Below are 72,089 nucleotides of genomic sequence, written 5' to 3'. Positions count from 1 at the left end.
TGGAGTCCCACCGCCCATTTTGCTATACGGGGCGTCATGCTTTCCATGTCTTTCTTTGTGAACAATGAGACCAAAGGTTTATGATCAGTCTGTACTTCGAAAGAGGTACCCCATATGAAGAATTTGTAATGGCAGATTGCCCAATAGACCGCTAACGCCTCTTTCTCTATGGTAGAGTAATTTTTTTCTGATGTAGTGAGGGTTCTAGATGCAAATGCCACTACATTGATTTTGCTCCTGCGGGGAATGAGATTTTGATACCCTTTTTGATCACTTAGATACTGATCTCATTCATCAATTTGGATCGGTTATTTTCTGTCATTGAGTAAAAGACAAACCCCGCATAGGTTAGATAAACCCCATAAACTGACGCAACTCTGAAGAACCACTTACGACTGATGAAGTTTTAAAAGTTTTATATAAAATCAGAATTAAGTGCATATACAATCCTCTCAGGATAAGTTTCAATAAGTATACAAAAGAATACAATTAAAATCAATTCCAAATCTGCAGATTAAAGCATAGATGCAATGTGGTCCTGTTGCGTCATCTACAAAAGAATAGACAAGTTAATTCTGTCCCTACTCTGTACTAAGTGACATCCCTACTTCGCAAGTTCCTTACCTAAAAAAGGTGTCAGCAGTTTGACTTCCAAAGAAGTTCAAACTCTCTTAACCCCTAATGGTAATTTCTATCGAGAAGCAGTACCCTCTCTGCCTACCCATCCGCTCTCTAAGGGTCCTCGGCCTACTGCTCTCTTGCGCTCTGATCTCTCTCAGCGCTCGCTCCTCAGACCATCTGCTCTGAGCTCCTGCTAACTTCTCCTCCCCAGGGTGCTGTCCCTAAATACACAATCACAGTATGGGTGGAACGCCTCTTCGACGCCCACCACGTACTTTCCCCATGATGTCATTCTTTGCTCTTTCCATGGCTTCATCTCTTCGCGTCGTCCGTTAAGTTGACCCTTCTCCTTAGACGCCATCTTCGTCTTCTTGCTGGTGACTTCATTCGACATTTCATTTGACACTTTCGGAGCAAAGTCTATCACCTCAACAGACCTTTAGTTCTTTACGGCTGTATTCGTAACCTCGCTTGGTCCTGTGAACGGTCATTTCTAAACAAGACTCAAATTCCAAGCGTCTCCTCTCACGTTTAGGCCATAAACTTCGTCCAGCATTGTCACCTTAAATCTAGCAAGACCTTTGACTCTTGTCTCGCACATTCAGATCAAGGCTATTCACGACTCCTGTGAGCCCACTAAATTACATACAGCGGACTACACTCCTGCGAACTCTTGATCAGTTAGGTTAAAATCACATATGACCAAACCTTTTCTAACATTCCTACAAAAGCTTTCTACACAGTATAACCTTTAACACACATTTATATATAATCGTATTTAGCAAATCGTTTGCTTATAAGTGAATACATTCTACATATAACGCAACATTTATATTCTCTTGCTTACATCGTGCTATACATTCTCTGCACATTTCGTCACTTTACGTTTCGTCTTCTTTCTCCCTTTCATGATTACACATTTACATGAATTCTACTTTGCACGTTCTTCTATTCGTAAGCATTTCTACACATTTCTATATTAGCCCACTATGTATACGGGCCTTTCTAATTCTAATACACTTTATAGAATAGATACATTTCCTATTTCTTTGATTACATCTGCTAACTTTATACTACAAGTGTTAACTTCACGTTATAGATTCCACGTTTATGCGATATGCTTGTGAATATGGTTCGGATATACGTTTTATTCAAATTGCGCTCTCTCAGTTCCCCCCTTTGATGACTTCTAGGAGTCATCACTAAATGCAATTTGAATAACCTCCTTACACAGAACTAGTTACAATATTCCCTCTTTTTATCGTTTCGAGAGCTCTTAAACTTTTGTACTGTTGATCTTGTAAAGCAGCTAATCTCCTTTCTTGCTCTCTCATGGATCTTTGTAACCGGTTCGACCTATACCATTTGTACAATTTCACTAACCCTAATAATGTAATTATGCAAATCAATACTATCAATACAGGTTTTAGTATATACCACACAATGCTTTTACCAAGGTTGGCAAACCAACTTCCAACCTTTCCTACTCCATGACCTACTTTTTCCCAAACATTTATTTTTGATAAATCTTCGATTTCTTTATGTATCTGTTTAATGTTCTGTATGACTTTCTCAAGTGGTTTTGAATTGTCTGGAATGTATGTACAACATTCCTGGACCTTCAAAGCCTTGCAGACTCCGCCCTCTTTTGCTAGCAGTACATCTAAAGCAAGTCGGTTCTGAAGAACCATTGCCCTAATCGACTGCATCTCTCCTTCTACTAGCATTAATGACCTTGCAGTACTTGCAGATAATCTATCTACAACTGTAGCTAGTCTCCTGATCTTAACATCGTTAAGTATCAAACCTAACATAGGAAACATCGCTCCAAATATGTCTCCAACTACTTCTGCATCTCCTACTTCCCTTTTCGCTCTTGTCGAAGCCTTTCCTTCTATGATCGCTAAATCCTTTGCATGATATATTTTGGGGAAGACAATTGCCAAGTAACACGAACCATACCAATTGTCAGGCAGTTTTACATAGGCATTTCTTCCACATACAAAATATACATTAGGAATCGCTTGCATCCCTTTCATGAAATCTTTCGTATAGTACTCTAACCTAAAAGCATGTTCGCAATTTACTTCACCTACAAATACACTCTCATAATACGTCTTGCTTCGAGTTAAACATAACTTTCCTTTCTGCGTTCTATCCAAAGCTATTGGACCATTGCTACCTTTCTTCTTGTGTGCTTTTTCTTCTTCGGTCCAATCTGTTTTCCACTGTCCTGACATTTTTAGAATCTTCTGCCTTCTGTATCGGTCATCTACCTGTCCTATGAACCTTTTCTCTACCTCTGACACTTTGCAAGTCAGATTATTTCTGCGTGCATATGAAGTATCTAGTGTATCCCAAGGAAGAAAGAACTTGGCTAATCGATCTTCCTTTTTATAATAGTCCCACTTATTCATTTGTTTATAATTCGGGACTTCAGGCAGTACCGAATCATAATTTGAAAAGTAGTACTCAAATCCTTCTCTACCATAAAATATACTGAGCAGTAAACTACATGTTATCCCATAAGTCAGTGGGAGATGATGATATCTGATGCCTTCGTCTACGGAAGCCGGCAATTGCATACAAACATAGCATTCTTTGGCCTCCATGGCATCGATATACTCATACAATAACTTGGCATATGCATTTGACCTAAAATTTCCCTGTGACTCGTCTACGTGTAACCTACGAGCTTCATTTGCCAGTAACGTCTTTTCACGGATGACATTGCTCTCCTCCTTCTTCCCAACAAGAGCAGGTTTCAAAGTCGTTACAGGCTTTACATCAGTTGTCTCTTTTTCACTTGCATGTCCTACCATGTACGATGTGGTAACTACTGTAATAATAAGAAAAATTACTACTGCTATTAGTGTACCTATTATGCATTTTGCTTTTCGGTTTGGGTTGCCGTTCTCCGCGTTATCAAACAGCGTAGCTCTTTCTTTTGCGAAGAAGAGTTTCTTTTCAAGTCCTTAGTTTGCTTTATTTGCTTTCTCAGTCTGTAAAGTGCTCTTTATCAACAAAGTCTCTTTTCACAACAATGTCTTTTTATCTTCAGCAACAGACAACCCTAACCCTTCTCCGTCCTCTAAATGTAATCCCTAATTTTATTCTTCTTTCCACTCGGCGCTAGGTTATCTTCTTTATAGCTTACACACAAAAGTCTTTATGCATCTACAATTATTCTCGTACCTGCAGCTTTAATAACATGTTCCAATAATTCAAACCGAATGACTTTTTCTTCTTGTTCTGGTATTTGATGACCAAAAGTCGGAAACTGTAATCGATTTAGCACTAGATCTTTGATCCGACTCAGGTATGGGGGTATGGGAAGTGTGAAAGTCAGTAACCCCTCAGTCTCGAGTCCAGGCGTCAACATCCATATCTCCACTGCCACAAATGGATCGAGATCGATTACCTTCACTTCTCTCACTCTCCCAGATTTCTGTCCCCAAGACATCTGCTAGATAAGTCCACTCTGGGGTGGCGTACCTTCTGCAGGGCACACGTACCCTTCTTGATCTTCTTGGACTCTCAGAACCTGAATCTGTAGTTTCTTCTTCTTGATCCGACTCTTCAGAAATCGGGACAAGGGTTCTCTCTTGATTTACTTTTAAGCTTGGCCTTCTCCCTCTCTCCGGCCAACTGGCTTCGTCACTCCTTGTCCTCCTGCTCCTTGTTCTTGGACTTGTCTCTTGGTCACTCACAGCTTGTTCGTTATCTGATTCGAACTCCCATGTACTCTCTTCTCCTGAGGCGACTTCGGTCCCACTAGTGTCCTGACCATCGTCAGCCTGCTCCGACACCGGCTCAGCTTCTTCGATCACCTCTTCAGCTTGGCTTTCCCCCTCTGTGGCTTCTCCGCTTTCCGCTGGATTCTCATCCGAGAGAGGAGCTGTTTCTTCCAGAGGTGTTGGCACTCTTCAGGTGTGTGAGGCGTGTATCCAGTTGGGCAAGCCTCCACACTTTACTGCAGTGTTCGTAACTAGTATGACTTGGAACGGTCCTCTCCAGCGCACGTCTAGACAGTTCTTCCTGACGTGCTTCTTCACCAGGACCCAGTCCCCCGGACACAGGTCATGGCACAAGTCTTGTGCTGATGGAACCTCTGCAGCCTGGACCTGAAGGGACACAGAATTAATGGCATCAGATAGTCCCTTGCAGTAGTCCAAGATCAAATCGTCTGTGATGTTCAACAATGATGCAGTCGGAACCGATGGCAATCTCATAGCTCTTCCCATTAGCACCTCGTGTGGAGACAGACCTGTTTTCCTATCTGGTGTGCTACGTATGCTCATAAGAACCAATGGAAGTGCATCAGGCCAATTCAGGGATGTCGATGAACAAACTTTGGCAAGTCTGGACTTGATTGTACTGTTGATTTGTTCTACAATCCCTGAAGCTTCTGGTCGATAACTGCAATGGAGCTTCTGATCAATACTCAAAGCTGAACATAGCATCTTCACTACTTCGCTATTGAAATGAGTTCCTCTGTCCGATTCCAAAGAGGATGGCACCCCAAACCTCGGTATCAATTCTCTAAGTAACAATTTCGCTACTGTGAGTGTATCGCACCTACGTGTAGGGTAAGCTTCAACCCATCTAGAAAATATACAGACAATCACTAAAACGTATCTGAGTCTATTGCATTGAGGCATTTCGATAAAATCAAGCTGCATTCTATTGAAAGGCCCCCCAGACCTCCCAATGTGACTCAGTGTGACTGGTGTTCTCTTTCCTACATTTAGTTGCTGACAGATCGCACAACGCTGACATACTGCTTCTGCCGCTACTCTAAATTTCGGATTAAACCATGTTTGTCTGAATACTCTCACCATGGCATCTCTACCTATGTGTGCTGATCCATGCAATTTCCTTGCCATTGGACTAACAAGTTCGTTTGGTAAAACTGCTCTCCCATCTGCAGAAATCCAAAAGTTCATTTCACTTTTTGTACATCCAGCTGTCTCCCAGCCCTTTTTCTCATCATCTGGTGCATTTTCCTGAACACATTTCAACTCATCCCATGTATCTACAGTGTCTAACAACATTGTCAATTCAGTTCTTTCCTGTATTCCTCCCACTTCTACATTGGTGTGAGAATAACCTTGTTCTGCGCAGTAACGCGCTACCTCGTCAGCATAACGGTTGCCTTGCGACACAAAGTCTACGTACTTCGTGTGCGCGGCACATTTGACGACCGCTATGGCTGACGGACCTTGCAATGCCTCTAACAATAATCTCACGAATTCTCCATTCCTAATTGGAGAACCCGAGGAGGTCATGTAACCTCTTTGAGACCATAACTGCCCATAGTCGTGAACTACCCCAAAACCATACTGGCTATCGGTGTATATGGTGACTCGAATTTTGTTACCTGCTAGACAGGCACGCGTCAAAGCAATAATTTCAGCTACCTGAGCAGAATGTACTCCTTCCAGGCAGGCGGCTTCCACAACTCTGGTAATTGTACAAACTGCATATGCTGCTCTCAGCTGACCAATATCGTCTCTTACGCATGAACCATCAACAAAGAATATTTCATCGGGGTCAGTCAATGGCTCATCTACGATATCTGGTCTCGGTTTGGTGCATAGTTCAGTCACATCTAGGCAGTCATAATCTGTACAAATTTCATCATCAATATCATTTGGAAGTGGCATCAAAGTTGCAGGATTCAAGACGGAGCATCTTTTTAGGGTCACATTCTCGGCAGCCAATATGACTTGCTCGTAGCGTGTGAGCCTGCTATTCGTCAGATGCTGAGTCTTAGTCCTGGTCATTAACAATTCTACAGAATGCGGTACGTACACCACTAACTGATGTCCCATTACCACACTTTCACATCGTTCAATGCTGATACCCGTTGCAGCTACGGATTTGAGACATCCGGGCAACGCTGCGGCTACTGGATCTAATGTAGCCGAAAAATAAGCAACTGGCCTACGCGCATCTCCGTGTATCTGGGCCAAAACTGCTAAAGCGCATCCTTCCCTTTCGCAGCAGTAAAGCAAGAATGGTTTTGTGTAATCAGGCATTCCTAAAGCCGGGGCACGACATAAGTCCTCCCTCAGCTGCAAAAACGCCATCAAACAATCTTTGTCCCATGGTACCGGATCACTCACTCCTTTGTGCGTCAGTTGTAGTAAAGGTTTTGCCTTCAGTGAAAAGTTGGCTATCCACTGTTGACAGTAACCGACCATGCCTAGAAACATCCTGACTTCTCTTTGTGTTTTAGGCGCGTTCATTTTCATGATCGCCTCTATTCTGTCTGGAGACACCTTCCGTTTTCCCTTTTCAATCCTGTGGCCCAAGTATTGCACTTCGGTCAGACAATACTGCAATTTACTTGGAGACACCTTGTGTCCGTTCTTGGCCAAGTGATTTAGTAAGGTAATGGTGTCTACTCTGCAAGCTTCCTCAGTCTCTGACGCAACTAGGAGGTCGTCTATGTACTGGACTAGAACCGAGTTCTTGGGCAGTACTAGACTTTCAAGATTCTTCTTCAGCAGCTGGTTAAAAATCAATGGGCTTTCTGTATACCCCTGAGGGATACGACACCATGTTAAAACGCGATTTTCCAGCTTAAAAGCGAACAAATACTGGCTCTCCTCATCTAAAGGAATCGAAAAGAAAGCCTGGCATAAGTCTATCACGGTGAACCATTCAGCTTGGAACGGTATCTGAAACAATATCACTGATGGATTCGGTACCACTGGACAACATGAAACAACGATATTATTAATCTTTCGTAGATCCTGCACAATTCTGTATTTCCCACTAGGCTTCTGCAAACCCATAATCGGGGAGTTACATGGACTTCCCACGATCTCCTTCAGTATTCCCTGTTTAATCATGGATTCGATCACAGGCTTTATTCCTGCAATCGTCTCTGGTGTCAACTTATATTGTGGTATCCTCGGATACTCGGCGTTGGGTCTTACCATGATCTTTACTGGCTCTACCCCTTTGATCAATCCTATTTCTTCTCCAGTGAAATCCCACACCTCAGCTGACACTTTCTCCCTCAGATCCTGTGGAAGCTCCTCCACTGTTAGGGTAGGGTATAGTTCCACGCATTCCTGCGAGTTTACAACTTTAAAATCGGCATCTTCATCGTTCGTCTGCACTTCTACTCCTTCAGGTGTGCAGTGTATTGTGCAATTCAATTTACACAACAGATCCCTTCCTAACAGACACACAGGGCTAGAATCACAGATTACAAACTGATGTTCATCACTGTAATTCCCTATCTTCACTGACACTGGTTCTGTTAGAGGATTCGTCATTCTCCTGTTTGCGACTCCTACCACCTGAATCGTCTCTCCCGACATTGGTAAACCTGGGACTACCGCTGATCTCAAAGTGGATCGAGTGGCCCCCGTGTCTACCAAAAAGGTCGTAGGACATCCAGCCACTTCAGCCTCTACGTATGGTCCTCTCTGATCTACTTCCAGGGCTGCTCCTAGAGTACAGTCTTCTTCCCTATTCACTCGTTGCCCTGTAAGAGGATCAACGTAGTAGCATTCTTCGCCTCCTACGAACAATGGCATCTGTCTATATGTTTTCCCTCCATTTGTAATGCGAGGCGGTTGAGGAAACGGGGCTCGAGGAGTCTGAGTCCCCCCTTTGACAAACTTTCCCTTCGGGACTGCTGCTCCCTTCACCACGTTGTTCCGTACCTCTTCCTCCTCCTGTTCTAATTCCCCTGTCTCAACATTATAAGGACACTCGCGTCTCCAATGTCCCACCTCGTTACACTGATGGCACCTTGTTGTCTTTTTCAGTGTCGCGATATCTATTCTCGGTCTCGGTCTTTCTTCCTCATCTCTGCTTTGATTATTCTGTTTCTTTCCTGTTGTTCCTGTTCCCTGTTGCCGCTGTCCACCCTTTCCAGCTGATTGCATCTGCACCAACATCAGCTTTTCTTTAAGTTTCTTTGCTTTTGAGTCTATTTCGTCGCTACAGTACCTTGCATACCTCAGAATCTCATCTAACGGTTTGTTCTGCCAACAAATCAAATGCTGTTGAATCATTAGGCTTATGTCTGGTCTCAATCCTAGAACAAACTTCGACACAAACTGTCCTATGTCTTTAGGATCCATCACGTCTAACCCACTGTACTGTTTGAATGCTTTCAGCAATCTCTCATAGAACTCGTGAACTGTCTCTTTAGGCTCCTGAGTTGTTTGATCTATCTTAACCCAGTCTATGTCTTGCACTGGCACTTTCTCCTTTAACCATGCTATTACTCTCTCGTACTTTTCCATGACTCTATCTGATGGACCATTCGTCCTGGCGTCTCTCGGAGGCTCACAAGCGGGCCATTCAATACTAAGCTTGCATGCCGTCCACAAATCTCCGGGTACTACGATATCGAACAAGGTGTTTAAATCGATCCACAGCACCTTAGAGATCTTCACGAACCTCTCTACCTGCTTGTACCACTCCACGGGGTTCTCTCTTAACTTGGGGAAAGAATTAGTAAATGCCGCTAAATCCCCCCTACTCCAGGGCACATGGACGTAGTTTCCGTTCGCGATTTCTCGCAAAGGGAAAGCTTCCATTCGCATTAGCTCTCCATCTTGGGACTTCGCAAGTGTACTCCTTCTGACGGACCCTCTTTTGGACCATCTTTCCTCCCATCTATCCAGATCCCTCCATATTCTGATACACATGATTAGTTCCCTTATGTGTACTCTTAGCCCAATCGTCCTACGCTCATCTAGATCCTGATCCGTGCAATTTAGCCTGTGGTTAGCCTGTAAAGCTTTAGTCCGTGACATGTCTATCATATACTTGTCTGCCAATTCAGATAATTTTTCATGAGCTGCCCTTGCTTTCCGAGTCACATCCTTAGATAAAAACAGTATTTCATCCGGTTCGTACAGCTCTAACCTTTCTATTGCCACTGTGCCGTCAATTATCTCATCCAAGTCTGATTTTAAACTCATTACATCAAGCCGTCTTGCTTTTATTTCAGCTCTCAGTACCTCACTCCTAGGTTGTTCACTCACACCCCTCTCACCTCCACTATGCGCCCTACGTCTAAGCACAGGTGAGTTATGAGGAGTTCTTCTTCCATCTCTTTGTTCCCACCTCTCTAGATCCCAAGCTTTTCCATCTTCCCTTGGGGTATGGTGGAACGTTAATCCATTCCCCATCACTACATTCCGTCTTTTCGGCTCGGGTTCTCTAGATACAATATAGGATCCTCCGTGCTGTTCTGTATCACTGCAAATCCCTTGCTGTCTGGTGTCGCTCAATAATGAAGGGTCCTCCACGGTCCTCCATGTTCCCGCGACCTCGTTCGTGATCACCGGATGCATGGCGAGACGTTTCGTGACTCCCTATATTCCCCTGACTTCGTCCGTGATCACCGGATGCATGGCGAGACCCTTCGCGACTCTCCATGTTCCCGTGATTCCAATGTCGCACATTTTCGTCCGGGGCATGGTGAGTGCACCTGAAACTATCTCGGTACTCCTGCGTCCTTCGTTCTCCCTCGCTAAGGATGACGCGAGGCACTCCCCCACACCCTGCACTCCTGTCGTCGCACACTTGCCTATTGCCACTGGTAGTATGGCAAGTATCTCCTCTGCTTCCTTGACTCCCTCTCTCCCATTCCGGGCTGCTTTCGCCAGCTCCACAATGAGAGAGGATCCTGTTATCCTGATCTCTCCATTCTGCGTCTGTTTCTAATCTTTTATTCTGAGTCTCTTCGGCAGCATCCCATTCTCTCAAATATTCCCTTAATTCCTTATAGGATTTCGGTTTCGGTCCCCTCAAATCCATTTGTCCTCTTTGACCCCCTTGTTCTATCCAGGGACCCGTTGCGGAATCTAATGGGGTACTCCGACTCATTGGTCCTAGCAACTGCCTCTGGGGATTTATCGTATTATTCCTATTCTCCATCTCTGCCCTTTCCCTGTCCCATCGTGCCTGTTCCTCCTGCTGGACCCCCTCTGGGTTGTAGATTGACACTATAGGGCCTATGGTAACAGGTACTTGTAGAGCATCTGGCATTTGATACGACCTTGCATGCTGCGTTTCTGGCACCTTCTGGACCACGAACCTTCCTACTACTCTCTGTTCGGGACTAGATTGAGGTACTTCCTCACCTTTCTTGACATCCCACTCTGTTACTGGGAGTGATTTATATTCCCCCCATCTAGCTCCGTCCCCTTGCTGTAGTACAGGACTTTCGGCTTCTGTGTTGTACGGAGGTGGTCTATCTGTTAATAGTCTCTCTATCAGATCCTCATCTGGCTCGCTATCCTCATCTTCTTCTAGAGGTTTCTTTTCTCCCGTAGCTTCTAACATTGTGAACAGTTTGTCTGCTTCTATCTTTTGCACCCTCCACTTTTTAGCTTCATCGTCCCATTTAGCATCCTGCACTGCTTTTACCGATCGTCTCACTCTTTCCTGGCGCCTCTTTAAGCTCTTTTCGTGTGCTGCTCTAAACCATGCACTAAGGGCTTCGAACTGTGTTGGCCTCGGTAGAGGTCTTGTTGCAAGCATTACTGCTTTCAGTTGGTTCAATACTTCCAATTTAAACGTTCCGTATCTCGGAAACGTCAGTTCCTTATTCCCTTCCGTTAGCTTATTCCACTCGGAGATCCATAATATCGAGTGTAAGCCTACATTCACTGCCATATGATAAGCTGGTGTGCCTTCTGGTGGAGCTTCTTCTCCGGCATACAAGTTTCTTCTATCTCTCTTAAAGATCGCCCTTAAACGTTTAAAACACTTCATTTTCGATAATCTACAAATTTCCTTTACTCTCTTCCTTATTTACGTCCCGACGACAAACCAACCAATCCCTACGCGGCTCTCGCTAATCGGCCTATCCCAGCGCGACTCTACGCTGACCGACCAATCTCAGCGCGGCTCTACGCTGACGTCACTCGTTCCCTCTGCAGCAGTTCCCCTCCTTTCTCAACTCGTCTCACGGTCTTGTATGCGTTTTCATTCATACGCTGAAAAATGACTACTTCCGTCCAAGCGATCACTTTTCTCTGACTGTACGGCCACAGTCTAACTGTAATTGTCACCTCAACTGACGATACGTCTTTCCTCACACGGTCAGACGATCGCCTTAACTGATAGGTTACTTACACACAGTAAACGTACGACCAGCGTCCGTTACTCATACACTCACTCTTACGCTCCCCCTATCATCGGTCCTACGGGCGATCAATGGTACCTCATGACCCCCTTTACAATGGTGAACAATTACTCTGGGTGTTCGATACACCCGAACCACTTAAGCTCTCTTTGAACTTAAGATTTTATCCGGTTGCGCGCGCTCACAACCTTCCCTCAATCACACTACAGGCATTCAACTCCGCTTGACATTACAACACAGGTACAGCATAAAATACCGCAATCTTACAACGCATGACCCTTATACTCACTCTCGACCGACTCTGCTGCTTTTCTCTCGACGCACCGTCAGCACCTTCTTCGGCAGGGATTCTTCTTCTGGTCGTCGATGACTAGGGACCTTGGGGTAATCTAGACCTGACCTAGGTTGTCTTCCTCAAGAAGAAAACCATCTTTCTCTGCTACCAACTGCGGGGAATGAGATTTTGATACCCTTTTTGATCACTTAGATACTGATCTCATTCATCAATTTGGATCGGTTATTTTCTGTCATTGAGTAAAAGACAAACCCCGCATAGGTTAGATAAACCCCATAAACTGACGCAACTCTGAAGAACCACTTACGACTGATGAAGTTTTAAAAGTTTTATATAAAATCAGAATTAAGTGCATATACAATCCTCTCAGGATAAGTTTCAATAAGTATACAAAAGAATACAATTAAAATCAATTCCAAATCTGCAGATTAAAGCATAGATGCAATGTGGTCCTGTTGCGTCATCTACAAAAGAATAGACAAGTTAATTCTGTCCCTACTCTGTACTAAGTGACATCCCTACTTCGCAAGTTCCTTACCTAAAAAAGGTGTCAGCAGTTTGACTTCCAAAGAAGTTCAAACTCTCTTAACCCCTAATGGTAATTTCTATCGAGAAGCAGTACCCTCTCTGCCTACCCATCCGCTCTCTAAGGGTCCTCGGCCTACTGCTCTCTTGCGCTCTGATCTCTCTCAGCGCTCGCTCCTCAGACCATCTGCTCTGAGCTCCTGCTAACTTCTCCTCCCCAGGGTGCTGTCCCTAAATACACAATCACAGTATGGGTGGAACGCCTCTTCGACGCCCACCACGTACTTTCCCCATGATGTCATTCTTTGCTCTTTCCATGGCTTCATCTCTTCGCGTCGTCCGTTAAGTTGACCCTTCTCCTTAGACGCCATCTTCGTCTTCTTGCTGGTGACTTCATTCGACATTTCATTTGACACTTTCGGAGCAAAGTCTATCACCTCAACAGACCTTTAGTTCTTTACGGCTGTATTCGTAACCTCGCTTGGTCCTGTGAACGGTCATTTCTAAACAAGACTCAAATTCCAAGCGTCTCCTCTCACGTTTAGGCCATAAACTTTGTCCAGCATTGTCACCTTAAATCTAGCAAGACCTTTGACTCTTGTCTCGCACATTCAGATCAAGGCTATTCACGACTCCTGTGAGCCCACTAAATTACATACAGCGGACTACACTCCTGCGAACTCTTGATCAGTTAGGTTAAAATCACATATGACCAAACCTTTTCTAACATTCCTACAAAAGCTTTCTACACAGTATAACCTTTAACACACATTTATATATAATCGTATTTAGCAAATCGTTTGCTTATAAGTGAATACATTCTACATATAACGCAACATTTATATTCTCTTGCTTACATCGTGCTATACATTCTCTGCACATTTCGTCACTTTACGTTTCGTCTTCTTTCTCCCTTTAATGATTACACATTTACATGAATTCTACTTTGCACGTTCTTCTATTCGTAAGCATTTCTACACATTTCTATATTAGCCCACTATGTATACGGGCCTTTCTAATTCTAATACACTTTATAGAATAGATACATTTCCTATTTCTTTGATTACATCTGCTAACTTTATACTACAAGTGTTAACTTCACGTTATAGATTCCACGTTTATGCGATATGCTTGTGAATATGGTTCGGATATACGTTTTATTCAAATTGCGCTCTCTCACTCCCCTCTCTTTGTGCCAGGGTGGCCCCTATGCCTCTGTTGCTGGCATCCGTCGAGATGATGGTCTCACCATTTGGGTCAAACTTTCCTATAAACGGGGCCTCAATGATGGCCTTCTTTATGTCTCTCATTGCCATCTCTTGCTCTTTACCCCAATCAAATACACTGTCTTTTTTGATCAAGTCTCTCAAAGGTTGTGACACCATAGCAAAATCCTTAATGAACTTGGCCATGTATTCTGCAAGGCCCAGAAACGATAGAATGTCCTCCTTGCTCTTGGGTGTAGGGGCATCTCTCACTGCTCTGACTAGGTCCAGCTTTGGCTTGATGCCCTCTTCTTACAAGGTGTGTCCTAGGTAGTCTACAGAACATACTCCCAGCTTGCATTTTGAGGGTTTGGTGGTGAACCCTACCTCTCTCAATTTTTTCAACACCTCCTTTGCTACCTCATTGTGTTCACCCTCACAACCTCCATAGATAAGTATGTCATCTTGGAAACAGAGTGTGTTCTTGCAGTCCTTCAATACATGTTGCATGACTCTTTGGAAGGCCGCGGCCGCTGACGCCAATCCAAATGGCATGCGCAAGAACTTAAAATTTCCAAACGGTGTTGTGAATGCCGTGAGTATCTGAGAATCCGGGTGAAGTTTGATTTGGTAGTAGGCTGAGGACAGATCCAGCACACTGAAATACTTTGCCCCCTTGATTGTGCTCAGCATTTCGCCTATCCTGGGAAGGGGAAATCTGTCCACCAGGATGTTCGCGTTGAGGCTTCTCAGGTCCACACATAGTCTTATACTGTTCCCACCATCTTTTGCCGTGATAACAATCGGGGCCAACCAGACAGAACTTTCTATCTCCATGATGACCCCCTGACTCACCAGTCTCTGTAGTTCCTGCTGGAGGGGTTCTCTCATGCGTAATGGTATGGACCTTGTCTTATGCACTACAGGTTCAGCCCCCTCCTTGAGAATGATCTTGTGCATATAATTCTTGAAGACTCCCAAATTGTCACTGAACACCTCCTTAAAATCTTCCGTGAGGTTACCAGCTATGCCCATAGGGTCAATTATCATCACCTGTTCTTTGTTATTCGGGTCTAGTGTAATGCCTAATTGTTTCTGGTGTTTCCAGCCTAACAGGGTTGAGCCACTAGAGGATACATATACCTTTCCTACTGTGTGTCTATCCTTAAAGGAGATTCTCATTGTCACCATGCCCTCTAGTGGGATCCTCCCCTTATTGTACCCCTTGGGACTAATATCAGGTTGCATCAATTTCACTGGATGGTCAGCAAACTTTTCCTCAAATACATTTTTATCCACCAGGGTGTAGGGAGAACATGAGTCGGCATACATGTTAAACTTCACACCATCCAATAAAACATCACATTTGGGATACATTTCAGTGTCATCTTCCTCTTCTTCTCCCACTTGGAAAATGTAGGATCTCTCCCCTTCCTCCCCTTGTGTGGATTCCTCAATAACATGCACTGCTTTACCAGGAGTTTTACACACTTTAGAATAATGTCCCCATCTGTTGCACTTTCTACACTGCACATTCCTGGCGGGGCACTTCCAGTTACTCGCCAAATGATTAGGACTGCCACATTTGAAACACACCATTTGGCCCGACTTACTACGAATCACCTCTTTGTTCTTGTCCCCTACTTTGCAGACAGTTTCTCCCTCTGTGCTAGATTTGACTTCTGCTCTCTCTTTGTTAGTCCCCTCAGGTGATCTCATTTCCCTAATACACCTCGCGGTATGTTCTAGCCCCTTGGCTATGTTAATGGCTTCCTCTAAATTGGGGTTCTTGGTGAGTAATTCCTCCTGGGTCTTGGTGTCATTGGTGCACCTCACTAGTTGGTCTCTAATCAATGAGTCCGTGAGTTGCCCAAATTCGCATGTAGCTGATAGACCTCTCAACACTGCTATGTAATTGCTCACTTTCTCCTCCCTCTTCTGCACCCTCTTAAAAAACTTATGCCTTTCCATCACCACATTTATTTTCTCTTTGAAATGGGCTCCTAATTCTCTCAGTGTGCTTTCATAGACATTTACACCTTCCTCCACCTCTTCTTGATCATCCTCCACTAACCTCCCGGTTATATCTTCATAGACCTTCCTCCCATGTGTACCTAAGTTGTGGAGAAGTATATGCTGTTTGCGTATATTGGCGTAGTTGCTACCTCCAATGGCAATTAAGAGTTATCTCTATATACATAGGAAGGGATAAGACCGGATATACTCTAATGGACACATAGGAATGGTAGAGAGTACAAAGGTCTACTGCATACACTAGTGATTAGAGTTATCTCTATATACATAGGGAGGGGATAAGACTGGATATACTCTAAGAGTCACATAGGCAAGGTATATGGTGCAAGGTCTAAAGCAAATACCATTGATTAGAGTTATTACAATACGTCAAAGAGCAGAGTTCCATAAGTGTGGATGCAGTCAGAGAACAAAGGGAGGGTGGGAGGGGTGCAAGGGTATGGAGAGAAGGGGAAGCGGAAAAGGGAGGGAACATTTGAGGATCATCCACGGGAAAAAGGGTTAACGGACGAGGGAGGAGGGCTAGAGTCCAGCGAAACTGTCCGAAAACAGCAGCAAAGTGATGGTCAGGACAAAACAAAAAGTCAGGAAGTCCAGGAGTGAATGTGGGAGATGAAGCTGGAGGCCAGCCGCAGGCGCGTCACCATCTTGGAGAGCTTGCAGTCAGCCGTCTCGGTGGGGGATAGAGTGCGCCAGGTGGTGAGGGCCATGTTGATGCTGTTGGTACGGTCACACGTTGGCCATGGGGCGCTGCACGGCTGCCGGTGGGTTGTGTGTGGAATCACCCGCAAGCAGTGTGGACTCCGGGAGCAGCGGCACATTCAGAACACTGGTGCCATGTGGGGGGGGGGGGGGGGTGAGTGGTCTGGAGATCCGGCCCGAGTTGCAGGGCCACAGGGCATTCCGGCACTGGCAGTGGCCCCAGACTGGCAGCAGGTCGGGAGGCAGGCCAAAAGTCCAAGAGAGGGCCACAGGATTAGCAGGAGGCCGGGGAGAAGTTGGGGCGAGCCAGTGGAAGCGGCGATCGCCATCCAGAAGTCGCCGCCGGCCGCCATCTTAGAGTCAGGCAGGCGCTGGGAGGATTCCCTCGGTGGGGGTCTCCACCGAAGTGAAGCTGGTGTTAATTAGGCCAGCTGCTGCGGCGAGAGTCTCTACAAGCCAGGGTAGCGCAGGATGAAATCTTACCTCCCAGTGGCGGCGGCAGTCAGCGGAGTCCACGGCGCAGTGCCGCCCGCCATCTTGAGCACCTCTGCCCTCTCCTCCTTCACCTCGGGAGATCGAGCCTGTCTGCCACCCTCAAAGCGATCGCTGCCCCTCCGCACCTTCCCCACTCGCTCTGCTTCGTGCTGGAAAAAAGAGAGGTAGAAATGAAGGGCTGTATCTGCCCAGGGCCGGGTCAGAGCATCTCATGGGCCGGGAGCCGAGACGATCAGCGTCCGCTCGGCTCCCGACTCTCTCCCCCCTCTTTCCTCATGAGAAATAAAACTCTGTTCTTATGGTCCTGCTTCCAGCGCCCGTCTCTTTATTTGGTAACTATTCAGAATGGGAACTAAGAGGCGTCTTGCGCTAGCAGCCTGGACATCGGTTGTAAATTGGGCTGACTTTTCCACAATTGATCTGATAAAGCCACCCTCATCTCACCCTGCCCCAGCCCCTGCTTCTGACCAGGTCGTCTCGTAAGACACATATCACCACATTTATTCAGTGGTCATTCAGTCCTCTCCCATACTCAGAGATACACAGAACTCTTGCTGTATAATACTCAAATGGAGCTAGTCATGCTCCTCTTCTGAGCCGCTTCCAGGTAGTGGGAAAGGTCAGGGGTTTCCAGCTCAGGTGCTTTAAGGCAATCCACTCGATGGTCCCTCACCCGCTCTTTATCAATTGTTTCGCGCCCCCTCCTCTTCTCTTGGAATAACACTACACCTTCGAATCCTGCCCACTGAAGGAGATTACCTTTCCTTTTGGTCAGTTGAGGGCCCGTGTGGGTTCCCAATGCATTTATAGTTCTCGCTTGGCAAGATGCACAGCCAGGTCCATTAATTGAGTAGTAATTTTAAGTTTATTGGAGCGCGTTACCACCCAAGCAAGCAGGCCACGGGGTACAGGGGATTGCTCTGTGGATAATCTCATTATTATATGCAGCCAATTTATCCCAATCCTCAATCATTGGAGGGCAGGTCCACACCATATGAAGCATTTCAGCACCATGCTCACCACATCTGGGACAGGCCGCCAGGTAGAATCTATTAATTTGACCACGGTTGAGGTAGGCCATATGTATTAAGTAAAAATAATAAATTTGAACCTAGAATTTTCAGATACTACAGATGTGTTGGCAAGTATTGTGGCCAATTCCACCTCTGCAATTTGGAGTGTGAGGTTCCCTTCCCATTTCTCCTACAGCTCCACTAATGGTGTAACACAATGAGCTCACAATGCCTGCTACAGACATGTAACAGCCTTGATGCACCCAGTTCCAGTACAGAGTGTTTGGCTGCATTTATGTATAGAGAGTTCAGTAGTACCAACCCCCCAATGGTCCCTCGGTGTCGCAACCACTGCCCACAGGTATAGGAATTCTCACCTTGGTATGTGGAAAGCCGCGGAGAAGTCTTCAATTGGAAGGAGTTCCTCGTCTCTGTAAAGATCTCCTAAACGGGCCCCCCCATAAGTCATCCAGTTGGTAAGCCCCCTCAATGCACCACCTTGAGCCACCAGCTCCAGCCACTGCAGCAGCACATACGGCGCATAAGGTGCCCGGGTATAGGTACACTGTAGGCTGAGCTGCCAGCATCAACAAACAACCTGCAACTCCATGGGAACCTCCCAGGGTGGTTGTCTGGGATTCAGGAGGACATGAAATAGGGCGCAAAAGCTCGAATATGAGAAAGGGGTTTCTCCCCCAGAGTTAATGTGAGAACGAATCCATTGGTTGAACCACTACAGCTGTGTCAATAAGTAATAGGCTTCCACGGCCGGGGCAACTGGCCCCTTCTATTGTTGAGCACTGTGATTTGGACATCACTACTCCGCGCCTGCCTATTCACCAAATAAGTTCAACCATCAGGGAATTTAAGTTCCCAAAAGAACCTGTGGGGAATAATATTAGGGAATGCAGTAAATAAATTCATCAGCTGGGGTAGTGCCACCATTTTGCCTAAGTGCCCTAAGGGCTGCACCAATGTTTACATCAAGTAGGACCCAGGATTTATGACAAATCTTAACACCCAGGTATTTCAGGCTTGTTCCTTGTAGGTGTCAGGGCTGAGGGAAGTTGCTACATACGGGAACAGATTCAATTTCTACCAGTTAACATCCAAGACTGAAGCCCTACCATAGTGCTCCAGGAGTGTCATTGTTCATGATAGGTCTGAGCCCACATCACTCAAGAACAAGAGCATATCATCTGCAAATAGGGCAGCATAGTGTGAAATGCCCTGTAGTTCTAAACCAGGATAGGACGCTCCAGAGCATGCAATACTAGCGAATGGCTCCAAAGCAATGGGAAACAGCATTGGAGAAAGTGGGCATCCCTGTCTTTTCTCCTGCCTTTTTACATAAGAGTTTGAGACAACCTTACCGCTATGGACTCGTGCTGTAGGTGCTGAGTAGTGTTTAGTCCATTGGAGCAACCCAGGACCCATACCTATCTTTGCCATCATCCAATATACGCAGCTGCAATGTAAGCTATTGAAGGATTTTTCAATGTCTATATCAATTATCTCAACCCCACATTTTTCTAGAAACTCTGCATCTATGATTAAAGGAAGCCTACAAATTAGTAGTGCTTTTTTCTGCTCTGGAATTAACCCAGCTTGGTCAGCATGAACCAATTTAGTCTTATATGGTAATAGGGGTCTGTTCAAAATCCGGCTAAGAAATTTCTAGTTCATATTGAGCATCTACAGGGGACGGTATGCTCTAACATCATAAGGGGAAGGGCCCAGATACAGCTGTGGGATCACCAGAGCTTCACAAGTGGACTCAGGTAAGTGGCCCACATCCTGAGCTGCAGCATAGAGTGCGACTAATTTTGGTGCCAGTTTCTCTGCGTATGCTGCATAGAACTCAAGCAGCAGGTCCTCCGCTCTGGTAATGCAACGCGGTAAACAACCTTTACAACGAAACTTTTACAACGCACTACCATTACGACGCAACTTTTACAATGCAAACCATTACAACGTATTGCGTTGGGGGGCGCTCTAGGATAGGGAATAGGTTTAATGTACTGTCCAACACCTTCCCTACTATCCACGGGGACTTGAGTTGGAATAGTAAATTAAACTATTCACTATCCAGCGCCCCAAAGCACTATGCGTTGTAAAGGCATGCGTTGTAAAAACCGTGTTGTAAAGGCATGCGTGGTAAAAGCATGCATTGTAACGTCATACATCCATGCAACACAAAAAGATGATGGATGGAATGTTGAACATTGTCAAACATCCACCCCCAGTCACAGATCAGGGTTTAATCCATCATTATGTTGCTCACCATGCCACCCTAGTTCAGAAATCACCATATGCATATCAGTCTTGACCCTGTGCCTCATGGGAACAGTCCAGACCGAACTGCCAGGCCATGTCTTCCCTGGACCAGAATCAAGCATGCCTGCATTTTGAAGAGCATTCTCGCGGATTTCCACAACTCGCGGCTTGGTTCCCCAGATATCCACATAAGATATGGCTCTGGGATATATTTTGAATGAGCTCTATGGTTAACAGTAGAAAAGGAGGAACAATTTGGCCAATTCTGAGGAGGATGCTTTCAGATGTCGGTGTTCAGCTGGGAGGACCGCAGCTCAAATCCTACTCCATTGGTGCATAGCTACACACCCCAATACTCACCATCTTTTTTAGTCTTTAAACTCATCACCTCTGAGATGAGGGCTTATCCGTATTGCTTATTTTAAGTAAGTAGGGTTATCAGAGCTCTCACGACTCCCAGTTGAACTTAGAATCTGTAGGGCAGATTTACAAGCCCTGTGCGCCACTTTTGTGCCACCATTGCGTCACTTCTGTGATGCAGCGGCGGCATAAAACAAGCGCTATGCTGCGGAGGATTTACAACGTGATGCATCTAGGGAGATGCATCACATTGTAAAGCCCTGCGCCACATGAAGCGTGTGTCAGGTTTCATGTGGGTGTTCCGGCGCAGGGTGGGCGTTTTGGCGCAGGAATGCCTCGGAAAAGTGCCTAAGTGAAATCTACAAGATTTCACTCAGTCACTTTTTCCACCCCGCTGCGTCAAAACCTTGCGCCTGCTTGAAGCAGCCGTAAGGTGTGACGCACCATGTGGAGGATAGGCCAGGTTGGCACAGTGCTGGAGTTGCGTTGCACCTGCGACAAAACTCCAGCAATGCACCAACCTTATGCTGGCAGATGCGTCTCGCATTTGCCTATCCTTGTGCCATGGCGCGCCGAATTGTAAATGCTGAGCATCGGTGGTGGCGAAACAATGGCATTGCGTGTCACTTTTCTTGGTGCATCCCTGCTGATATGCAGGGATGCACCAGGAAACGTAGATCTGCCCCTGAAACCATATGTAAAGCTGGATAGTCGAGCTTCATCCAAACAGACTTCCAGAGAGAATCTTCAAACTCAACAGAAAGGACAGAAATCAAAAAAGTGTGTCGAAAACATGAATAAATACAGTGATAGAATATATATTACAGCTTCCTGAGAACATTCATTCTACGGTACTCCGGAGATACTTCAAAAATATCCATGCTTAATACTTACAAAATTCTTCTGGGAGCAAAGGTGACAGGATTTATCTTTCTGTGAAGAATTTGTGATAGGTACAGATACGCATCGAATTGGCTAATCATCTCACTGGCTAACACTTTGCCTTAGCAGTGCATCACAAGGCATGTCCACCAAAAATAGATATGTAAATTTTAGTGCCATGTGTCCGATAATCCAATGAACCATGAATAGCCGCATCATAGAAAAACTGGCCAAAACTAAAAAGTGACCCTCAGCTCACAAATGATCACGACAGAAGATATACCAGAACTAGTGCTATAAATGCTATATATATAAAGATGTACAAAAACAGACAAAGCAGCTTTGAAAAACCCAGACCTGGATGGAGGTAGGTATTCATGACAGACACCATATAAACTCCGCGTTACGAAGACAACACAGGTATTCAGGTGCCATCACAAAACTACCAAACTTTATAGACAGAAAGAAGGAGTTTTCTATAATCAAACTTCAAGGTTTATACTGCGAAATATAAGTTAAATCAGCAGAACATGAAACTCTAATTCAGCGTACAATTAAAAAAGCTACTCTTGCGGGTAGACTGGGAGCAGTGAAAGGTGCCAAGCATTTGCCATTAACAGTGGAAGTGAGCTTGGTGAAGTGTCTTCAAAATGCAAGAATATTTTTTCTGAACTAATCCATGCAGGCAATAAAACCAGTCTTTCTGCTGTGGCTGAGCACTTGGATGCCATTTGTTTTTTTGTATCACTATGCACCTACAATCACAAAAATAGATTATGCAAGTCTGACTGGCTCCCTGTTACGGGGGAGGCCTACATTATACCCTCCATTTAGAACTTATCCAGAGAAAGTTAAATCAATTTGAATTTAAAAAAAGAGACAAAGTAAAACTGCTGAAAATAGGTCCAAATGAAAGCCTTAAACAATTTAGATAATTACTTTTCACCAGTGATCTTTTGTCTTAGTGGAGAGTTAATTACATTAAACTCTGAGATTATGAATATTAGTTTCATTGTATTATCTTTAAGAGTGATCCAATTATGATCATTTCAGTTCTTGATGGCCTTGAGATGAACATTGCATTGCCCAAATCCTACGGTATAAATGGGAATCCGAAGAATTTCCATTTACCAAAGGGGATGTGCAAGGTACAGGTTCCAGAGGCAGCACTGCCTGACCACCAGGCAGAACAGTATCATCAGTATAGTGAAGTTTGCAGGGCTGTGCTGATGCATGCCACCATGTGCTATTATCCCACTGTCGCCCATTTCCCTCTGTTATTTAGACCATTGACCACCGGTCGCTCTGTGGGAGACAAATCGGTGGCTGAAGTGAATTATCACTGGTTAGTAGCAATGCCTTTGTCCAGTTCTCAGTGACAACCTCTTGAGGCTTCCATAAGGTCAGATAAGCTGCACATTAGCTCTCAGTGAACAGAGCAAAGTGAATTCAAAAAGTGATTGCAAGAAGAAGGTGCTGCCACCATCCAGATAGTAAACAAAGCTGATCCCAATGCATAGGATTGCCATGTGTGCACTGGTATTTTTCATTGTGTCGGGCCTGTGTGACTTCTGACCTATGACCCGACTTATAAAGTTTAGTTTTAGCTCCTTTGGAATATTGCCATACATGTTACCTCTAGGTTTTATTAATAGTACATATTTTTGTACATTGTTGTGCCTATTTTCTGTGCATATGCTGCAAATATAAAGCCTTGCTGTTTAATATTGATGTAATGTCTTGCCACCCTTCTTGTAAATAGGTCAGGAAGCCCTGAAGATGAGCACAGTTTCCGGCTTCTCAATCGTAAGAATTACTACAAAAGGGTACCCATCCCTGTATAGTGGAGAGAGCAAATTGATCAATCCCTGGAGCATGACCCCCAAGGACATTTTGCATCTTCACCAGATAGGGGGCCTCATTAGAATGGGATTGCCGATCATATGGCGGAGACAATGCATCCAACCTTCCTAGCTGGACTACTGTCCACCATGTGGCTTTCAGAGGAGCCACTTTCTCGGCAGCTCCCTGGATGGCACTGAAAGTTTGCTGTCACCTGCCATGTTTCATGTGGCCGATCAGCAAACTCCTTGTTTATCAAAAACAAACCTGCAAAGCGGAAGTAGGAGTTTTCTGAGGAGGTTTATGGTGATATTTATTTTTTACATCTCATGAATGCACCTGGCAGTCCTGACATGAAACAAAGCACATCAGGGTTTTTGACAGGTAGAGCACCTTTGTGATGGCGTACACTGTCAACAAAACTCAACAGCAGGCCTTTCTTTCCTGACTCTTATTTTTCCCCACTTTCCTGACACTATAAACCTGCCCAACATGGTGTATCAAAACGAGAATATCATTTATACTGGCCCAAAACAAATACTGCATAACCCAAAGTATCAGAAGTTGCACAAATAGTACCAAATGAATATTTTATTTGTGCTGCTCACCTTTAGGAATATATGAAAAGTAATATTATTCATCTCTCTGTGGTATGCCAATCAAATGACTATTTGAAGTAGCCGCAGTGCTTAATGAATGCCAGTGCTGAAGCTCTGCTCAGAAGCATAGGGCTGGTGTAATTAAATGTTAGTGCGTGGAACACCAAGGCTGTGTAGTTTGGAATCCACCTCATACCCCTTTAATCTACTTCCAAACACTCCCAGCCCCTTTATGTCATGCTTGTGTGTTCATCCCTCTCTTGCTTTCGATAAATGATGCGGAAAATAAGTGCTGGTCCCCAAAAATGAGTGTCAATGGCCCCCCAGACCAACTCAAATTAAGGACTGGACACAGGCTTCATCTAAAATTTAGATACAAAAAGCACCACATATGTACAGTAAGACACTACAGACTCTCACTCTGGTCATAAATAAATGGGGATATTTAATTTGAACTAATTGAATTATAAGTTGAGCACAGGCCATGATCAACTTACTCAAGGTCCTATCTGCATCAGGCTAGCTGTGCGGAGATATCAGTCTGAGTTAGACAGTCGGCCTACTTGCTCAGGCGGCACACATGTGTACATGTGTGTGCACATGTGCTCATGTGCAACCAGTGCTGAGACTCTTCCACCACCTTAATAGCAATAGGCCTTATTTTAAAAAGTGGGACTGGTAATTAACATTAAAGTCCATGTTTGTAAAATCTTACAGTGAGTGAGATTCAGTTAGTGAGAGTCAGTCATAGCTGATGTCCAAATTAGAAAATCTGGGGGATTGAGGGTCGTGAGAAGCCACTTTTTCAAGCTGCCGATGAAGCATTCTACAATAGAGGAGAGAGGGTTTATCACCCTTCAGTAACAATCATCCCTGTCTAGGACTCACCAACTAGAACCGTATGCGCTGTCTGTTGTGTGCAATATTGTGGGCTTATCAAGAGGAAACTTTTGCTGCCCTTTACTTACCGTTGGTTGGCTTTCCCGTCACTCTTGCTTGCCTGCCTCTTCTTAGTGTACCAGCTTGCTCATCTTGTGTTTGTCCTCCCATGGAGTATTACTTTTTCTCAATGACTTCTGATTGGCTGACCACTGTGCCTCCACTGCTTGTTACACAAACACTCCTTCTACCTTTTCAAATAAGCACTCCATGAAAATGCATGTTTTTTCTAGCTTTCTCCTTCAACTACTTCTCACCCTCTGCTTTCGTGCTGCACTCTGTCACCTGCGGGATTGTCCCCACCTCCCCTCTATGTTGCATATGCCCTTTGGTACGCTCACTGTTCCTTTTTCGCCCTATGTTCTTTGCCCATTTGTTTCCACATTGTCCATTCTGTTGCTTCCCCCACCTGTGCCCTCCTCTTCTGGCTGTTGCCTTTCCTCCTAACCACAGTACTTCCCCAATGCTTGCTCAACCATGTGCTTCCCCCCAGCATGGTCCACATTGATCTCCTGCCCATTGCTTCTCACCCCCCACACATACCCTCTGTGTTGATTCCACCAACCTAGGTTGCGTCTGCCTCCCTTTATACTTCCCCCACCCACCTTTTTACTTACTAATACCACTTGTATTAAAAACTAAACAGGAAATAAAAAGCTCCTGTGTCATAGGCATGCGTCATACGAATGCCCATAAAATGACATAGGCGGCCGTAAATAATACTTTTTTCGTTCTTTAGGCATGCTGCGCAGCATTGGGCATGCAATGTGCATGGCGAAAACCAGTGGCACAGTCAATAGATCCCAAAGACCAGACCAATTCGGTTTCCTGCAGCATGTTATCCTTACTGGCTCATCTTCTACTAGGTAGACTCTGTTTCGTTTATCAGCAGATCTTATTAGGGAGGAAGTCCAATCCATCTCTCTTTCAAGCATGTTTTTATTCTCCCCTTTTGGTTGGAAGAAACAAACTTATGCTCAGGCTCTTTGGTGAGATTTGAACACTTCGCTGTTGGTCTCCATATAAAAAGCTGCCATCGCAGAGATGCTCTGTCTGGCTGCTCTTTCTTTCTCCTCGGTCTTAACCGGTGCAGACTAGTAACAAGAGAACGTGCACCGTTGATAAATAGGTGCCTTTTTGACCTTTCTGACCCTTGAATAATTAAGCTCATGCAGTGCTTACACATAGATATACATCATTATTTCCCCACTACCCAATTAGTAGTGATAACATGAGATTACTGAGAAGAGCCCATTTAAGTCAGCCCTCTGAGAAATGACGAAAACAATCAAGTTTGTGAAAGGTAAGGTGTCTTGTGACTAATGAATAAAATAATCTTGACATTCTAGTCTTAGTCCGTTTTGTTTTACCGATAGTCTTTAACGTTCAACCGTACTTCTGTTTTGCAAGGCGACTTTGCTGGGCCAGTTATGCGTGCTATACTCATGAATTAATGAAGCCGTCAATTAATTCGTTATTCTCCTGTCGCTGGCGCTGTATCTCTACAGAGTGTGAAAATAATGAGAGGTATTGTGTTTTAATGTCAATCTGTTTCATCAGCAATGTTCCTGCTGCAGCCATCTCCTTGACATTGAGGTCCCTAGATGTACAGATAATAGTTCCTGTCTTGTTTAATGAGATTTTCTCCAAGGCACTCCATGGGTGACCTGCGCTTCAGAGCTGGAGCAACCACATCATTTGAATATGCATACATCTAGATAATGCCTACATGAAAGTTTGAAGCCCCTTCTGCTTTGGGAATTCTGCAGTGGTAGAGGTAACTTACCTGGCCTTTTGGGAACTCATCTACATTACATGAATGCTCTTTGACCTTTTTTCTATATATAAACATGTCTCGGCAGAAGTGAGAAAGGAGTCCTCCAGAAAGGGGATTCAGAATGTATGCAAGTGAAGATGAATTATAACTGATTATATTCTGTATTCCTACTTGTACAGACCGTTCCAAAAGGCTGACGGGAAGCAGGCTATTGACATGTTTACCTGCAACAAGCTGGTAAAACTTGTGTTTTGTTCTGCATTTTATGTCTTTTAATGATATTTTTCTTATTTTATTGTACTGAACAGCTTTTACAACAGAAATGGGTTATAATAATGCTTGGATAACAAGAGGCGTTTGGCAAAATAGGAGCAAGTTGGTTTAGTTAAACTCCGTGGTCAAAAGATGAACGACAGAGTAGCTTCAAAAGAAATGGCCAGATGTAGGAGCCCAAATACCGGTGGGTAACGGCCGAATTCGGCCGTTACCGACCGGTATTTGGTGATTGGGATGTAGGGGCATCATTTTACAGATTCAGTAAATTTACCGAATCGGTAAATTTACCGATTCTGTAAAATACCGAATCCGTAATTTTTCCGATTTGGTAAAACCCAGATGTAGGTGGGACTCTTCTGAGTCCCAAAGGCCTTTCAGATTTGGTATTTTACCACCCAATCCAATTGGGTGGTAAAATACCGAATCTTGGTGTGCATGCACATGTGTGCATGCACACCTATGCCATGTGACAGACAGACATGCCCTTAGGGCATGTCTGTGTGCCACATGGCACACATGCCTGTATTTGGGGTGCTAGAGGGTGTCAAAGTGACACCCCCTGCACCTTGCTGGAATCGGTATTTACCGAATCGGTAAATACCGATTCGATAATGCCCATTGATTCCTATGGGCTTCAATGCCCATAGGAATCAATGGGCATTACCGAATCGGTATTTACTGAATCGGTAAATACCGAATCTTTACGATTCGGTATTTACAGAATCTGTAATACCTACACCCCCCCTCTATTTTACCAGTTCTTAAATACCGAATCGGTAAAATCCGGTATTTAAGAAGTGGTAAAATAGAATTACCTACATCTAGGCCTAAAGTCTCTTATTGTACAGAAGTTTAGGCCGACCATTTATACTGTTCTTGAGGTACAATAGACCAATCTAGCATTCTTGGCCTAGTCATAAACAACAAGTGCAACTATCTGATAAGGGGTACATCTGTGTCTCTCTACCGAGGGAAGAGCTAGTGTGGGCCAGTGTGTATGTGTGCAGATGTCCGACGTGGGGAGAGTGTGATCATTATGTGTGGTGTGTATGCTGTGTCCTGATTGGCTGAGTATTCCTAACTGTATGTGACATCTATATTTGTGGTATTTTGGGAACATGCGCCTTTAACCAATTTTAATGGGGCCTAATTCCTCTGACCGGTTTTGGGTTACAATTGCCTATATGTGGGATCAGGACTAGACTGGGAACCTAAACCGACCCTGGTAAAGTGCTTGGTCAGCGTTGACACATGTTACCTGGAGGGCGCAACCTCACTGTCCTCTCCTCTTCCAGTGACTTGGGCATCCAATGCAATCTTTGTGAATTGGCAATCGCGGGCCCGGGCTGGGGGCTCTTGCTGCTCCAGGGCTGCTGGTCCGGGCCTCTACTGCTACAAAGATCTCAGGCTGCACACACACAGCGTCGCTGAGACTCCCTTGAGTTTCGGGTGCACAATCACCAGGCACTCCTCACGAAGGTATCAGGCTGCATGAAGAACCCGCACTCAGCGTCACTGAGACTCACTTGGATTCCGGGTGTGCACGATAACAAGGCAATCCTCACGAAAGTCTCATGCTGCACAAAGCACACGCACACAGTGTCAATGAGACTCACTTGAATTCCGGGTGTGCACGATTACAAGGCAATCCTCACGAAGGTCTCACGCTGCACAAAGCACATGCACACAGCGTCGATGAGACTCACTTCGATTCCGGTGCACACAATAACTGGACAATCCTCATAAAGAGTTCAGGCTGCAAAAAGCACACGCACACAGTGTCGCTGATCCTCTCTTGGACTCCAGGTGCCCACGATCACAGGGCATTTCTTTTGAGGGTCTCAGACTGCAATGAGCCGACACACACAGGGTCGCTGAGACTCTCCTGGAAACGTTTGTGTTCCTTAGTTTCCACGCCAGGGAGCCTGCTCACTCGGGCCTTCGGGATAAGTTACTTCTGGACACAGCATAGCAAAGTCCTTTCATGCAGGGGGACAGAGCACACAGCAAAGTCCCTTTAGCCTTTCCTTGGTTAAAACAGCAAACTGCAGGCCAGCCCCAGAACACACAGCAAGGGTAAGTACTTTCCTTCAATCTCTTCAGTTGTTTCTCCCTTGGCAAAGGATTCTCTTGACCACGAAGTAGCTCCAGTCTTGTTTAATCTTGATCAAGCCTTTCTCCAAAGTTCAAGGGCTTCAGGTCTCATAGTTATCCTCCTCAATGGCTTTGAAGTCTTTGTGTTTCAGGGGCACTACCCATGTTCAAACCAGTTCTGCCATTGACACCTTCTTCCTTTGATTAGTGGGGGTCTGGATTCTCAATCACTCTGCAGGATATGGGGCAATTGTAGCAGCAACCCAGGCCTCTTTACCTCCAGGGCTACTACTCCCCCTACACTCCAGATGCTTGTCAGCCTATTGCATTCTCACCTCATTCCCTGGGTCAAGACATTCCCCAGATACTATTGCTTTCAAATCCAGACAGTAAATCCACAGCCAGAGAAACACAGAAATGTTAGAGCACAAAGATCCAGCCACTTCTAAAATAGTGGCTTCTAAACACACAATGCAAAAACCACCTTCATAAAAAGGTGTGTTATTACATTGTGAGTTCAAGCACACTAAACTTCACCTCTCCATCTTAAGCCTTTTGGAAGATAGGCTGGAAAACATATTACACAGCCTTCCCATTCTATCTATGGGTAAGATGGCCTTTAAACAGAGAAAAACGAAATGGACATTATTTCACTGTCAGGACATGGTGCACACCTTGGTACATGTCCTACCTTTCACATGCACTGCACCCTGGCCAGGGGGTACCTTGGACCTACCATAGGCGTGTCTGATGTGCATAGAAAGGGAACGGTAAGGTCTGGCAAGTGAGTGCACTTGTCAGAACAACATGGCAGTTTAACAAACTATGCGCAGGCACTGCGATGGCAGGCCAGTGTTCCCTTGTTAAGGCTACTTGTGTGGGTGGCACAATTAGTGATGCAGACCCAGTAGTAACAATTGCATTACCAGCCCTGGCACACATAGTGCACTTTACTGGTGACTTTACTAGAAAGGCAAACATACCAATCATGGACAACCAATTACCATTACACTTTATAGCGGGAACACTTGCACCTTGAATCTGTTTAGCAGTGGCAAAGTGTCCAAAGCATCTAAGTTGGCAACGCCATGTCAAAAAAAAGGTCTTGGGGGAAAGCAAAAAGTTTGGAGAATTTTAGCCAAAAAGGGCTAAGTATGTTATTAATATCTTTCTTTACATTAAATAAAAACATAGAAATTCACTGGAAAAAACAAAGGTTAGGTGAAAATATCAGTGAAAACATAATATTTTAGATTTAAAATAGCACTGCAATTCACCAGTCATAATTAACTGAAGAAACTGTAACTCATATCCTCGTCATGCACTGATTCCGACCTCACCTATTACATTACCCATGAAATGTTTTATTACATTAGTGATGACATCTGATAACACCTCATTGATGACTACACTGTGCATGACTGGGTAGCAAGTTTAGTTTCCTTAGATCATTGAACCTCTTAAAGAGGAATTGTGTAGATAGATTTGAATTATTCACAATAAGAGGAATCTATCTCTCAATTGACTCTCCCAAGTTTCCATAATCTTCCCCCTCTGCAAGCCACATTAGATGAATGCTTTGTGCATAGAAACGCCCTGCAAACATTCACCTTTTTCAGCAACCTGCTTAATCCCTTTGGTTAACCATGGATGTTCATCTTCTATCCCTCCATCCCTCTATGACACTGCTAGATATCTCTCCCAGCCTGGATGGGATAGTGTCTACCCTAATTGTCACGGTGTCTCTTTTATGGCATATTGAGGAGTGAATGTCCCTGATTTTGAAGAGTTTCACTTTAAGTGTCACCTCGCTCTATGGCTGAGTGCCAGGGTACTCAGTTTATACATTCTAGGGACATAACTGTCCTATTCGTGGGAAAACAGGGAAATGTTTCAAATTTAGTTTAAACGGCTTCGGAAAGCAAAATTGCCCACCACCAGCCTCATTGTGTATTGTGAGTCATGAGCAGCACCTTGAAGGCTATCCTTTTGCACTGGCAGCTAATGCAAGGAACACTTAGTTGATCTAATTGTTTAATTTCTAATAAGAATCTTTTTGCTCAGTTTTACCATAGATGTGATTGTTTTATGCTTTTTTCAGCAGTCTGATATACACTCCATTAGAGAGGTTCAGTTGGTACAGCATACTGAGGTGAACAGCCTTGGTGCCACCTCCCCATGCATGATGCATGAGAGTGAAAGTCTAGAGTCACAGATAGCTTCCAAATGTCTACAACTGATATTTAGAAAGGGCACAGAGACTAGTGTGTTGGGATACCGGAATGGCAGATAATTCAGAAATTTCTTGTCAAAAATTCATGGTGAAAGTGAAAATCCTTGGAGAACTTCAAACTTGATTTGACTAGTTTTCAGAGAGAATAAGCCTATCTTTGCTTGTCACATGGGACATAGTAAGAATGGAGGGAGCCAAGCAAGACCTGGTCTGTCTATGTTCTGTTAATCTGGTTTTGATGCATCTGGAAGTGCTAAGCAGTATTGAGGCAGATGAAGCCTTAACATTCTTTTTAATTTTCGTAACACATTTTACTGTCATCAAGAGAAAGTTGTGACATTCAGGATTGTGGTCTGATTGTTAGAAACTGGGGCTCTGATTAACTAAAGGTTTTCGCTGGTGCTAGCACAGAGCAAAGCAGGGACAACAGCAGTGATATATCAAGTTTCACAGTCAAAAGATATTTTGCACCAAAAGTTCACCTTCAATGCAGGTAAACAGACTTTTTGGGACTTTCCTAGAAGTTTGCAAAAACAGAGGTAACTATTATAAATAAACGAAGATGTCCATTTTAATAGCTACCTCCTTCAGATTAAATACGATTCACCTAATGACCATAGCTTCTGTCAAGCTTGATAATTAGCATTTTGGCTATAATGTTTAAATTGAATCTGTTCATATAAAATACAGTTCCAGTTGCAATAGGAATAAATTACATACAGGCACGTTTGTAGTACACGCACATGCTTCATGCACCTTTGAGACTTTGTACACAAGTTCACCCTTATCAAGAGTCGAACCTTCTTTTCAACATCCTGCTCTTTGTGTATACCAGGTATGTATTTAGTCCAAGCCAGAGCAAAACCCTGATCTATATTAATTTGCAACAGATGCTTGTGCTAAATGAATGCAGGCACATTAAAGAGGACAAGCGGTGTATCACTTAATATGCCTAATCACAACATTGGTCGTTTAACCTGAAGCACACATCTTGTATAGCTGACTCCTGTTCTGCTACGTACATGGTGGAACTTGTACTGGAGATTGTTCCTCGAGTACAAATCCTATGGTAGACACTGCTGGCTCACTTTTGTATATCAATGCAAGGCTGAGCTTCATAAAAAATGGCCACATCCAGCATGAGCACATCTAATGATTTCATCAGCAGGAGTCTCTTACTTAACCTTCGAGCAATGAAGAGCTGTAATCGTTCATGGAGCACTCAGTTGCACGAAGGATGCTAAATATGGTGCAATGACTAGTTGTCTAATATTTACATTTGTAATACCCTGAAAAATAACAGCATTTGCTGATGATCAAATCTTGATCAGACCGGTTTTAATATTTTAGCTCTCAGCTGATTGATTGTCTTGTTGCCTCTGAAAATCCCTCTCAGGAAGGCCAGGATTGGTTGTTATGTGCAGTGTGCGAAACTAAAGGAATCTCTGTCTCTGGCCATAAAGAATTGACACGTGTGTAGCTAATGAACAGATTTTTCTTGATAAAAGAAAACAGTACAAGGGGTTACTAAAATATAATACGTAGTACTACTCGCACAAGCTATGGAGAGGTCTGTTGGACACCATATCCTCACTAAATCCATAGAAATTCTGGGAAATTATTAGACATGGTTGTGAGGGCGGACAAAAGAATATTGTGCTGAATATTAGTCCTTAACTCAGGATCGATCATTTTACCACCCTGTAGCAAAGAGATGCTGAGATTCCACCAAATGGGTCAATAGTCCCATTAGCACAACATCAAGGGCCGGCACTTAATTTGACTCAACGCGGGTAACCTCACCCGGCCCGGACACGGAAAGGATTGACAGATTGATAGCTCTTTCTCGATTCTGTGGGTGGTGGTGCATGGCCGTTCTTAGTTGGTAGAGCGATTTGTCTGGTTAATTCTGATAACGAACGAGACTCCTCCATGCTAACTAGTTACGCGACCCCCAGCGGTCGGCGTCCAACTTCTTAGAGGGACAAGTGGCATTCAGCCACACGAGATTGAGCAATAACAGGTCTGTGATGCCCTTAGATGTCCGGGTCTGCACGCGCGATACACTGAACGGATCAGCGTGTGTCTACCCTTCGCAGACAGGTGCGGGTAACCCACTGAATCCCGTTCGTGATAGGGATTGGGGATTGCAATTATTTCCAATGGACGAGGAATTCCCAGTAAGTGCGGGTCATAAGCTCGCGTTGATTAGGTCCCTGCCCTTTGTACACACCGCCCGTCGCTACTACTGATTGGATGGTTTAGTGAGGTCCTCGGATCGGCCCCGCCAGGGTCAGCAACGGCCTTAGCGGAGCACCGAGAAGACGATCAAACTTGACTATCTAGAGGAAGTAAAATTCATAACAAGGTTTCCGTAGGTGAACCTACAGAAGGATCATTAACGGCGGAGCGGCCCGAGCAACCGACGGCACCAGCCCGAAGCCCTCGGCCGCCTCCTGCAAGTCCAGCAGGCCATGGGGGGGTGCTGGAGCCTCCCCGTCCTGCAAGCCGGCCGAGGGTCCAGGCGTTCATCGGGGCCAAGGGAGGCTCTACCTGGCCTGGCTAGGGTTTCGGAAGCAGGGACTGGGCCCGGGCCAGGGACTTGAGCTCAGTCTGGCAGGCCATGGGGGGTACTGGAGCCTCTACGTCCTGCAAACCGGCCGAGAGTCTGGGCGTTCATCGGGGCCAAGGCAGGCTCTCCATGGACTGGCTAGGGTTTCCTCTGCGGAAGTCCTGATGAGGTGCCATTTGCCTCCTAGATCCCAGCCAGGGCTCCAGGAGGTCGGGCAGGTTCAGGCCCTGGGTCCCCTCCATCACTTGGCATGCAGGGGTTTTCAGATAGAGGGGTAGCCTTCCTCCGGGTTACGACGGTCAAGGTTATGCCCGGACACCCTTCTGGGGCTGGCGGTTGCCTGCCGAGGACCAGATGGGAGATGCCTGGGCAACACCTCCCAGGGCGTCCGGTACCTGGGACGGGATCCATGGGTCCCGGGCAGTCCTCGCCCAGGCGTCCGGGCCTGAGAGCTCCGGTGGTCCTCCCCGTGCCTGAGGCCCACCGTGGGGTTTCAGAGCCCCCTAACCCCCAGAGCCCTGAAGCCCCGGAGCCCAGCAGCCCCGGAGCGCCCCGCAGCCACAGAGCCCCGGAGCCCTGCAGCCCCAAGCACTGCGAATAGATAGAAATGGGGAACCCCTCTCAAATGTACTTTCAGGTCAGGGAGTAGTGGGGAAAAGGACCAATAGAAGCAAGAAGAGACTCCCTCGTGACCTATAACCACTTTGCTACTGGGAAGAACCTCTAATATTGCAGGCATACACAAACCACATGTGGTTTAAATATTAGAGGTTTTTCCCAGTAGCAAAGTGGTTATAGGTCATGAGAGAGTCTCTTCTTGCTTCTATTGCCACAAGCACTGCAGCCCCGGAGCCCTGCAGCCCCCGAGCCTTGCAGCCCCGGAGCCCTGCAGCCCCAAAGTCCTGCAGCCCCGGAGCCCTGCTGCCCCGGAGCCCTGCAGCCCTGGAGCCCTGCAGCCCCAGAGCCCTGCAGCCCGGGAGCCCTGCAGCCCCTGAGCTCTGCAGCCCCCGAGCCTTGCAGCCCCGGACCCCTGCAGCCCCCAAAGCCTGCAGCCCCGGAGCCCTGCAGCCCCTGAGCCCTGCAAGGGCAGGCAGGAGCGCGCCCGCGAAGGCTCGGGGCAGGCAGATTGGCGTGGTTTTGTTCCCTGCCATCTGGTCGCACCTCCCCCCTCGGCCATCTGGTCACCCGCAATGCTTTCCTATGGGGAAACCAGATGGCCAGGCTACCCGGGAAGTCCCAATGAGGTGTTGGGTGCTCTGTCTCCCCGGCCTGCCGCACAGCCAAAGGCCCGGAACAGGGGTTCCGTGGTGCCCGGGGAGGGTGGCCTCCCCACCCAGGGGCCCCGTCCCGGGTCCTGCCACATGGCAGGGGGCCTGGGACAGGGTCCGGCGGGCCCGGGGAGGCTTCCCCTGCGCCTCCGTGCCGGGGAACCCCGGCTGGGTCCAGGGGCCTGGCCGGGTCCCCCGGGTCCGGCACTCCGTCCCTGGGCCCTGTCCCTCGACCTGCCGCAATGCCAAAGGCCCAGGACGGGGTTCCGTGGTGCCCGGGATCCTCCCTTTGCTTGGCTGGGTTCTTGCTGAAAGACGGAGCAAGCATCATGGTTCGGGTACGCATGGGCCGGTTCGCAGACACAAAGAGCCCAAAAGCTTGATTTAGAGAGCCCATGAACCACACCAAGCGTCCAGAACCTAGGAGGCACCACTTGTGGCACAGGAACTCACTGCAGCTGGGTTCAGGACCTGGTTGGGGAGCCTTTTATGTCCCTGAGGCTCAGATCAGTAGGCCAGCAAACTACCCCTTTAAGAAACACTGAGTTCAAGATAAAGTTACAGGTCCAGTTCTTCTTCCCCAATTAAGGAAACAGCAGGCAGAAAGTCTGCACAGGGGTCCAGAAGTTCCTTTAGGGCAGTAGTCCGGCAGAGTGCAAGTCCTTGTAGCAGCTGAGGAGTCCTTCTTTTTGGCAGAGTATTCACAGAACCAGAGGTGTGCTGAAAAATTGGTGTTTTAAGTCCTTATTTTATACACTGGGGCCCTTGTTCTAGAAGCTTGGAGAAGGTTCTAGACAGTGGTTTTGAAGTGCATGGAACTTCCTGCCCCCCCAACCCTGTTTCGAAGCTGACTGAAGAGTCAATGCAGGGTCATTAGGCCCTTTTTTATGAAGGCGGAGCACAGCTTATTCTAGTGTAAGTGGAGCTGTGCTCAGCTTCACCACCCATCCTGCTATCTGATGCTCCACCCGGCACACTTAATCCCTCGATTGTGTGACTTTCTAGGAGGAATTCACAAAGTATAACAGTCAGTTACACCCCTTCATGTGATGTATACCAGGGCATAGGCACAAAAGGGCTTAGGGCAGAAAATGACCAACTTTCGACCTGTGGCACTTTTAACATTGTGATCAAAAACCTGACTTCACCACTAAATAGTGCTTTTCACACCCAATCACAAAGACACCAAACATGAACAGGTTGTCTCTTCCCATTTGGAAATTGTGGAAAAAGGTAGGGCTATGACCTTTTTCAAGATTTGCCCGGCGCTAACCGCCTTTGTACCATTCAAATTACCAAGCAATGAGGCAGGCGCCGGAGACCAGAAGGCAGGAAACAGAAGTTTTATTCCGACGGAGCAGAACACATCAGATCAGACAACAAGGTATCGTCTCGAGGTGCTCTAACAGCCTCTCTGAGGCCTGGCCTCTTATACACCGGTTTATGGCATGTGACCTTTCTTTATTACAATCATAACATTGTGAAGTAAGGAAAAAGGCGTCCCCATAATCCTCGTGTCAATCCCACCCCCCATATACCTTCACAATAGAGGTCCTCAACCTGCTGATAAGAGGAGGGGTCATCACGCAGCTGAGTGTTTCGCCAAGTCTTAGGATGTGTGCGCCTGATCATATCCCAGGGGGTGGGGAGGCCCTGATCAATAGTGTGTCCTTTGAAGGGGGGCGATTGCATACAATGAGAGGCAGTAAATGGTATCTCCCGGCTTAGGCAATGGCCTCGGACCTGTGTGGACAGTCGGACATGGGGTAAGGGGTCATCAAAGGAGTGGTATTCATGCCGCGTGGACAATTGAGTGCGGAGGGGAGGTTTATCAACAGAGGGGCATTCATGGGAGGAGAGGAGGTGCTGGTCAGGCGCTGGCGTGACTCCCAAGGACAGGGTCATGCAGAAGGGTTATACTCATGAGGGGGAGGGAGGGGGAGCCAGGGTGCGCGGAGGATGCTTGCTGGGTCAGAGGGGCGCGCTGGCGATCGATCGTGGACAGGGAGACCATGATATCTAAAATGGCTGCAGTGCACGTCGTACGTGGGTGACAAGCTGGCGCAGATAATGTTTAGATCGCAAACTAAAATTCCACAGTCCTCCCTTTTAACATGTCTCGCCAACTTGTCAGTTCGGATTTATCCCCATAAGGCCACGTATCTCTACTTCATAGAGGGGACTCATGTGCTAATTTCGGAAGTCCAAAGTCTTTGGGCACATATAGTTAGAAACAAGGCCGCACAAGGATGGCAGACATTGGATACCTAAGCAGCACCCACATAATATTACAACAGGTATCAGTATGAAGGAAAACAACCTCCAACCCCAGTTCCTCAAAGTGTCCCAAAACCAGCTTCCAAGCGACCATCCTTCCTGTTCTTGGTGAACCTCTGAGGAAAGTCTGTGGAGGTGTTCAATTGCCTTGTAGACGGAAGGCGAGTTGTCAGGCACGTAGGTGCAGCAGCTAGATCCGATGATGCGGCATGCTCCTCCTCGGTCGGCTAGGACCACGTCTAGGACAAGGCGGTTTTGAAGGGTCACAAGACGGACCACCTGAAGCTCCGCCGTGTTGTTAGCGAGTATGCCAGCCATGATGTTGATTGTCGTTTCTACTGCCTGGGTCAGGTGTCGGATAGCGCGGCTGTTTGCCATTGGGCCCCACAGGGGAACAAGTCCCTTTGCCGCATCCAAGAACTGAGCTCCAGTGGAGTCGGCTTGTTCCATGTCATCTGCACGCCTCTGCCGGTGATGGTTAGCAGGGGCTACATACGTGGGGGGAAGAATGAAGGCAATGTAGCAGATACCCTTCCAACCTTTCGGGAGCCAGGTGTAAGCTTTGGTGCCACACACAAAGTACATATTTGGAGAAGCAACAAAGGAAGGGGGGTCGGCTGAGTCCAATGTTCTAATGATTCGGCAGGAACTGCGACCCACCGGCTGTGATCCCTGGCCTTCGAGACACACGAGACCTGTGACATTGATGACTGAAAGAGCCACGGTCAGAGTGGCGGTAGTTTGTTTCTGCAGATGAGAGAACGTGGATCTAGCTGGATTGTGGAGTACCTGTACTTCAACACGTTCTTTGGCTGGAATGTCTTTAAGGAAGGTGGCGCCTGTGAGCGCAGGACACAGGGCAGCAGAGGTTTTTTCGGTTTTGTTCAGCCAGAAACCAGAGTAGAAGTGTGACACTGTCTGGCTGGAGGTGGCGTTGTCCTTGTGGCTCTCTTGCATGAGGATCAACCAGGCGAGGCAGGAGCCGTGAACTGAGAAAGGAGAAGGGATGAAGGGGATGGAGTGTCCAGTGGCATGCGGGAGCAACCCGCAGATCCAGCAGTTCGTGGCATTTGCAGCAAGGTTGTGTTGGTGCAGCAGTTGCACGAAGGAATTGTTCCAGAATTCCCTGCGCCTTTCTCGCAGCTGGGGCGACAGAGGAATTAGGTGATGCTCTTTCAGGGGTGTTGGTTGTGCAGTAGGTAGCAATGTCTCATGAGCCGGTGTGCTTTCCTCCAGAATCCAGAAGGAGGTCATGAGGAGGAGGCAGAAGAGGAAGACAATAAAGAGGGCGATGGTCTTTGATTTGTGCAAATTGTCAGTCTTTGGGTTTCTATAGTGGGTATTTCCTGTTGCTTCCATCATCTTCTTATCTGGCACTTCCATCATATTCAAGGGGGCTTGGTAGTGGGCAGAACCACGGACTTTGTTTAGCTTCTCTCCCGGCAACCCTTGGTTGTGCTTAGGTCACCGTTCTGAGATTCAACTTAGTCCGAGGTCTACTTAGCCGAAGCTCCCTCCTTTCGACGCAGGAAATACCCTTCTCTGGATGGCACAGTGGGATCAGAGAATTTTGCAAGTTCAAGTGCCCCAGTATCAGGATAACAGTTCAATGTTGGTCGGTCCTTGTTCAGGAGCTCTTCTTGGGTGTTGACGTTTTCTGTCGTGGCCAAGTTCGCAGACACCTTCCGGCAATGATGTGTGTGCAGCCAGTGCCTCTTCCCCTCCACTCGAAGCGCCGTCCGTGTGGTAATCAGCACTTGCCAGGGGCCCGTCCACCGGGGTTCCAGACTCTTGGTTCGCTGGAAATTTCGTATTAACACGAAATCTCCCGGTTGGATGTCGTGGCCGGGGCCCCTGGAAACATCGGGGATGGCCTGCTGCACCTGTTGATGAATGACAGACAACGTTTTAGTTAATTTGCACAAATAATCAGACAGTAGGACGTCCGGGACGTCATGGATGGAGGTTGGTTTGGGAGCAGTCCAGAGGTTCATCGGTCGCCCGAATACAACCTCGTAGGGGGTCAAATGATGCTTGGTGGGAGTGGAGCGCATCGATAACAACGCCTGTGGGAGGGCATCCGGCCATTTAAGTCCAGTGGTGGCCACTATTTTTGACAATTTCAGCTTCAGTGTGGCATTATGGCGTTCCACCAGGCCGGCGGATTGGGGGTGGAAGACCGCATGAAACCTTTGCTTCACCCCCAACCCTTTTAAGATTAATTGGATAACCTCAGCTATGAAGTGGGGGCCATTGTCGCTCCATAAAATTCGGCAAAGGCCATAGCGAGGGAAGAATTCTTTCAGTAGTACTTTGGCAGTAGTCATGGCAGTGTTGTCACGGGTTGGATAGGCCTCTACCCATTTGCTGAAGGCACATACGATGACTAGTACATACTTCAAGCTTTGGCATCTTTCTAGTTGGATGTAGTCCATCTGAAGGACCTCAAAGGGGTGATTGGGGATCCCAAACCCTCCCCGGGGTACCACAGTTCCTTTCCCGGGGTTGTGTTGCAGATAGATAAGGCACTGCTGGACTAGGCGTCTGGCTGAGTCGGGGATTTTGTCGTTGTGCCAGACTGTGGAAATGAGTTTGATCATGGGTGCAGATCCTATGTGTGCGGGGGAATGAGCCATCGTCAGTATGGGGATCAGGTATGAGTCAGGCAGCAACCATTTGTTTGCATCTTTTGTTCGCCAGCAGCCCTCATCGTCCTTCAAACCCACCCCTGCCCACTTAGTCAGTTCGTGAGGGGTGCTGGCCGACTGGATGTCTCTGATCATTTCCCTTGCGTCAGTCCATTTCTCTGCTTGTGACCTGGTCACATACATGCGTGTCACCGTCCTATTCTCAGCTGTTGTTCGTGCAGTGATGTCGGCTAGTGCATTCCCTTGTCCGACTAAGTCTGTCACCCTCTTGTGTGCCTGGCATTTGATCACTGCTAGTCGTTTGGGGAGGAGAACAGCTTCAATCAGGGCAGAAACCAAATCTCCGTGAAGGATGGGGGTGCCGTGGGACGTCAGGAATCCCCTCTCCCTCCACAGGAGTCCAAAATGGTGGACCACCCCGAAGGCATACTGGCTGTCGGTATATACGTTCGCAGTGGTCCCTGTGGCTATGATACATGCTCGTGTGAGGGCTATCAATTCTGCTGCCTGGGCAGATCGTTGTGTGATGCAGGCTGTCTCAACTACTGTTCGGGCTGTTGTAACTGCATAGGCAGCTGAAGTGGTGCCATCTGGGAGTTTGATGCATGAGCCGTCTACCCATAGCTCTCCGTCGGGGTCAGAGAAAGCGGTGTCTCGGAGGTCAACCCTACTCCTGGTTTGTTCGTCCGTGAGGGTCACACAGTCGTGTATGGGAGGAACGTCGGGGTCATTTTCAGGCAAGGGCAACAATGTGGCAGGGTTCAAAGTCGTGCATCTCTTTAGTGTGATGTGGGGTGCAAGTAGCGTCAGTTCGTACCCTGTCAGTCGTGCGCTAGTCAGGTGTTGAGTCTTGGTTTGGTTCAGAAGGGTGTCGACTGCATGGGGTACTAGCACAGTGAGGGAATTGGAAAGTACTATTCCCTCGCTCTGACGGATAGAGACAGCAGCGGCAGCTACTGCTCGAAGGCAGGCAGGTAAAGCTCTGGCTACAGGATCAAGGGTGGCGGAGAAGTAGGCACAAGGGCGTTGCTTAGGACCAATTGATTGAGTTAGGACAGACAATGCACACCCCTCCCTTTCGTGGGTGAAGAGGGAGAAGGGTTTGGAGTAAACCGGGGTTCCTAGGACGGGTGCTGAACAGAGTGCATTTCGTAATTCACAAAAGGATGCTTGACACTCAGGGGTCCAAAGGAGCGGAAAGGAGGCATCTTTGGTTAATAGGGCAAGTAGGGGTTTTATAATGAGGCTGAAATTAGGTAACCACTGTCTGCAAAAAGAGGTTAGGCCAACCAAAGAGCGGACTTGCTTTTGTGTTTTTGGGGTGGGGGTGTCTAGGATGGTTTGGATTCGGTCGGGCGTGAGTTTCCTCCCTTCTTGGGACAGGAGATGGCCAAGGTATGTCACTTGTGGCTGGCAGAACTGTAATTTCTTTTTGGAAACTTTATGGCCATTCTCTGCAAGAAAGTGTAGGAGTTGGATAGTGGCTGTGATTGCAAGCGGGGTGGTGTCGGCCGCCAAAAGGATATCATCGACATATTGGATCAACACCACTCCATCTGGTGGCTGGAAGGCATCCAGCTGTCTTTTGAGGGCCTGGCTGTAAATGCTGGGGCTTTCAGTGTACCCCTGGGGAGCTCTACAGAATCGGTACGAGCGGGATTTTAAGGTGAAGCCGAAGAGATAACGGCTGTCTGGGTGGATCGGGATAGAGAAAAACGCATTTTTAAGGTCGATGACAGTGAAGGTGGTGGCAGTGGACGGGATGAGGGTCAGAATGGTGGTAATGTCTGAGACCACGGGGTATTGGGGTACAACCACTTTGTTAATCTCTCGCAGGTCGATGATGAAGCGGTACGCTTTCTCATCTCCTTCACCTTGTTTCTTAACAATAGGTAGGATTGGGCTGTTGCAGACGTTGCTAACCACCTCTTCAACCACTCCTGCATCTACCAGAGACTGAATGATCGCTACCAGTGCCTTCTCGCCCTCTGGGGATATCCGATATTGCGGGAGTTTCGGGAGCATAGCGTCCTGTCTTACAGTTATATGAATAGGGTCAATCAACATTTGTCCCACATCAGAGTCATTTTTGGCCCACAGGTACGGAGGCAGGGTGTCAAGCAAGGACAGGTCAGCGTCAGTTATGGGGCACATGTGTCGTAAGGGGCAGGGTCTGGGCATGCCTGGGTTGTCGTACAGGATGACTCGGATTCCATCCGGGGAACATCTAATGGTAGCTCGAAAATGTTTCAGTAAGTCAATGCCCATAATGGCGTCTGGGGAGTTGGAGGAGAGCAGAAATGTCGTGTCAGTGGTGTTGCTTTCTAGGTCAAAGGTGATAGGTACGGACAGGGGGTTAGTGGAGGGCGTCCCATCGAAACCTATCGATGTAATGTGTGAGCCAGACAAGGGTGCCCTTGGAATCAGTCGTTTCAATAACACACTACGTGTCGCCCCAGTGTCTACCAAAAATGGAGACTCTGTACCTAGGACCTTAGCGGTGACGTAAGGACCTTGCTGGTCAACACAGAGCTTGACTGGATCCCTCCCTTGCCCCTGGCAGTCCTATGCAAAGTCGGGGGCATTCTCTCCATCAGATAGTTGATATTGGTTCTGTCGGGGGCGGTCAAATGTGTTCAATCTCCCTGATCTGTCACTGTTGGTGTCGTTTGTGTGCCCTCGTCCTTGTCCTCTATTTCTTTGTCCACCCGCCACATCCCTGGGGTCCCTATTTCTATTCATCTCTAGCAGAACCGGACACTCCGATTTCCAGTGGCCGAACCCTTTGCAGAAGGCGCATTGGTCATTGCTAATGTCTCTACGTCCAGTGTGGGGTGTTGGGGATAGATCTCTGGGGGGGGGTTGATTGGTAATTCCCCCTTTTGCGTTCCCGTCCCACCGCTATACCTTGTATCTGGGCTATCATTACCCTTTCTTTTAAATCTTTCTTCTTTTTCTCGGACGCCCTATCATTCTCATTCTTTTGGTGCTCGTAATACTGAGCCATCTGAAGGATAGCTGCGGGTTTGGAGGCCCCCCAACTACTCTCACTTGTCTGCAATTTTTGGGAGACCTCTTGTGTTAGGCCCTTTACATAATTTTGTACAAACAGGTGCTGTCCGGTTGCAGTGGTCATATCTTGGCCACTGTAGTCGGAGAACACTGTCTCGAATCGGGAGAAGTATTCTGACACGTCTTCCTGGGGTTTCTGTCGACAGGCCGTGACTATCGACCAGTCTACCTTTCTTTCTGGGATCAGTGTCTTTAACTTCTGAACTAGTTTGTCTGGAAGCTCCAGTATGTCCTTCACTGGTTTCCTTCCTGGCTCTCGCTGTCTATCTAGTTTACCGAGTTGGTCCCAGGTATGTCCAAACAGATCCGTGTGGTCAGCCTTCCGGATTTGCTTCCACACGTCAGCTGGCAGGCATAACCCGAAGAACAAGTCAATGTCCGCTAACGTCATTATCGTCGAACCCAAAGCTGTGCCTAATTCGGTATAGAATGCTGTCGGGTTCTTTCTCAAATCGGGCAGAGTTTGTTTAAAGGTTAGGATATCTTGTCGGTCCCATGGTTGGTAAACCCAATTGTACACAACTCTCCCTTTTGCATCTGCATGATTAATATCATCGCTTGTTCCCAGGCCACGTGGCGGGATCCAATAAGGGGCCGCCTCTCTGATGGGCATCATAGTATTGGCTACTTCTACTGAGGTCGCTTCAGGGACTGTAACCTTTGTTTCTTGTTTTTGTTCCGTGAGGTGGCGGAGGACCTCAAGCATTTGCATGAAGAGCTCCGTCGCCTCACATTCAGTCCCATCTCCAACGTCAATCTTCCTATACAGCGTTGTTAGTTTAGCGGGCCCTTACTTTGATACCTATCTTCATATGCGTTCAGGGTGTGGTAGCTGAATCGCAAAATGAAATACCGTCTGTGGCTGTCGGCATGTGAATTATATATGCTCATTGTGTACTCTTCGCTTTCCCTTCGTTCTACTAATGTCTTTGCTATTTTGTCGATCCCATCCCGCTCATCTTTGCTCAACCTATTTGGTCTAGCTGGTGGTTGTTTGCTAGCCTCAGGGTCGTCTGACGATGCTGTTAATGTGGCTGGTGCAGAGGCCGTGACGGCTGGTGCACTAGCACTAAGGTCACTTTCGCTCGCACTCGGGGCTTGCAAACTTTGTTGGCAGGGGGCATATGGAGGGGGCATGTAGATGATTGGGGGAGCTAGCAGTAACTCATCGTTCGCCCGTTGTTTGGAGGGCACTTCAGGGTAGAGCGCAGAGGGGGTCCTAACAGGACATTGACCTGTCGACCCTGATTCTTGGTTTTGTGTAGCTTCCTTTCTTTCTTTTATTTCTTCTTCTAGTTGCTTAGCGGCTAGGTGGCCTGCCTTTCGTAATTCTTTCCCTATTTTTGCTTCTTCTCTTTTCTTTCGTTGTTCCGTTTCTTTGCGCCACATGCCTATACTATCGAGCATAGTGGGCGTGGTCTTATTTTTCTGGAGCGCTATTTCCAATGTTTTTATTTTGTTTTCATCGAAGGAACCTATCAGTGGCCACTGACTTTCAGGGTTCTTCTTTGTATATTTATGCCATAACTTAGTATAAGCTATAGCGACTAGTCCATGCTTAGTGAACATGTCCTTATTAGGGGTGCCTTCCAGTGGAGCCGGATGGTTCATCTCTAATAAGCGGTCCGGGCTGTACAGGCTACCAATCAGTGGGGAGAAGATAGGCATGACGGGTTACAACGGGGACAAAGGTCTGCACTACCTATCTTATCACGGCGGGCAAAGACTAGACAGAATATTTCTATTCTCCGTTGTTTGCCGGCGGTGAATACCTCAAAAGAACCAATACCGAACAATCAGTGTTCGGTCAATCAAACAATCAGTGGGGAGAATAAGTGGGTACGAAAAGTTTGCGTTACCCACCCTTTCTCTACCTGCAAAGAGAGACCTTGTTCTTCCCTGTTTGCAGACAAAGAATCTCCAGACAATAATCCCCGAACGATAGTTCGGGAAAACAGTGGGGGAGGAAGATAGGCACGACGGATTACAACGGGGACAAAAGTCTGCGTTACCTATCCTTCACTGCTTGCAAAGAGAGAGCCTGTTATTTTCTCCGTTTGCAGACGGTGAATCTCCAGAGGGTTCAACAAAGCGTAATACTAGTATTATCCAAACAAAAACAATTATTCCTCAGTTCGTCGTGTTTACACGACCTTACCCGGACCACATGGACGGTTTCCTGTCTTCTGAATCCAGCGCCTGATCGTCCTCTCTTCTTCGTGATGTTCGTGGCACTCCTGATGGTTCCCAGTCAGGACCGTAGATCACTCGAGAGAGGTCTGTTCGGAACTAGTGAAGGTCGGATGATCGGCTGTCAGACGAGGGTCTATCGGACACGAGCTCTCCCGATCGTTGCAGTCGTTCACTCTGTCGTCGGGACGTCTCCCACTGGATCCACGTGTCGCTGATGGGCCCCACGTTGGGCGCCAATTGTGGAAAAAGGTAGGGCTATGACCTTTTTCAAGATTTGCCCGGCGCTAACCGCCTTTGTACCATTCAAATTACCAAGCAATGAGGCAGGCGCCGGAGACCAGAAGGCAGGAAACAGAAGTTTTATTCCGACGGAGCAGAACACATCAGATCAGACAACAAGGTATCGTCTCGAGGTGCTCTAACAGCCTCTCTGAGGCCTGGCCTCTTATACACCGGTTTATGGCATGTGACCTTTCTTTATTACAATCATAACATTGTGAAGTAAGGAAAAAGGCGTCCCCATAATCCTCGTGTCAACCCCCCCCCCCCATATACCTTCACAATAGAGGTCCTCAACCTGCTGATAAGAGGAGGGGTCATCACGCAGCTGAGTGTTTCGCCAAGTCTTAGGATGTGTGCGCCTGATCATATCCCAGGGGGTGGGGAGGCCCTGATCAATAGTGTGTCCTTTGAAGGGGGGCGATTGCATACAATGAGAGGCAGTAAATGGTATCTCCCGGCTTAGGCAATGGCCTCGGACCTGTGTGGACAGTCGGACATGGGGTAAGGGGTCATCAAAGGAGTGGTATTCATGCCGCGTGGACAATTGAGTGCGGAGGGGAGGTTTATCAACAGAGGGGCATTCATGGGAGGAGAGGAGGTGCTGGTCAGGCGCTGGCGTGACTCCCAAGGACAGGGTCATGCAGAAGGGTTATACTCATGAGGGGGAGGGAGGGGGAGCCAGGGTGCGCGGAGGATGCTTGCTGGGTCAGAGGGGCGCGCTGGCGATCGATCGTGGACAGGGAGACCATGATATCTAAAATGGCTGCCGTGCACGTCGTACGTGGGTGACAAGCTGGCGCAGATAATGTTTAGATCGCAAACTAAAATTCCACAAAATGACACTTAAAACATGTAGTAAGGCAATGCCAATGTTATCCTACTGTAGAAATAGGCCTTGCAGTAGTGAAAAACAAATGAAAGAGTTTTTCACTTCCAGGACATGTAAAACCTAAAAGGGTATGCTCAACTTCTTAAATACATTTCACCCTGCCCATTGGTTTGTCCAGGGCCTACCCTAGGATTGACATATACGTATTAAAAAGGAAGATTTGTGCCTGGTAAAAATGGTTTAATATACCATGTCAAAGTGGCAGTTTAAAACTGAACAAACACGCCTTGCAATTACACTTGAGTGGATGGCACCATCAGTGCTGCAGTGGCCCACTAGTACCATTTATTTTACAGGCCCTGGGTACGTGTATTACCACTTTCCTCTGGACTTACAAGTACATTTATTAATATGACAGTTGGGTATATGCCATATATGCCAATCTAACATGATATAGGGAGAAAGCAAAAGCACTTTAGCACTGGTAAGGAGTGGTAAAATGCCCCGAGTCCTAAAATCTTCAAAATTGAATATGTATTGAAATCTCTCAGCCTTTTTCTCCACAGAGAATCACAACGCGGTTGTTACAACGACCGCGTTGTGATTCCGCATACCATTACTCCACAAGTCGGAACAACGACTTGCGGAGGCTGGGTGCTGGATGTTGGAATAGTATAATTTACTATTCCAACTCCAGTCTGTGCGGACACTAGGAAAGGTGTTGGATTTTAAATCCAACACCGCCCCCCTCCACAAGTTGTGGTTTCGACTTGCGGAGTCATGGTATGCAGAATCACAACGGGGTTGTTGTAACAATGTATGCAATGTGCAAAGACAAAATCTATTCATAAGGAAAAGAGATTGAACATGCATAGTAAAAGACAAATAAAATTGCTGTTGACTTAGAGACACACGATCTGGTATTCCATAATCCTGGTTAGACATACTAAATTCAGTACGAAGTGTGTTTTTTATAACCTGTTTTATGTTCGATTGGATGCCATCGGGATTATCATAATAATTTTCCAAGCCTATTTTATGAAAAATATCTTTAAGATGCATTTTTAAATTCTGAGTTCAGGCATCCTAATCTTTATTTTCCTATCTGGTCCCAATGGGAAGTTATATTCATAAGATGTCATAAATTCACTACCAGGCTTTCCCATGGGCCAGATAGCCTTTCAATAGTGATAAACGAAATTGCCAGTTTTTCACTATAAGGACATGCCACGCACACCAGGGCATGTCCTACCTTTCACATACACTTCACCCTGCCAATAGTGGTACCTTCGGCAAACCTTAGCGATGGCTTTCATGTAATAAAAGGGAAGGTTGGGGCCTGACACGTGTTTGCACTTGCCAAGTCGAAATGACAGTACCACACTGTACACAGACACTGCAGTGGCAGGTCTGAGTTACCTTCGAAGGGATGCTTGTGTGGGTGGCACAACCAGTGCTGCAGGCCCACTAGCCGCATTTGATTTACGGGCCCTGAGCACACACAGTGCACTCCACTAGGGACTGACTAGTAAATCAAATATGCCAAACATGGAAACGCCAATCCTTAATCACAATTTACAACAGGAGCACTTGCACTTTAACACTGAATAGCAGTGACAAAGTGCACAGAGACACTAAACCAGCAAAAAGAGATTCAAAACCAGGAGGTCAGAAATCAAAAAAACTGGGGAAACACACAAAAAGTTGCCAATTCTAACAAATACATATCCACGCACTTTAGATTTAATATGGTGTACTGCATGGTTGCATGCCCTCGTCAAAATGACTGGTTTTGAGTTCTAGACAAATATCTCCGTGATAGAAACTTTAAGGGATTTTGCATTTTATGGGGTTTTTGTCGTTTTTATAATGTGGTGAGAATGATTTTTATCAAACGTGTGTTAAAGAAATACCATATAAGACAATGAACAATAGTGTTCACAAATTTTGCAATCAGAGGAGGACTGCACTACTGTTGCGACTGCTATTCGGCAGACTATACACATAAGGAAGATCTTGATGGCTAGTGTGTATATGGTACATAGCAAAAATGTACATGGTTTTAATGATCTATGTCGTTTTGTTCTTATATGTGCTTTTATGATTTTATAATTTACCTTCAGGTTACACACAGACTCTACAGTAGTCTAATCGACTGTCTATCAGATACGGACATCACCTGGAGCTAAAATATTGCAAATATATTTTTTGATGTCCTTTTTCATTGTTACAAATATTCCGCTATGTGCTTAGTTACAATTTATTCCAACCCTTCCCATTGCATTATCTGAGAAGCTGAATCCATTAAACTCGCGTTGGACACTGTTTCTTAAATGTTTTAAATGCTACATGAAAGGTATCGAAAACATGTTTTTGCCTGTTAAAATCATGACACTTAATTGCCACAATATTGCAAAATACCTCCATTTAGTTGGCAACCTAGGTGGTACGTACACAGAATCCCTTGGCAAGCATTGTAACAGAAACACTGGCAACTGTTCTAAGAGGATAAAAGGTTTAATGAATATTAAGAGTCTGTAATTCACTTGTAATCAATTCATTCCCCTCATTTTCCTGAATTACCGAGGAGGGAACTCCCATAAGTGGTGCAGAACACTTTTCTAAATCAGCTCTTACTGTCTTCTAACCATCCAGCTGGCACAGATGCAGCAAGCGATCTGCAAAGGCGCACCTTTCAAGGGGAAGGGACAGAGGGGGAAAGAGGTGAAAGCTTGTGATTATCAAATGCTTTCTCCTCACACTTTGGTTCGACTGATGATTACTGCCATTTTACTACTGTGATGAAAGGTGCTGCTTAAAAACAAAGTGAGAAATGGCAAAAATGATGCGAACAAAGTATAGTAACATTGAACAAAACAATGACACTTTTTTATTTGCAACTAAATAGCAAAATAGCTGACCAGTTAAGTTCCAGTAATTTCAGTTCAGATACCATCACCCCTGACGTCGCATTTGTCAGGGGTGGGCATAATTTGTGTAATTCTGGAAAACTATGGAAAATTACGTATAATTTCTCAAAATGTATCCTACACTGAAATAATTATCCGAACAGTTAGCTTGGGTAAAAAATCAATTACATAATTCAATCTCGAATTGATTTCTTGTTGCTCGCATTCAAAAGACTGCTTGGCGTAGTTACGGTTTCACCCAAGCCTATTTAGCATTTCAAACCCGCTGCTCGGTTTGATATTCAACAGGTGCATTATTTTCACCGCAACATGTTTTCGTGAGGTTACCTTTAATTTTCCTTGTGTTGATTTATTACCAAAACTGAATAAGTACATTATTTACATAATTATAATAACATAAATACATGCTTGAGCTCAAGATACTTAATTTAGCGGATTTTGGAAGGTCTCAAAATAAGGATTGATAGTTTCTTTATTTTGCACACAATTTCATACCAGCCAGACATTAAAAAGAGGACTTAAGTTTTACCCCCCGGGGGTATATTCACAAGAATGTGTGATAATTACCGCAAGTGTAGCGTAACACAACTTTCAACATTGCAGCCCATTGCTGAAAAATAACCCTGTGTCAACGTGGAATTCACAACAAGGCGTTAGCATTCGATAGACACCAGAGAACACAGCAAATGTCAGCGTGAAAATCAACGCATGCCGCAAAAATGCGATACGATAATGCAAAGAAATATGCGATGAGGCCAACCACAGTACAAAAAGTAGCGAAAAACAGCCAAAGGCCTCGAATCCCACACGTCTGGAAGAACAATGCACCATAAAAACCCACGAAAAAATACACCAGACAGAAAAAGTCTTGGATTGTGTCCCTTCGATACATTCCTGATGCAGATGCAGTGGTGTGTGTCAGACCTGCATCATCTTCACCATCAATGTTTCAGTGCCCCCACACTGTTTAAGGTGACATACCTGTGCAACCACGCCACAGCACAAAACACAATCAGCTATGGACAATGGCCTGCGGTGCACTGAGTCACTGGAACCTGGAGTGCTGAGCAGCGAATCAGGCCGATGATGGCATCCACGACACGCCTGAGCAACCCCGAAGTCTTCCAGGACCACCGTTTCGACTCTGGCAGAAGGCGGTTGGAGGTGGTCCTTGTTGTTGTGGCGTGTGCCTCCTGCGGTGAGATGACGTCCGGCCTGGTATGGTCTCTCTTTGGTGTGTGAGCACTAGTGGGACGCCTTTGGGCCCGGAGGCTGCGTACAGCGCAAGGCAACAGAGTAATGGTATTGATGACTACAAGCCCTATGCCTCAGGGGTCAGCCTATGTCTCCAGAGGAGGGGTCTCGGACAGGCCCAGCACAGAGTTAGTGGCCCCAGATGCACTGCGGTCGGCACAGGCACCCAGCCATGGTACGGTGACTAGAGGTGCAGTCAGATGGGCCATGCGGCCAGAGCGGGTAACCATCATTGTCCAAGGTGTATGTTTCGGAGTGTTTCGGTGGACAGGGGAAGGTGTCCTCTGGGGCAAGACGCCAAAAGGTTTGATTTTATCTGGAGCAGCAAATGGAGGAGTGGAATGCGACAGCCCCGTTGCCACCACCAATTCCGTATCAGCTACATGGGGCAAAAACTGCCGCCTAGTCCATAGGCTCAGATGCCAACAAGGTTCGACCAGAGAGTGTCCATGAATGTCAGGGAACAGACTTAGTGGCACCGTGGCTGAGCTGGGATACAGATTGCGATGATGCCGGTACACTGTTATGGACTCCGCCATTGCTGAATAATGACTCTGTGACCTACAGGACCGCAGTGTAGCTAGCACAGGCCATTCACCGAGTGTAGCTGGCATAGGTTGGTGGCCCCACCAGCCTTCATAGTTCAGGTTCAGTGGCACCACATGTTTGGTCACCTCCATGACTGTGACCTGGCTTTTTTCCGGACTAAGCAACATCTTCCTCTTATTCCTCTCCGTGCGACCACTGGTGTGGACTCAGCAATTTGTGATTCGTGACTAGGTGTTGGATGTGAGGCCTGATGGTCTGCAGGGTAGTCCTGGTCCCTCATCCACGTGTCACCGGATGGCGATGAACAGGGTTTGTGGCAGCATGCGTCACCGGATAGCATTGAACAGGGTTTGTGGCAGCACGTGGCGCAATATGCGCATATGGAACTATATAGCAAATAGGTTTAAAAATGGAAACGCATCCAAAAAGGAAAAAAATTGTAACCTTAATCTGCCTCATACAATTAGGGCATTGAAAAAAGAACGAAATAGGACCATAAGACTGACTAAGGAACTGGGGGTAAACGCAGAAATCATAGGAAAGTTAAAGTTAATTAATCAGAATTTGAAAAAACTGATATGGGATGAGAAAAACAAAGCGAAACAATCAATCTGGGCAAAAATATTTTTTGCAAGCAACAAGAAGAATTCAAGAGACTTTTGGTACCTTATCAATGGACTTGCTAGACCCAACAAGCATGTCATCTCATCTTTGATAACGGAGCAGGAATGTTACAAGTTCTTGAAGAAACATTTGAATCAAGACCCCATACAGGCAACCTTCATGGAAATACAACAAGAGCATAAATCTTACAAAGAGAATGTCTTTACCTATCATGATGATGATATGGATACACAATACCATACAGGAAAAGAAGAGATTATCAAACTCATAAAACAACAGAAGACCGGTGCTCCTGGACCAAATGGGATACCGTCTGCGCTTTTCAAAGAAAACCCGGAATTATGGGCAATTTACCTAGAGAAACTGTATATAGAAGTCGCTCGTTCAGGAACGGTACCCAAGTCATGGCGCGGATCCTTAATTATTCCAATTTATAAAAAAGGTAGTTGGGCACTGCCAGAAAATTATAGACTTATCACATTGCAAGATTCCGATGCTAAGCTATTTGCCAGAACAATATTGACGAAACTAACTGCCTGGGTGGCGGAAGCAAAAATAATGCCTTTTAACCAAACAGGTTTTATCCAAGGATTAGGTACTTCGACCAACATTCTAGTTCTAGCCCTACTTATAAACAAATCAATAAGATCAAAACAACCCTTGTATTTTTGTTTTATTGATTTTAAATCCGCGTTCGACTGCGTCAATCGAAAACTACTCTGGAAAAAATTAGAAAAAATGAAAATTCCAGTCTCCCTACTTAATCTTATCCGCCTGTTATATTCAGAGACATGGGTGAGTGTGAGGATGGGGGATGGTCAAACCCGATCCGAGATGATCCCAGCTAACGAAGGTCTGAAGCAAGGCTGTGTTTTAGCCCTCCTTCTTTTTAACTTGTTTCTTGCGGACCTTCCAGGAATATTGGATGAGGGAAATGAACACCCCCCCAAACAAGCTGACAAGCGGCTCACATGCCTGATGTATGCGGATGACGTCATACTTATGAGCCACACAAAAGTGGGCCTGCAGCGCTTAATGAAAAGGACCTATACCTATTCTAAAGAGAACAGAATGGTTATAAACGAGACCAAAACAAAGATTATGGTAATAGCCAAAAACGTTAAGCTGAAATATAAAAGCCAATGGTTCATGGATAAAATCGAACTTGAACAAGTAGAGGCCTATAAATACCTGGGCGTATTATTTGACTCAAGGGGTAACTACCAGTTACATAAAAGTGATGCTCAAAGAAAAGCGAACTCACTAGCGGCTGCATTTAGAACTGTGCAGAAATCGCTTCCCTCTTTGTCGTATGGACCTCTCCTGAGCATTGTCGGTGCAAAACTCCTACCCACCATCGCTTATGGTAGCAAAGCCCTAATGGGTAAAGACAGTGATATTTTGAACAAAATTATAACCAAAATATACCGAGTGTTATTTCACCTCGCAGTGAATGCTTTCCCGGCACAAGTAAGGTTGGAGTTTGGTTTAACCAATCAACAATACGCAAGGCAAGGCCATTTTATAAAAGTTTGGAATCAAATAAAAAGCGACCAACAAAATGAGATATCGCTGCTCTTATGGAGGGAAATAAAGACGGATACGACCTCCTCTGCAGCTCTATATCTTAGAGATTCAATTAACGAGTTTGGGGTTACGACTATATGGGAAACGAATATAACAAAGACATCATTCAAGAAAATCATTAACAAAACCGCAGCACACTTATCCATAGTAAAGGATAAAGCTACCCTTACAAAGAGGAAACACGCTTGGATGGTGCTAAATGGTTACAATAAGCAGGAGATACAACAATATCTAATAACTCCGTGGACGCAAAAAAACAAGCAGGTCCTCCTCAATGCGATATTCGGATCCATGCCAGGGCTTTGCCATCTTCCCCCATGGGAATTTCAAGTAACCCAAACGAAATGCAGACTGTGCAATAGGGGTGAGGAAGACATTCAACATCTTTTGTGTATTTGCCCTGAACTCCTCCAAGAGAGAAAATCATTGCTAAAAGCTCATTTTAACTCACGCGGCATACGGTCATGTAGGCAGGCCGTGATGAAATGTATGATCTCAAATGATATCATTTTAAACTCCGCCTTTGTAAAGTTCCTACTGCTAGCCAAAAAGAAACTCGGAGTCGTAGCTATTACAAATACTTAATGGGTTGTAATGACTATGTAATGTCATTTTATATGATTTTAAACTGGAATTTAACTTTAAATTCTTCTTTTAGTTTAAAATGTTGTAAGATTTTAAATAATCATCATAATAAACTACCTTGTACCTTGTACCTTGCATATGGAACTATGCCTCACTGATCGAAGGGAGTCCGGTGCTGAGGCCGCTGCCCTGGATTTGGGGTCACTGCTATTCATTAGCCAAGGCAAGGTTTACCATATGGGACCCACTGAGCCGCAGAGGACGCTAATAGAATATGTAAATGAGAAAGGAGATATGTGGGCCAACATCAGGGGGATGGCCGTGGTCAGAAAGGCTGTAGGGGTTGCGGGCCTCTGCCTTGGAGGTTACACTAGTACATGGTGGCCCCTCCTTGACACATGCCGGTGTCTGCTGCTGATCAGTGTGGCCTGGCTGCGCAGGGTCGGCCCTGAAGGGTTTGTGCTCCAGCGGGCCTTGGTATGGCAGGCGCACAGGGTCACATGCAGCTTCGCAAACGAGGACCACCGTGGTCAGAAAGGCTGTCCAGGTTGCGGGCCTCGACCTTGGAGGTTACACTGGCACATGGTGGCCCCTCCTTGACACATGCCGGTGTCTGCTGCTGATCAGGGTGGTCTGGCTGCGCAGGATCAGCCCTGACGGGTTCGTGCTCCAGCGGGCTGCAGTACGGCAGGCTCACAGGGCCTCAGGCAGCTTCGCAAACAAGGACAGCATCAGCCTTATGGTGGCGTGGGATGTGCCGCCCTGGCAGAGACGTTGTGCTTTCCGGAAGAACTGAAAAAAGATTTTCGCTATAATTCCCTAGAAAAGACCTATCCATACCAACAAAATCAATACCCTAATGAAAATCAGTCTGATATGAGACAAGTATGCACCTTTTCAGATATCTCAGATTCAGAAGGGGTAAGAAATAATCAGTTTTATGAACAAACAAGACCAGGCCGTCCATACAATTCAAATTACACAGATAACAGTCTTTTTTTAGCCCAGCGAGGGATCCGCAGAGGGCGACTACAAGTTCTATTTCAATCACAAACAAGGGGGAATTATCAATATCCAAATCTGTATGCCCAATTGGACAATCAACATTTGCTATCCCTATTTTTAATCTATCTACTGAAACTCTAGACACAGCATGTATGAAACTACTCTCTAAGGGCTTGTCATATGTTCCCCATACTTGTACAAACAAATTTGAATTATACACAGACATTTTGTTCTACTTCCGAAAAATTCGACTTAAAAAATTCTTCTCTAGTGACTCCAATGTGGCATTGGAACCACTTAACCAGACTTCTCTTTTGATGCAGTCTACCTTTTGTTCCTTCTCTTGAACAAGTAGGACAAGGGGTAGCAATATTTGAGCAGGTCGTTTTGAATCGCCTTGACCAGGCAACACGATTTATTAGGAAACCTACCTACAAATTAGATAAAGATGAATACATATCCCTCAACTCTCTAGCGCAGAATAAGAAAGTCACTATAAAAAACTGTGACAAAGGAGGTGAGATTGAGGTTATAGATACCAATAAATGTGAACAAAAAATGTTAATTATTTTGAATGATCCACTATTTTACACCAAACAGACGAAGAACCCCACGGCCTCAGTTACAACCAAAATCAAACGCCTTACCACCTCGGGTCGCAATCTAAAACAGATTAGTCGGATAGAGTACACAATTCTCAATTCATTATGTCTTTATTTCGAAGTAAAATTCATAAAAGACAACATACAATACATAAAAATATATAAAAACTGCTGCAAACATGTCCCCAAATATCTAAAAAAGTTGCAAGCATACAACATGCAATTCATATCATGGCAATTAATTTAAATAAGTGTTCAATTGCTTGGTACGGATCAGCCACGCCCAACCCAGAAATTTAGCCACACAAATCACAGAAATCTCAGATCTGATATTACGAAATTTCTGTAGGGCTTCAAGGTATCCCCCACAATCCAAACTTCTACATAAAGGTTTCAGCCATTTGAGTCGAGGGGCTCGGTATGCTGGGCAAGCAAAAAAAATATAGCCAATACTTTCTACATGATCAGGACACCAGAAACATTTGTTGCTTACATTCTTCGCCCACTTTGTAGTGAAAGAGTTAATGGGTAATGTACCTACACGAAACTGGTGATACAGTTTACAATCCAGGGTTTTACATATCAAGTCCCAATAGGGCTCGAGGGAAGGAGTCACCTTGTGTGTTAAGAAAAGCCCCGTTAGGTTATTGTCCGAAGAATGGGTGACCAGGATAGATTTTTTCGAGGCCCAGAATAGATCTTTGAAATCTTGTTTTGGGGGGAAACTGGATCGCCCGGGGTTTATCCACAGTTCGGGAAGGCCCATTGTGTACAATATGTGTTTGACTTCCCTGAGCCAGGGGATGCTATGGGCACCCCACAAATTTGACCTCATCGAACTCACGGGTGAAGAGACTGAACTCTGGAGTCGTCCAAAGCCGATGCCAGAGTGCCACTAATCGAAACTGTGCCATCTCATCTAAAGGTCTGCAACCTAGGTCTAATAGCAATGGTTTGATGGGTGTGGATTGGGGAAGCCCTACCAAGTTCCGTAGGAACCTATTCTGGGCTGTGGTCAAAACTGACAGATCCTTGTAGCCCCATATGTCAGCTCCGTAAAGGGTTGCTGCATTGACCTTGGCTTCATAGATTTGTAATGCTGGAGTGATACATTTAGTCAAGGATTTCTTCTGTTCATGCAATAAACAACCCGTGAGGCAGACAAATTTGAGATTTAGTGCCTCCAACTGGGGTTTCCAGCTAAGTTGGTAATCGAGGGTCACACCCAAATACGTCATGACCTTGACCTGTTCAATTAAAACACCGTTCAAACTAACTGAACTTTTGATTGGGGTTCTGTTGCTAAAGACCATAAATTTGGTTTTATCTACGTTGATCTGCAAGTCATTTATCTTACAGAACTCTTCAAACCTGTTCAGGGCTGACTGTAACCCGCTCCGGGTTTTAGAAAGGAGCAGGGTATCGTCGGCAAAGATTAGCATCGGATATTTTGACCCGCCCAGGGATGGTGCATCAGTCTGTGTTTTGTTAAAAAATTGGACTACCTGGTTTATGAAGAGGAGAAACAGGGTGGGAGCCAACACGCAGCCCTGGCGCACCCCTCGTTGGACTGGGAAGCTGTTGGTCACCTGACCCTGCTTACCCCACCTTACTCGGGCGAAATTATCCTCATGCAATCGCATGACTAATTCCAAGAGTTCGACAGGAAAGCCCATACGTCTAAGTGCTTCCCATAGTTTCACCCTTGGAACTAAGTCGAAAGCCGACTTAAGGTCTACGAATGCGGCATAGATAACCCCACCACCCAAGAAGACCACCTTCCAGTAGAGCATGGTGAGTCGGAACACCTGGTCTATAGTGCTGGTGCCTAATCTAAACCCTGCCTGCATAGGGGAAAGTATATTGTTCTGTTCTATCCATCCCTGGATTCTTGCTAGGACCATTCTTGATACTATTTTTTGGAGTGAATCGATCAAGCTTATGGGGCGATAGTTGTTTGGCAATGATCGATTCCCTTTTTTATATATTGGCAGTATCTCAGCCCCTTTCCAGGATTGTGGAATCCTTGCCCCTGCTGCGATGGTATTTGCCAATAGGGTGATGTATGGGACCCATAGATCAAGGTTTAGTTTAAAAAGGTCCGCTGGGATAGCATCTAGACCCAGGGCTTTACCTGACTGGACAGAGCCTAGGGCATGCACCATATCTGAGGCGGAAAAAGTGAGTTGGGCCCCGGGGTTTATGGATTGTGCCCCCAGTGCAGGCTTGGTTATCAGGTCAGGCTCGGCGCTCGTATCTTTAAATTGGGCTGAAAAAAATTCTACCCAGAGCAGAGACGTGGTTAACCGGTGTTTGGGAATCAGGATCCCTACCCCACCTAACAGTCTCCCAAAATTTCACTTGATTAGATGACTTGCACGCCATAAGTAGATCTGACCAGTAAGAATCATCCCAATCCCTCTTAGCTGTCCAAAGGACCGGTTTATAAAACTGCCTAGCTTTCCTGATGTCATGAGAGATCCTCGATTTAACAGCTGCTATTAATTTACTGTGGGCTTCCCTGCAGCTCTTGTTATACCATCTTTTGTGGGCCTTAACTGTCTTATTTTTTGATGGCTTGGTGAGGAGACTTTTAAGATCCGTAAAACACTTCTCATGGAGATTAATAATTAAGGAGTCGGCCCCACCAGGGGGGGATAAAGCTGTCATCTTACCCCTTGTATCTAAGACCAACTCCTCTATTTCACGAGTAAGCTCTGGGTCAGCTATGACCCTGGGCCATTTAACCCGTCTTCTGTTATCACACAATATTATGTCGGACGTTAGGCAAGTTGTTACCAATTGACCATCACCCAGTCCGGGAACCCTAAGACCCAAAGAGAGGGGGTTGTGGTCACTCTCTGGCCTAGGCTCTACCACCATTATCTACATTGACCAATATATAGTCAATACGACTCACGCTGGTCCCATTATCAAAAGTTGGTTTCCCGAGTTTATCAGACGGAGTGCGACCATTCACTGCCCGAAGCCCCCACTCCAGGCAGAATCCCAGCCAGTGGAGGGCCGCCTCTGTACCCCTGACGCCCTTGCTTATGGTTAGCGGGGGGATATTCCAAGCAGTATCCTCATCAATTCCCACATCTTCAGCCAGACTAAGGATGGGTTCATAAGAGCAGTTCAGGTCACCTGCTACTAGGATAAAATGATCACCACTGTGCTTCTTCAGAAGACTATCTAGATCATTCAGGACCGGTTGCTTCCGACCACCCTGACAGCCTGGGGCGTAGATATTAATTAGGAGAATGTCCTTGCTGTTATCCTTTCTAAGACTGACTCATAGGAGGTCGGCATTCTCTACCAAGATTTCCTTAGCTCGGAATCCCAGGGTGTTTCTGATCCACACCGCAAGTTCTCCAGAGGCCCTACCCCTAGGGCCTTGTATGGCCGGTTTGTAATAATTCAGGTAGCCTGCTCTAAATAGAGGGACAGTTGCCCAGGTTTCCTGAAAAACGACGATATCATACGTGTCGATAAAATCGACCCAATCGTCGTTATCCAAGCGACCCCTTAGCCCTGCAATATTCCAGGAAGCCACCCTGATTGTTCCTACTGGGCTACTAGATGGGGTAGTCTCCGATAAGCCCAAGTCGTCTGCCCTGATCTCAGTAGAAATGGTAACATGACCAGGGACTGGACTAGGGCCTTCGGAGAAAGTTGAACTATCCATACAAGCTACTATGGGGGTGGGGGGGCAGTCACCTGAAGGGGATTAGGTTCCGTGGTGTGCACTGAGGCGTCAATCCCCCCAAGTCAATCAACCTCATCCAAACAACCGAACATATTGGAAGTAGGAGCCCCTTCCCACCAGTTGTTTTGGCCTTGCCAACCATCCCGTCGTCCTTTCCGTCTGATGTTTTGGACTGTTGACCAGGTCCCCTCTATCTCAACTTTCTGCCGTGGAGGGTAGAAAAATGTAAGGGGTCTGACAATAATGGATGAATTGTCTTCTCGTGAGTCCCATGAACAAAGATGCTGAGCTGTGTGGGGATCCGCGAAGGACACTACTATGCAATCACCAGCAATGGACTTACGTGTGGGACCTACCCAAGGTACTCTATGTACCATTAGTATCCTGCTTCTTAGTTGGTTATGAAGCTGTCTATTTACATTGAGCCAGTAAATGACCTTCTTTTTTAGCGACCAATGGTTCTCTTGAGTTTGTGGATCCAGGGTGGGCACGCCAGCTAACACGATAACATAAGGCCTAGCTTCTGGCTCGAGTGATCGCTCCCCTGCGTGCGCTCCCTGTACAACTTGGTATCGTTATTTCTAAGCTGCTCTGCTAATAAGCTTTGCGTCTTAAGAGCGTGTGCATTCAGTTCTCATTACTTGATTATTTCTCATGCTGCACTGTGTCCAATTCTGGCGATTTAAGAGCGCGTGCATTTAGTTTTTCATATCGTGATTATCTCAAAGCTGCACTGTGACTAGTTTGCCATTTTAAGAGCGTGTGCATTCCGTTTTTCATTTATTGCTCATTTTAACCCGACCTGCGCATTGTTTGTAAGATCCCCCGGCGCCCTGCTCTGCCCTCCCCTCCATTTTGAGCTTGTTGTTGTTGTGCTCCGTCCCTTGAGCCCGCCACGCCTCCCAGCTGAGCCGCCCTCCCACTAGCGTTAAAGCGCGTCCTCTGACCACGCAGCGCTGTGATTCACTCCTCGCTTCTGGCTCGAGTGATCGCTCCCCTACCTGCGCTCCCTGTACAACTTGGTATTGTTATTTCTAAGCTGCTCTGCTAATAAGCTTTGCGTCTTAAAAGCGTGTGCATTCAGTTCTCATTACTTGATTATTTCTCATGCTGCACTGTGTCCAATTCTGGCGATTTAAGAGCGCGTGCATTTAGTTTTTCATATCGTGATTATCTCAAAGCTGCACTGTGACTAGTTTGCCATTTTAAGAGCGTGTGCATTCCGTTTTTCATTTATTGCTCATTTTAACCCGACCTGCGCATTGTTTGTAAGATCCCCCGGCGCCCTGCTCTGCCCTCCCCTCCATTTTGAGCTTGTTGTTGTTGTGCTCCGTCCCTTGAGCCCGCCACGCCTCCCAGCTGAGCCGCCCTCCCACTAGCGTTAAAGCGCGTCCTCTGACCACGCAGCGCTGTGATTCACTCCTCGCTTCTGGCTCGAGTGATCGCTCCCCTGCCTGCGCTCCCTGTACAACTTGGTATCGTTATTTCTAAGCTGCTCTGCTAATAAGCTTTGCGTCTTAAGAGCGTGTGCATTCAGTTCTCATTACTTGATTATTTCTCATGCTGCACTGTGTCCAATTCTGGCGATTTAAGAGCGCGTGCATTTAGTTTTTCATATCGTGATTATCTCAAAGCTGCACTGTGACTAGTTTGCCATTTTAAGAGCGTGTGCATTCCGTTTTTCATTTATTGCTCATTTTAACCCGACCTGTGCATTGTTTGTAAGACCCCCCGGTGCCCTGCTCTGCCCTCCCCTCCATTTTGAGCTTGTTGTTGTTGTGCTCCATCCCTTGAGCCCGCCACGCCTCCCAGCTGAGCCGCCCTCGCCCCTCCCCCTCCACTAGCCATTTATGACAGTTCTTCCCGCGCGCAGCGTTCACGCGCAGCGACCGCGCCCAATCCGCGCCGAAGGTGCGCCAAAGGTAAGCCCGTCTACGCCCGTCCGCGCCTGGACAACGCCCAGCGCCAGACCCCCTGCCCCTCGCGCTCCCCAGCCCCCCCGCATTACCTATGATGCCGCCACCCTCCTAGCCCTTGCCCCCGGTCGCGCCCCCACCTGCGTCCAAGCCGCTCCTGGACACACCCATGGACCTTTCTCCTGCTACTCCTGCAGATTCAGCGGCACCGACAACATCTCCGCTACGACCACACCACAGAGTCCCGATCCCAACCACCTACAATGCATCCTTCTCAACACTCGATCGGTGCACAGGCACGCCATTGACCTATGGAACCTACTAGACACCTTCTCTCCAGACGTCGCCTTCCTTACGGAAACATGGATGAATGCCTCCTCCGCACCAGACATCACCATTGCCATCCCTGAAGACTACAAAATCACCCGCAAAGACCGTACCAGCCACACAGGAGGAGGAATCGCTATCGTCCATAAGAAATCAATCCGCATCTCAACCAGCTCTGACGCCAACCTCGCCAACTCCGAACACCTTCACTTCCAGATCCACATCGACCCCAAGACCACACGCAGAGGCACCCTCCTCTACAGACCACCAGGACCCCGCGCAAAATTCAGTGAAGACATCGCGGACTTCGTCACTCCACATGCGCTCCCTTCCAAAGACTACATCCTTCTGGGAGACCTCAACTTTCACCTTGAAAATCAACGACCGCAACACCACCACCCTCTTGGACAACCTCGCCAACCTAGGACTTAAACAACTAGTCACTTCCCCCACCCACATCGCAGGTCACACACTCGACCCCATCTTCACATCCAGCAATCATGTCTCCTTCAGCCACACTACGGATCTCCTATGGACCGACCACAGCTGCGTTCACTTCACCTACAACAAGCCGAAACCCATCAACCACTCTCAACCTACCCTGCAAAGAAACTGGAAGAAAATCACCACGGACCAAATCTCCGCATCGCCCCTTCGAAACTCCCCAGCCCTCTCTTCTAACGCCAACGAAGCCGCCGCCAACCTCACCCTATGGTTATCCAACACCGCCGACACCTTAGCTCCACTGAAAAAACGTCAAAGCAAACCTGGCAGCGAGAAGGCCTCATGGTTCAACGATGATCTCAAGAAGTCCAAGAAACTCTGCCGCTCCCTCGAAAAGGCCTGGAAAAAAGACCCAACCACCAGCACCAAGGACGCCTTCAAAAGCGCCACCCGCACTCACCACCAACTGATCCGAAAAGCCAAGAAAACAGCATTCAAGGATCGACTTGACAACAACGCCCACAACAGCAAGGAACTTTTCAACATCGTCAAGGAATTTTCCAATCCCTCGGCCAACTCCAACGACATCACCCCCTCTCAAACCCTCTGCGACTCCCTAGCCTCTTTTTTCCACAACAAGATTGCAGACATCCATAACAGCTTTGACAACCAACCCGGAAACCAACCCACCCTACCATCTGCAGACCCTCTTCCCCCCGTGAACACCCTTAACGCTTGGAACCCAATCTCCACTGAGGACACCATCCGCATGATGAACTCCATCCACTCAGGATCCCCCACAGACCCATGCCCTCACCACATCTTCAACAAAGCAGACTCCGTCATAGCACCGCACCTCCGAGACATCATCAACTGCTCCTTCAACTCCGCTACCTTCCCTGAAGACTGGAAACATGCTGAACTCACCGCCCTTCTGAAAAAACCAACAGCGGACCCCACCGAACTCAAAAATTACCGCCCCATCTCGCTTCTTCCATTCCCGGCCAAAGTCATTGAGAAAGCCGTCAACAACCAGCTCGCCGCCTTCCTCGAAGCCAACAAATCCCTCGACCCCTCCCAATCTGGCTTCCGAGCAAAACACAGCACTGAGACCGCCCTCATCGCAGCAACAGACGACATTCGAACTCTACTGGACAATGGAGACACAGTCACCCTCATCCTCCTCGACCTCTCTGCAGCATTCGATACAGTCTGCCACAGCACCCTTCTACAACGCCTCAATAACATCGGAATTCAAGGAAAAGCACTTGAATGGATCACCTCGTTCCTCACCGGAAGAACCCAGAGAGTCCGTCTTCCTCCATTCAAGTCCGAGGCCTCTGAAGTCATTTGCGGCGTACCCCAAGGATCCTCACTCACTCCCACCCTCTTCAACGTATACATGAGCCCCCTCGCGGCCATCGCACGCCAACACAACCTCAACATCATCTCTTACGCGGACGACACTCAACTGATCCTTTCTCTCACCAATGACCCCAGCACCGCCAAAACTAACCTACACGAAGGAATGAAAGAAGTTGCCGAATGGATGAAACAAAGCCGTCTGAAACTGAACTCAGACAAAACAGAAGTCCTCATCTTAGGTACATCCCCCTCTGCATGGGACGACTCTTGGTGGCCGGAAGCCCTTGGAAAAGCACCCATCCCGACAGACCACGCACGGAACCTTGGCGTCATCCTGGATTCTTCACTCTCAATGAACAGACAAGTCAGCGCCGTATCCTCTTCCTGCTTCAACATTCTTCGCATGCTCAGAAAAACATTTCGCTGGATCCCCTCCGAAACAAGGAAAACAGTCACCCACGCTCTGGTCACGAGCCGACTGGACTACGGAAACACCCTCTACGCAGGCACCACCGCTAAACTCCAGAAGAAACTCCAACGAATCCAAAACGCCTCCGCCAGGCTCATATTAGACATCCCACGCAACGAACCCATCTCTGGTCACCTTAAAGACCTCCACTGGCTACCCATCAATAAGAGGATCACTTTCCGTCTGCTTACTCACGCACACAAATCACTCTACGACATCGGACCAGATTGCCTCAACTCTCCTTCTACACCCCCTCCCGCCAACTACGTTCTTCCAGCCAAGCCCTCGCCACGGTACCTCCCATTAACAAGACCACCATGGGAGGCAGATCCTTTTCATACCTGGCTGCTAAGACATGGAACTCACTCCCCGCTTACCTTCGCCTCACCCAGAACCACCTAGCGTTCAGAAAGCAGCTTAAAACGTGGATATTTGACAAATAATCCTCCTCCCCTCCTAAGCGCCTTGAAACCCTCTGGGTATGTAGTGCGCTATACAAATTTTATGACTTGACTTGACTTGACTTGACTTCTGGTGGCAAATCAATAAAACCCCCACGAAAATTCGGGCGGCTGGGTTGCTGGGGAAATGTACACGTGGTCGCTGGCTGATTAGGCTGGTGTGGAACAGCTTGTGGCCTCTGTTTAGATGGTGCTATGCTTTGAGGGGGACGGGTGGTTGGGGCTGTAGTTCTTGGGATAGTAGCAGTGGGGTTACAAACTTTTGTACGGGGTTTAGGTATGGGTTTAGGTTTTGGGGGGGGCAAGGCCGGAGGTTCTAGCACCGGAGCCTGAGAGGTACAATCATCACCCTGGGAAAACTTGGCTTCCATTTGTTTTAGACTAAGGCTAGCCAAGGTAACTATAGTCTTGTCCATTTCTAATAAGCTGTTTTCAATACGAGAAAGTCTAAGTTCCAGGGGAGTTAAAAGCTGTTTTAAGGTAACCCAAACGATTTTAAGAAATTCTTCATCACCCCCCCTATCCTTCCCTGGCTCACTCAACCTACCCTCAGTTGGCCTCTCATCGATGTTAACAGGAGAGGCCCCCATTGTTGGGTCTAACACAGCACTGGATGGACCAGAGCCATTTTCCTCTCCCAGTGAGCAAGTATTAGCTTTTGAGTCCTCATTATCTACCCCATGTGTAACCAGCGGTCGTCGACTATTAAAAAATTGGGACCTCGCAATTTTGGCCTTTTTGCGTGCATAGGCAGATCAGGCAAGACATTTCCTATTGTGGGTGGCGTCTTTTTTTTTAATGCTTGCTGCCTGTTTGGACAGCTCAGGTTTGCTGGTAAAGCCTATGCCTGACCCAGGGACATATGGCGCAGACACCTCAGTGGACTTTGGAGGTGACGGTGATGGAATAAGAAGAGGCTCAGGTAAAGGTGTGATTGGGACATGATGGATATCCGCCTGTGTTAACAATGATCGAGGGCCAGATGTGCGCTCCGGGGTTAAAACTGAGACAATTTTTCCTAAGGATGATTTTTTAGAGGACGCGAGGTTCAGGGAAAGCCTTTGTGCTGCTTCTAATGCCAAGGATACTCTATGTTGCATTTTGCTGATTTCCACATCAATGGCCAAATTGGTCTTGGTGAGGAAATCGTCTAGGGTCCCATTGGGCTTATTCACCCCCTTAGCAGTTTTACTGCGACTACCCCGTGTGCACATAATGGATACAAAGGATAGACGAAATAGCGGGAATGGAATATGGCAGCAACGAGCCAGGGGGGGTGGCCCAGGCCAGGCCTCTCAGACCTCGAACTGCCTCAAACGGCCCGCTCTTAGCCCGGTCTTCACCCCGAGCTGCGTCCCGCGCTGCGGGAGGACAGTTCCTAGATGTAGTGAGCGTTATGGGAGGTGGGCGGGCCAACAGGGAGAGCGGACCAGAAGCTGACACTCGGTCATGCAGGGACTCCTGGGTAATGGAGTCCCTGCTACGCTCGCAGCCCCGCTGCAGCCCTCAGCCCAGTTGCTGCACTCCTCGACTCCCCGCAAGGTTCAATGTCCAGCCCCACTCACAGCCGGCGATGCGGCACCCGTGGAGCGGGTGCGACGAGGTCCGTGGGCAGGTCCAGAAAGCTACACAGAAAGATGCCAAAAAGCCTCCAGGTAACGGCTCCCGCAAAGAATGTGCAAGGTCGTCCCACAGTGACAACAGAGGCACGAGTTTTTAAAAGGCCTCCTGGTGGGCGGTGGGCGGGCCAACAGGGAGAGCGGACCGGAAGCTGACACTCGGTCACGCAGGGACTCCTGGGTAATGGAGTCCCTGCTACGCTCGCAGCCCCGCTGAAGCCCTCAGCCCAGTTGCTGCACTCCTCGACTCCCCGCAAGGTCCAGTGTCCAGCCCCACTCACAGCCGGCGATGCGGCACCCGCAGAGCGGGTGCGGCGAGGTCCGTGGGCAGGTCCAGAAAGCTACACAGAAAGATGCCAAAAAGCCTCCAGGTAATGGCTCCCGCAAAGAATGTACAAGGTCGTCCCACAGTGACAACAGAGGCACGAGTTTTTAAAAGGCCTCCTGGTGGGCGGTGGGCGGGCCAACAGGGAGAGCGGACCGGAAGCTGACACTCGGTCACGCAGGGACTCCTGGGTAATGGAGTCCCTGCTACGCTCGCAGTCCCGCTGCAGCCCTCAGCCCAGTTGCTGCACTCCTCGACTCCCCGCAAGGCCCAGTGTCCAGCCCCACTCACAGCCGTCGATGCGGCACCCGCGGAGCAGGTGCGGCGAGGTCCGTGTGCAGGTCCAGACAGCTACACAGAAAGATGCCAAAAAAGCCTCCATGTAATGGCTCCCGCAAAGAATGTACAAGGTCGTCCCACAGTGACAACAGAGGCACGAGTTTTTAAAAGGCCTCCTGGTGGGCGGTGGGCGGGCCAACAGGGAGAGCGGACCGGAAGCTGACACTCGGTCACGCAGGGACTCCTGGGTAACGGAGTCCCTGCTACGCTCGCAGCCCCGCTGCAGCCCTCAGCCCAGTTGCTGCACTCCTCGACTCCCTGCAAGGTCCCGTGTTCAGTCCCACTCACAGCCGGCGATGCGGCACCCGCGGAGCGGGTGCGGCGAGGTCCGTGGGCCGGTCCAGAAAGCTACACAGAAAGATGCAAAAAAGCCTCCAGGTAATGGCTCCCACAAAGAATGTACAAGGTCGTCCCACAGTGACAACAGAGGCACGAGTTTTTAAAAGGCCTCCTGGTGGGCGGTGGGCGGGCCAACAGGGAGAGCTGACCGGAAGCGGACACTCGGTCACGCAGGGACTCCTGGGTAATGGAGTCCCTGCTATGCTCGCAGCCCCGCTGCAGCCCTCAGCCCAGTTGCTGCACTCCTCGACTCCCCGCAAGGTCCAGTGTCCAGCCCCACTCACAGCCGGCGATGCGGCACCCGCGGAGCGGGTGCGGCGAAGTCCGTGGGCAGGTCCAGAAAGCTACACAGAAAGATGCCAAAAAGCCTCCAGGTAATGGCTCCCGCAAAGAATGTACAAGGTCGTCCCACATTTTTGAACAGTTCCAAAGGGAAAATAGAGTGCATATACGGGGTACCCAAAATCTATAAAAACAGCTCAGACCCCCGTACTGTATCATTGTATCCCCTCTCAAAATATGTAGACTATTGGCTGCGACATCAGAATAAAAAAGTCCCAGACTATCTAGCCAGGCATCTCTATGGATGCTTATTCAGCCCCCTTTTATATACGTATAGGAACAAACATGACAATATCTGGAGTCTTAGGTTCCTACAGTTCTACTGAACGCATGCACCATCGGGCACGTCCTTGCTCTACTTGTAGCACCATCTCAACACATATACTATGGAGCAAATAAACAATATCTGATGCTTGAAGAATCTAAGTATGGTAGAACGAATGCCACATCGGGTGGTTTAATGTCCATATATATTGATATCTATTTAGAATTGGACAATTTATAGGGTATCATAACCTATGAAGTTGATGTCAGGCACGTAATGCTCTCACCATTTTTGGACACGCAACACCTATGTCCCTCACGCTATATTGCCAACATGTTGTTTCCATTGTTCAGTTATTCGCATTTGAGTTCATTTTCAGCATCAGAAAGCACTTTCATAATCAACCCTTTATTGCAGTAGACATATGGAATTCCATTTATTGAATTTCAATTATAAATACATTTATCTACTAGGAACGACTTATCTCTCAAATTTTAGCTTTTCTTCCAATATGCCGCTTTCGGCATCCATAGCGGTAACGGAGTACCAGAACAGCTTTCTAGTGCCAATAATGTCCGCACTGTGCCCATTCCAGGAAGGTACTCTACTTCTGTATTCGTATTACTAAACACAGCCAACAGTATCTGTATTTGGTGGTCATTGTTGGCCGCAGTTTTATTACTTGTTCCATACGTCATACATGTGCACCTCCCTTGGACACCTTCTTGTGGCAGGGGTCATAATTCATCCTCATACACTATTGCACATAGGAAATCATATCGTTCTCATTGGGACATCATAAACCCCTGGTCATAAATCATTGGGGTATCATAAATCATTCTGCCACAATCGGCCATCATTTTGTTGTCATAGATCCTTCTGCTTGATCCTCATAAATCAGCAGTGTTAATCAAGGGCCATAAATCATGGCGGTCTCATAAATCATTCTGTTGGTTATCATTTTGTTATCATAAATCATTCAGCATGATCATCATAAATCATCAGCCATAAATCATTGGCTGGTCATAAATCACTTGCCTGTCTTTTGCTCATTTGCATCTCCTAGGCTCGTAAATCACTCTGACAGTCCGTAGATTGTTCTTTGCTGTTTTCCACGCCCCTTTGCATTTGAGGGGTAGCCTTTCCCCTGGAGTTAGGTCCAAACTCGCTACCTTGCAGTAGCTTTTGTGCCCTGCCATCTGGAGGGGGCTGGGCTGCGAGTGTCGTCTCCGTTTGCTACCTCCTTTTTGTCAGGCCTACTCACCCTGCCGTGAGGCATCCGAGTGCGAGTGTCCCTCCTTCTACACACCGCCCTGTTGGTGTGTTTCCATAACCAAACCAATACACCTTTGTTTCCGACAGCACTGCGACGCTGCTGTTCCGTGTGGGTGGGTGGGACTAGAAATTCTCGGCGCCGCTCTCCCAGCTCCATGAAGTAGAGTGAGCTGCCCCAGGGGGAGCGTCGCCCTATATCTCCCCTTTTGTCTTCTTGCCCGTGGCCTGAAAAAAGGGGTAGGAGTGCCACCCTATTGGGTGATCCGAGCCCTCATCAGCCCCCCCGATTGCATGGTGCTTCCTTGCTCCGCAAACCAGTTCTGCTTCCTTTTCGGGCTCTGGCAGCCATTATGGAGCCGGCCCTAGAGGCCCCCATTCGGGGGCCGCCTCTGCTAGAACTTTGATAATTTAGGACTCAATCACATGGCCAGGCGAACCGTTATTTACTGACGTCAGCCTGAACAACATTTGACAGCTTGCTGGAAGTTTTGGATGTGTATTCATTGTGCACCCATAGCAGGTAACTTCTGTTGCAGCTTCCTCTAGTATCTGTTTAGGGCACTCTATCACCAGTTTTCTTCATTCATGCCTTCAAACGTAGGGCCATGAGATCGGCCCCTAGCCCCCATTCCATCGGATATTTCAACTCCTTAGAGGTTGTCATCTCTTGCTGTGAACAACTTCGTGTCATCAGCATGTTTACATTCACGAGGTATTCACCTCCCCTCTTCTTGTTATTTACCTCCTTACCTTCACAGCGTTCTTGTTTTTTGTTCTGCAATCGTATTCAACTCTGGATCTAAATTGGAGGTCTCTATCTTAACTATTTTATGATGTTTTATCCCATTATCGACCAAGCCTTAAACATAGACCCACAACACTTCTACATTGTTACCGGACATTCCATGAGTGTGACTTGTAATATATCTTTTCAGTAGGTATTCAAAGTCAATAATCTATGAGTAACATAGGCGTATGTACAGTCTAGCCAACTACGCTAATACCATCATTAATTATAGAACTAATCTCTTCCCACGTAGATTTTTACCATAAGTAATTCTGAGATCTGATCGGTGTAAATCCATCACAGCGTGAGACATAATTATCTGTCCACACCCCTTATTATCAGGTACAGATCAGACTTTATATAGGTACAATTTATTCTTAACTAAAACGCATATCAGGCTGAAGTTATTTTCAAACTTTACCTTCTAGATAGAAATGGTCTGCCTTATCTCTGACACTCCAGTATGCCATAATTAGTGGGAAGAGACGATTACCCCAGCATCGTATATTTAGTAAGCTTTCTTTAATTTTTATATGTTTGTTCCATAAACAACTCAATATTCTTTAAGCATAATTACTGCGATTTATCCATTTTGGATTCTAAGAATTTTTGGTAAATCTAGAATGTAGGACTTGTCAAATCTGAGCACTCTTTATTCTTATCTGTATCTAGACTGTTGCACAAGCCTCATTTCACTCTGTGCACTTTGGGTGATAATATGGATGAAACTGTTGCCTAGGTAAATTACATATCTGGTAACTTTAACTATAGTATTCAATATGAGATAAGGTGGCAGTACACAGTAGATCACTATTATATGTTTATCCGTAAACCTCAGTATGTTTTAGGACAGTGTTATATGTTTATTTTATTATTCTTTTAGGACAAAGTTGTGGCTTCCCCGGTGAAAGAGCATAGAGCTCCAAAACGCGCGCTGAAGGCCCATCATATAGCCACTATGTTGCCATCCTTCTTTTGCTAGGATTCCAGCATCATGTCTAGATAATTGCTACATAGGCTATTTATTTGATTGTTTGTCATATTGAATGTGTTATGTGATTTATGTTGTGCCATCACTAGGATGGCTTATGTTGATTGTTGTCATGTTTGATTGTAAGATATGTTTTTAGGAAAAGAAGAATAAAAATAATCATGTTTTAGACAGTATTTAATCTCACACACTGAGTTTTTTCAAACCATGTTCTTCTTAATATGAGTCCTTAATTGTTGTGTTGACCACTTCATTTCCTAGGGATTCACCCTCAACTGTGCTTACCGGAAGAGGACCACGCCCAGAGCTACATGCTTTTAATTCATAGCCCTACGCTGGACTGGAGTACGCCGGCCCATCCCACTCTGCTCACGCTTATGGAGGGGGGGGGAGGGAGAAGGTGTAACAGGCAACATTTCCTGCAAGGACCCCCACTGGCTGGGGTGACATGGTTGCGTCCACTGTCCACTACACTCCATACACCTGAAGTGTATGTCGCCATGGATATGGGTGTGATCTGTCGCTACTCTTGGCACTGTGTACTTTCCCAATCATGGTTCTACTGCATCCCTCACACATGCCTGCTTGCCTTCCCTCCCAACATTCATCTATTGTGTGGCCGAGGTGCCATGCTGTTGATTGGTCATGTTTACGGCTTGCCCAGGTTACCATTGTAAGTTGTTCAATCGTGTCTGGTGGATGGGCATGTTGTGACGTGTGCAATGCCAGATTTGTGGATAGCATGGTTGTGGAGTTGAGGTGAGTGGGGTGTTAATTGGGAAATTGCCAAGGAGTTGTGCATTTCCCTGGGTGCCATCCTAGGAAGGCTGGTTGATGATGGAATGTTGGAGGGCGAAGGGATCATGCACACTGGCTGTGTATTTGGATGCAACATTGGTGTAGGTCCCACTGTGTTCTGATGTTGCCTGCACATTGAAGTGTGACATGTGCTTCCTGTTGCTCTGTTTGTATGCTGTGCCACCAGGGGGCACATGTGGGACATATGTGCAGTGGATTGCCCCTAACACGTGCGTGCATCCCGCTATGGCTTATGGTCCTTACTTGGTCTCCAGTGGTTCCTGCACATTGTGTTGGCCGTATGGGGACTGGGGTGCCAGGGTGATGATGTTCAGGACAGGTGTGGGGGTCTTGGATGTGTCTGGCTGTGAGACTCTGCCTTCTCTGGTGGGTGTTGGTTGGGGTGTGCCAGGGGCCAACAGGTGCTGCACTGCCAGCTGCTTGGTGTGGGGTGGGATGTTGGTTGTCCGCTGTGTTGGTGCAGTGGGCATGTTGCTCAATGACGACCGGGATGCATAGGATGGTTGTTCATTTCATCCTGTAGTGGACAGTGGCATTGTCAGATGTTGTGCCTGTGAGGCAGGTGCGTTTCCTGGGGGGCTGCTATCTTTGGCTGCGCTGCCTCTGTTGTGGTCTGTGGGGGGTTGTGCCAGGTGGGTGTTGTGGCCCTCTTGGGTGTCAATGCTACATGTTCAGTTGCTCCTTGGCATCTGTTGCCCTTCCAATGACACCCTGGGATGG

This window comes from Lissotriton vulgaris, chromosome 6, assembly GCF_964263255.1.
Source record: "Lissotriton vulgaris chromosome 6, aLisVul1.2, whole genome shotgun sequence".
Lineage (NCBI taxonomy): Eukaryota > Metazoa > Chordata > Amphibia > Caudata > Salamandridae > Lissotriton > Lissotriton vulgaris.
This window is presented reverse-complemented; position numbering follows the sequence as displayed.